Raw genomic sequence first — 72,089 nt, 5'->3', positions numbered from 1 at the left:
CGATAACTGTATATTCTATTTTCATATCAGAAAAGGTCCCCTGGTTTGAATTTTGGTTTAGGATTAAGTTAATAGTGGAATCCAAGTTACTGATGCTTCTTGGTCGACCTGCAGAATTGGGAACAGAGCTGGTGTCCTTATTCACGTGTTGAATTTAATGTTTTTCTCTTATAGTTTACCTGCAATATTCCTGTTCTCATCACAGTTTCTTGTCTCTTCAGACCAACTTCTTTTTTAACACAGTGTATTGTATAGCTTTCTATCAACACTGCCTATTGTTTTCATCTCTGCTCTTTTATTTTCATTTGTTTGAGAAGTCTTTTAATACAGCTTGCCTTAATCTGCATTTTGAAATCTACTGTAGGTAATTGGAGTAACTCATTAGTAGTTCATGGAAACAAGGGAGCAAAATTAAGCACTCACATAATTTATTTGTATGTCTGTACCACCAATACTATTGTAACTGTCCACCTTCATGCTTACTTCATCAGGGAAATAGTTTAATTATCAGTACTACGGAGCCAGCGACCACTGAAAATTCAATAGTCATTGCAAAAATAGGAGTTAAATCACTTAACAACTTAAGAAAAAAAAAATCTTTTAACATCTGTCATCTTCACTGGGAGAAAAGGGATGTGCTGTTTATCCCAGCTTTAAATGCCCCTCTATAATTTTTCTGAAGTGAAGCCTCAAGTATTCGACCACCTCTATTTTCAGGAAGATTTTTATGCTTAAACAATCTGTTTTTCAGCCTCCAGAGAGACTGGTTAAATGCGCTAAATTCTTTTAAGACTTAATTAAGTTAGCATTAGGAACTGCATAAAATAGTGTGGTTACTTAATTTCTTTAAAATATTCATAACAAGGAGCTGATACTTTTGAAGTATGTGATTTAACAGTTATAAATGTAGTACATTGGCCAAACTTTCAAAATGAGCTCTAAAATTAGTGGCAATTAATGTCTGCCTGGGTCTCTGTTCTATATAGTAGAAGAACACACACATGGTAAGAGCACCAAGTCAAATTCTGCTCTACACCTGGATAAATCCATGTAGCTCCAAATGACTTGTTGTGGTGCATGTCAATGCAGCTTTTGACCTATGAAGTGGAGGAGTGACAGGGAAGCATGCTCTGCTGTTAAAAGCAAGCTGTATCTGCAAGGAAAAGACTCCCTTGCCTTGTACCTTGCCATCCTTGCATGCAAGTTAGGATGGACATTTCTAATAGTCTACACAGCCTGCCAAGCTGCAAGGCGTTCGTGATTCAAAACTGCTATGATATAATGTTTTGGCATGAGGTAAAAGGCAGCAAGGTCAAAACTTGCAAACAAAAACTACGCTGAATGAATTATACTTCTGAAGAATGAACCTTACTGGTGGTGCTTGACAGGTGAGTATGAAAATGAATCTGCTTCATAGATCTGCCCAGTAATGGGACAGATATGCTAGGAAAGGGAGCACATTATGAACTCCATGCTGCCGGCTTCTCCATATCCTGCAGGATTACTGGAGAGAAGAACAGATAGGCAGATGGAAGCATCTTTTATGTTATTCTGTAGGTGAATTAATAAATGTAGAGGGATGGGCTTCCTGATTAGGGTTAAGTTAGTGGCTAGCACAATGGCAGTGCAAGTGGATGAACTGGTAACAGTCATGAAAGTGATGAGAGAGTGATACAGGAAAAGAATGGCAAAAGAAAAAATAGCAAAATCAATATGTATTTTCCCGTACATTGAAACAATTATTTTGTTGGATGCATAATTTCTAGCTCTTCTGAAATCATTTCCTCAAAATCTAGAGTAGCTAAATTAGGCTCTCTTTTATCCAAAAGTGTTGTAACATGATAGAATAATGAGAAAAAGCTTTCCAAATTCATTTATTCATTTCTTAAATACCTTGTAAGCAATGAAATACATGAGGAAAGCAGTACAGGAGTAGAGAGCAGTGCCAATAGGATGGTAAGCATCATAAAAGAAGTAACAGCTTTAAATTCAAATAAATATTCTCCTGAAGAGAGTAAATAATTGTTCAAGCAGCCTGACAATTGAAGCAGCAAGGAGGAGCCATACTCTCATCTCTTTATCCTGTCTTCTACCTACTTTGTGCTGAATTTTTTTCAGCGCATTTTATCGCGGTGATTAAAGTCCTCAGAAGGAGACTGGTAAACACCAGTTCTCTGCTGACTTTCTGTGCTCACACCAAGGCCAGCATTCAGTGAAGGGAGCACACAGGCAGCAGCTAGAAGTGTCGTGCCCAGCCCCTAGGCAGTACAGTCAGAGGCTCGAGTTCCCCTTGTATTATATGAGAGGCAGTTAGGGATTCAGGATACCAGTGCTCTACACCACCAAACCACACCCATAGGAAATGTTACAAGCAAGCCAGTTTCTGCTAAAGTTTCTTGCATGATCTGCTCACCTTGTTGTTCAGGTAAGCACTTGCAAAACTAGAGCTTGAAGCTAGACTCTGCAGCAGCAACTCAAGATACCATATTCTCACACAGATAATGCATACCTTTTACCTTGGACAATATCAGTGAAAAAACCAGAAATAATCCAGAGACTCTCTGGCCTCAGCAAAGTGGCCTTATTTCTCTGGCTGAAAGACACAGGCACAGAAAGATGCCGAACCAGTTAGTTCAGTCTGAAGAAGTCCTACTGAGGAGGCTCTACAGGTCCAATGGGTCCAGCTGCACAACTGTAGATAGCCTGGAAACTCTCCGCACAAAACTTTAGGCATTTATGACTTTAGAAGCACCAGTCAGGTTTTTTTCTTGCATTATTTTTCTGAACGTGTGCTCTTAAATTCTATTTCCACCAGATTCCACTGATTTATTTAATGCTTTCCTAAGCTCAGTTAAAGGATTTGGCCCGCTGTGTTTCCCTGGAAATTAAACTACTATAAATTTTAGCTGTAAAGCATTTCTGTCATCTTTGGCATATTCTTTATAAACAATTTTCTTAAGGCAAAAAACAAAAGAGTTGTTTTAAATTCTTCAGGTTTCACCTATTTGAGTTTCCTTTTACTGTTCTGTACAGAGCTTATTTTGCTCCTCTACCCGTCTCCCTGCGCATGTTTATTTTTCTGTTAAAACTGTGAAAATTGTGGTTGTCTGGTACAGATTCAAGAAGTGGCACAATGCATGCTTTATCTAAAAATGTGATTCTATAGAATCTCAATTATTTTTACCTAATGGCATTTTGCAATGTCAGAAGAGCATCTGACGATTGAAGTTATTCTGAAGCACAAAGTCAGATGTTCTAAAAGAAAAACAGTTCATCTAATATTCAGTCCACTTCCACCAGAGACAAATAGACTGGTAGAATTTCTGTGTAGTATAAAATAAAAAAGCTTAGTATTGTTTAGATTGCAGAAGAGACATACAAGGAAGCAATGAAAAAGTTATACAGAATAAGCAGTAGAACCAGAAAGGTAAGTCAGAGCTTTCTTCACTTAATAGAGGACCAGGAAAAAATTTAAAGTACATAGGTGCATACAATTTTGTGCACTGTGCAGTTTAGTTAAACATGAGAAAATTAGACATGTAGAGGCAAAATAAGAATGTGAAATTGTGCAGAGTCCATGGGTTTGATTCAACTTCCCACTGAAAGTTATTAAAAAATCTCTGAGTTTAAGAGTTATTGGTCAAGTTTTGAAACCCTGCCTCCCTTCACCTCTTCTTAATTCTTTCCTTAAGTCAGAAAGCAAGCAAAAATTGCTACCTCTTCAAAGTTAGTGACAAACCCTCTTGGGAGCAAAATTTCATATAACTGGGCATTTGGAGAAGAGATTTGTGTCTTATGCTGAGATCTTTAGTATTGGCTCCTGTCATGGCAAGACAATTCCTATTTTCCTAAAAGTGCACCCTTTATTGTAAGTAACAAGTAAAATAAAATAAAATTTTTTAAAAAAAAGCCAACCCAGACATAAGCCTAAGTAGATGTCTTTTATTTACATTTTTACTTCACAACACTTCAACACAGAATATTCCACTTGTCACCTAACAAACAATTCCTATCAGAATAGAAAATGTCACTTGCTAGACAGGACTAGGTTATGGAGACTAAGTACACAGTGCTTGCCCTTACATTGGAGAAGATTACAGCATTAATGTAAGTGGGGTACCACTTTAAAAAGGCAGCCAAGAAAATACTCAGTTCCCATTCATTGTCTAGGCATCTTTTCACCATACAGATTGATGCAATCTCTGTCTCCAAGGAACCGACCAAACTTTAAAAGATTGTGTTCCATTGAATACAATTGCAGAACTCTTGTTGATGTCCATGTAGCAGGGTTGGATTCAGTTCTCATTGAAAGGCAAATGATAAGGGAGGGAAAGGAAAACCTTCCATGTCAAAGAAACTCTGAGATCTGTTGAAAATCTGTATCTCCAAAATTCCTTTCTTACTTTGTCACGATGACATTCAGGTTGCTGCAGAATACCAAACCCAGGACTTCCAGTTTCTGCGTTAAAGCTAAATCCTTTTGAGATGGCTGTTGTATCACACACATTCCACTTCCTTTTAGCTGTTTTTAGGGGTGCACTTCAAAACTGAAATCTTTAAAGGTTTAAGTTTGTCCAAAATATAATTGATACAGTTAGTACCTACTGAATAAAAAACTATCATAGAGAATATTCCTGATAAAATGAAATATTGCATCAAAGATGCAATGGTAGCCTTTCTTTTCCCACAGTCTCTGAAATCTGGGGAGAGGACAGCAGCTTCAAAACAAAGACTCTTTACTTTCAGCTATGATGCATATTAACATACATGTCACCTTTTTAATTTTATATTATTTTTTTAGGCAGAACTGAATTCCATGCCATACTGCAACTTAAATATCCCCCACATAATGAGATATTAAATTCCTAGCAGTTTTCTTATTTGATTGCAAGTAGCACAGACAAGGGATTGTAAACAGGAGTGCTTTTAACAACAGAAGCAGGCTTTTCATAAAACACCCCCTGAGAAGTTTAGTAATGTGCAACTACACACAGAGAAGAAAAGTAATTTATTTGGAATAAGTATGTGAGGTGTAAGATTAATTCTGTTAAAAAAAAAAAAAAAAAAGATGAAGATTGTCAACTAAATTGCACCTTTCTGTGTGCTGCTACCTTGAGACTAATATTTTAGATACAAAAAACCTACACTGCTGCTTCAGATGACAGGAAGTGGAAAATCAAGAGTGCCGTAATTACAGTGCTCAAAACTGAGAGAGGAGTCCTGAAAACTGACACTTAAATTTGAAACACCTGGGAAGACTCATGGACTCTGGACCTTTACCAGAAGCAGACATGCAAATACACAATACTACAGAAAGAGCTTAAACAGGAGTGCCAGCGCAGTAACTGCCTTTAAATTGCTTCTATAAAATAGTAGTAATAAAATTATGAAGTACAAAATTACTTCTATATGCATAAGTAAAGGAGAGGCAAGAAACCTTTTCAGATGCTGCCACTGAGTCATCTATGTCTTTATTATTATTATTATTATAGTCTCTGGTACACTTTGGACTGTGCAAATTTGCACTCTCCCAGATGATTCCCAGGCATGGTTTGTGAGATAGCAGAGGTCGCAAACAATTGCCAGTCAGCCACCCTGGTTTGCAGAATTAAGAAGCTTAATTAATAGCATTTATTAATTGCAGGTCACTCAATGCCATTTGGTGTTAGAACCAGAGAACAGTTGTACACCTACTTAATTTAGCAGTGTAGACACAGGCTGATGGACTTAGGGAAGACTCCGAGGATGATCTTTTGTGTTTACACCACATGGTAAGTCCAGAATGGGGATTCAAACTGCAACATATTTTAGGGTTCAAATCAATCAATGTCTAAATCCTATATCCTTCGTTCCCAACTCCTCTACCTCCCCACCAAGGCACAGTGCAGGGGGTGAGGGACAGGGTCAGCCATTGGAGCCGTCCGGGTCCAGCACGGGGCAGCACCGGCCTCTCCTCACAGGAACCGTCCTGCAGTAGTGACAGCTCCTCTTACTCTGTCCTCCTCTGCTGCTCCTCCTCGTACAGGGCTAGAGGTTCCTGGACATACACCAAGAACAAGTAATCGTATAAAATCATCTCAGTTACCAACAGATCGAGCACATGCAGAATTTTACATACTTTTTTACTTTTTTTAATTTTACTTTTCTTAGATAAAGAGATTTTGGAAATGCAGCTCATACCTAGTTTTTTTGCAGTTACCCAATGGTTACAAGGAGAGGCTCTGCCAAGACATATATCACCATTTTGGGGGAAAATGAAGCAGTTCTTGTCATCCCGGGAGACGTTACTCAGGGCAAGAGGGACTTGTTCCCACCACCTTCTGCTCAGACTTTCCAGTGGCAGCATTGCATACAACAGGTCTGCAATACCAGCACAACCCATTCGTGCACAGTGTTTGATTTAAAAGGCTAATTTTCCTATCAGTTTCTCATAGTACAGCAAATCCTTCCCAAGATATTGAATTATTATTAATAATACCATTAGTCACAGGAATCTCCTGGGCTAGCTGCCACTGTTTGAGCAAATACTGAATAAATATTAACATGTTCTTTTGTGCGTTTTCAGGGTTTCCAACCAGCCCTGGGAACTCGGAGCTATTAGTAGAAAACACAAAGTTGCAGTCAGTCAGTCAGGTTACCTTTAATCCTTGCCAAAATCTCACTGTGCAACACCGTGCATTTGTGACAGTCTTAATGAGAGAAAAGAGCATAACTTGGTGTGTCGTTAACAAATGGAAAAGCAGAATGCATGTTTGCTTTAGATACAATGAAAAAGCATTGCATTTCAGACTTCATTATTAAAATATTCCAATACTATACAGTCATAAAAACTTAAGCTGAAATAAAGCCTAAGCTTTATGTAATTTTTTTAAATGAAACTTAAGCTAGTATTAGAAATAAAGCTATGCGGGAAAAAATTAGTTAATATTTGACAAATGTTTTCCAAGAAATGGGAAATGTATTCAGAATTGTCTGTACATACAAACGAATACTCAATTTTAAAATACCTCATTAAGAAAGAAGAAAAAGAAATGAGAATGCTACTTCAGATTCTTCTATTGCACTGTTTTAAATTGATTCATGAAACAGGAAAATGTGAACAAGAGGAATTTGGGGTTTCCTACCAAAACATGTGTTTTTAAAAGGATACCTTGACACAGCAGGATATAGCACAAACCGATCATCAGATTTAGACTTAACTGTATAGCCTGGCAAATACAACTTTAGCATTGCTAATAAAGGCCCATATGCTTTGTAGTGACTTGATGCCTCAAGGTCTCAGGACTTGTTTGGGCTGGTCTTGGCCTAAGAACATTTAGTTTGTTTAGCTGCGATAGCAATTTTCTGTCACTCAAGTAACTCTTGCCTAAATTTGTATTAGTTTAAGTTTAATCAACAGCAATAAGAAGCAGCAACTGGAACCATGACTCTAGAACACAATGTGGTTGGGAAGAGTGCAGACACACGTGATAGCAGGAGGTCCCAGACTGCAAACACAAATCACAGTGGTCGCCCCACAGTCACTACAGGAGGGCAGCCTTGTGAATCAGTTACAACTGGTTTCAGAGATGAGCAGGAGAATGGAAAACAAATTAACTAGGAATCAATGAAAAGAAAGAGCATGTGAGGTGCCAGTGTTAAGTGGAAAAAAAAAACCCAAAACAAACCATAAAATCAAACAAGCAGACGAGAGACTGAGGAGAAAGGAAAACAAGACATGAACATCACACGTCCTGTGAAGATGCCAAGGTGCTGTCAGCTCTTTGTAAAGCATCCCTCCTGGTCTTCCTGGGAAATTCTGAAACATCAGCTTTGGGACATCCTCGGAGCAACGTTGGAAGGTCAAGCATGCCTTCAGCCAAAGAGAAGGTGGAGATGCTAGGACGTTCTGGAATAACATTACACTGTATTACTAATGAGACCTTTCTGGGTTAATTTGGACTGTGAGTGTCAGTGTCATTGCAACTGGACTCATGATAACTCTTTGTTCTATTTTGATTACACTGTTAAAGTTAAACAAAAAATACTGTCTCAACTTCATAAACAAGGTTTGTACCCTTTTGTCCATACCAAGATTTTGAGGGTAGTGGTATCAAGATGGACTTTGATAGTGAGTATATAGAATTGTTGGAGCTGGTTTTGGAAAGTTACAAGGGCTGTGAAATTAACAGAGAAAAATGAGGAAAATATACTCTAAAAGATCCGTAAAAAGAGATAATTTAGATATGGTAAATATAACTTCCACCATTTTTTTCAGTAAAGTGCTAGAAGATGTAATTGGAAACTACACCTAAACATCAAAGTGATAACCAGATCATGCCCATTAAAAAGAAACAATAATGGCAAATCTTTAGCACTGTTGGGTGTGCATTTCTAGAAATAGGCTAGAGGTTATACAATTGACAAGGCAAACTGTTCTTATATGAAATAGTGTAAACAGTGAAAAATTCACCAAATGCAACAGCTACTACATTTTCCCCATTTTATCAGCAGTGCTGATGACTGAGCTTGGCCCACAGTATCTCAAAACCAGTAAACTATGAAATACATTGACTGATTCTATCTACCTAGAAAAATTATTTTTAAAATGGCTCTTCTGTGAAGTCTGCCAAATGGACTGAATGCCAGTTTGGAACTGCAAACACATACTGATTCTTCAGTGAATCAGTGAATCATTTAGCTGGAACTGCCTCAGGGTCCATGAATAAACACAGTTTTATTTAACATTTTAACCAATGAGCAAAAATAGGAAAACTGTATTAATTTAAATGGAAAAAAAAAAAAAAAAACCTGTTGTTTACATTCTGCCTATTTCAATTTGAAAGGATAAGATGGAAACAAAAAAGTACAAGAAGCTTTTCCACACTCTGTGATATTATGCCATGCGGTCATAATCTTTGTACTCCTGTGGCCGATCCAAAAATTTCTGAAGTGGAGTCCCTGCAAGAGACAGTCAGTCTCCCCAGTGAAAGTGTGATGTGGCTACAAAGGCACTGGCTACCCAATTCCAGGCTGCTGTGTTGAGATCTTCCTCAGATTTTTTTTTTTTTTTATGGCTCTGGGACGTTGTTTTTAGACATAGCCTGAAAAGTAGGAACTGCCAACAGTAAAATGAATCCTCCTAGATACATTATCAGGTCCATGGGGTTGGGGGCAAAGCAGGACAGGGCAAGGCCATAGAACTGTCCTATGCAGCTGCACTGGCTAATGGACTTAGGTTGCTTTCTCCTTTCTTAAAGAGGAATTTTAAAATGTTTTTATTTCATTCATAAATTTCCACAGAGGTTGTCCATGTAATAGCCAGTGGAAGAGCACCAGACTGCTTGTTTCATTCATTGGTACAAATGATAATTTTAACCTACTCTTGACTGAACACCATTTCATACAGTTCTTTCAGCTATTTCCAATGGAAAAAGAAAAGAAAGAGAGAAAGCATGAAAAAAGAAAGAAAAACTTAGAATCTTGAAAACATTTTATTTTCCCAGTAAATATATGTGTTTATCTGAAAAGATATTTTTCATCAGAAAGCATGTTATGAATCTCCTAATAGTTGTCGTTCATAAGAGAATGTAGCAGGCAATCGTTATCCTGATTTTTATTCTAAGCTCAAGTACTGAGTATTTGCCAGCAGCCATTTCTGAATTAATAGAAAAATCATTATAATGCCACTCAACAGTGTTGTTGCATGCCTGAGTTAAAATGCTGAGTTAATATATTTGTGTTTTATTTAAGCAAATACTTTTCAGCCTTCACTTGAATCTCTGCAGTATTTTAGGATACACTACTGTAGTGGTTTTGACCCAGCCAGCAGCTAAGCCTCACACAGCCACTTGCTCACTCCGCCCCATTGGGATGGGGAGAGAATCAGAAGAGTGAAAGTGAGAAAACTTGTGGGCTGAGATAAAGACAGTTTAACAGGTAAAGCAAAAGCTGCGTGTGCAAGCAAAGCAAAACAAGGAATTCATTCACCACTTCCCATGGGCAGGCAGCCATCTCCAGGAAAGCGGGGCACCATCACTACTTGGGAAGACAAATGGCATCACTCCAAACGTGTGTCCCCCCCTTTCTTCTTCTTCTGTCAGCTTTTTATGCTGAGCATGACATCATATGGTATGGAATATCCCTTTGCGCAGTTGGGGTCAGCTGTCCCATAACATGCAACTGAAGTCCCATGTTACAACAATTTAAAATACAAAATGCTCCATGCTTAATCAAATGCATGCACAAAAACATCGCCTTTGTTCTACCTCTCATGATTTCTAGCTTTTCAGTGGATTGCCTTCTTTTGGGATCAGCACTCCTTTTGAGCTAACTTTGCACTGCACTATTCCTGCTAAAAAGCTTGGGAAATTTTCAATATCATTTAAAAGAAATTATTTTAGACAATTTCTATTGAGTATTCTCAACTACCAACTTCAGAAGAGTCATTTCAGTCCCAAGATTGGGAGTTACAAGAGTGGATCCTGCTCCCAGTTTTGCTACAAATCTGGAGAGAGACACTGTGCTTCTTTGCAGTGTTCTGCTTCCCATCCAGCCCCTTCCAGGTAGATGTCTTCCCCACTGAATTTATCACAAGAGAGATGACTTTCACCCTTAGTAGACCAAAAGCATACATTCAGCTGAAGAAAAACAAACTCCATCTGGGAAGAAAGTTCTGAGATTTTAAATTAACTTGAAATTTGGTTGAGAATTAAAATTTAACATGTCTACAACAGCTGAAAGTCTGAAAGTGACTCTGTGGAGAGGGAAGCTCAGAATCAAAGATACCTAGCCCCTGATATCAGTGTAGCGTGCAAGGCTACCCAACAGCCATGAATATTCCTGGTTTGATCAGAGATTCATCAACCGAACAGATAAGAAATAAATTTTTTTTACACTGTGGACCTTTTCAGCTCCAGCTGATCAGCTGCCTTAATGAAACTTCCAACTTCAAGAATGAAGAGAACTCTAAGTTTAAAAAAAAAAGAGAGAGAGAGAGAGAAAGAGATTTCATATAACTTTCCCACTTTAGTTGTAAAATGTATGTTATACATGTCATACATTGTGATATTGAATGTTCACAGCAACATGCTATATGCAGAGACAGTATACAGGAAAATAACACTTTTCAAAATTATTACTATGTCTTTACTTAGGGACTGGACACTTTTGTAACATACTATAGAACTATAGCTTTACATACAAAAACATGCTTTCTGCCCTAGGGGACAGCTTACATTGAAAGAGAACTGGTATGCAGAATATGAAGAGAAACAGAAACAAACAACACTAAACAGATGATGAACTAGTTGTGCTTTTTGTTATTGTAGTTCTTGAGAGTTCCTTATTGTCACTTTTTTCCTCTGTAAACCATGAATATTTGTTGGATAATGTTTGGCAGCATGGATTGCCATATTCTGAATCAATGACAGCCTGGCAGAAGATGCTAGTATTTTTGTCTGAAAGGCAAAAGGTAGACAAGGAGGTTTGGGGCCAAAATAGAAAATTAGCAACACTACAGAAAGGAGTAGGTGTTCAAGTAGGAACAGAGTAAAGAAAGGTCTTGAAGATTCACTTGACTTTGTTTTGCTGAAACAAAATGGAACAACTGGAGGGTTCACAGTGGTTGGCAGGAGCAGCAGGACAGAAATAAGCTGGTAGAAACAATGCCAAAGCAAGATGTTCTTGGTGTTGATGATAGGTGGAGTCAGAATGTTAAGGAAAATAGTAAGGTCTTGAGACCTGACAATTAAGAGTTAGAGTGTTTGGCTGACTGCACAGAAAGGAAATGATGAAGTATAGTAATAGGTAACAGAAATGCAGCTTGAGCTCATTACACGGAAGAAGGCATACAAGAACAACCGTCATCCCTTGCTCAGGTCCAGCAACAAGAAGAACTGCGTTATTAACAATGGCAAAGAGCTAGTGAGTGATGATCCTGGAGCATGAAAAGTACAGTTTCAAACTAGAAATCAATTAAAGAAAGACATGATGCACTCATGGACTACTTATGAACTGAATAGGAAAATTAGTCCTCCAGACAATTCATCCCATGCTAGCAGCGTCCAAGTTATTTTTCACAGTAGTTGTTATCTTAACCCATTTATACCATCCTGGCATTTATTGAAAGGTGTAGTTTCAAAAATTTTATTCATGTCTTCATTACTCTGACAAGTTAGCATAGAAACATTGTGTATCAGTGAATTAAAAGAATCCAATCAAATGATAAACTGCTAGTGTTTCTGCTTTCATTCCCATTTTAAATTTTGAATTTACCTTAGGTTTTTCAAATTAATAATTGTAATAATTCAACACTCTTCACATTAATATGTCAATCAATTCAACTATACATCTTGTGATCAGCTGGGGTAGAGGTTAAGTTAGAGTTCTAGTCTAAGTATTTAACCTAGTTCTTCTCTAAACAAGAAGAGAGACATTCCTGTAGACAAATATTTACCCAAATAAGTGGTTAATTAAGTGGTTTTGAAAGTTATTATACCAAGGGGCATATTATCAGCTGTGCAAGTGTTAATGATTAGAAACCTACTGTGCCTCTTTTTTTTTGCAGCAATTGCCAATTCCAGAAATGTGAGGAAGAGATTAAATATTTCTCAGTCAAAACAATCTTTATTTAAAGTCTTGTAACTAAAACATATCATCCAAAAAAAGTCCCTCTCAGTTAGCAAAGATGTTAGAGAAGGTAAGCCCTATGAAAAAAGAGGAATTATGATGTTCATTCAAACACACTGATCCTTGAAGAATTAATCTCTGAAGACAATATTTCTCATATCACAGAAAACTGGAATAAACCAAGGCATGTTTTATTCCATTTTGTGGCCTGTGGCTCAAGAAGAGTGTCTACACCTCCAGGAAGTAATTGCAGCTGAATCACCACTTTACCAAACTGGTTCCATCTTGATAGTGTTAGCAATATTTAAAATGGAAGCTTTAAGATCAATAATTCAGATTTAGATTCCCCAGCCAGAATGTCGTCATCATCGTCGTCATAGTAGTAGTAGTAGTAGTAGCAGTAGTAGTAGTAGTAGTAGTAGTAGCAGCACAGCAGCAGCAGCAGTAGTAGTAGTAACAATAACAGTAACAATAATAATAAATAATCACAATAACAAGTAAAACAATTATATGAGAGTAAAAGTACTGAGTGAGGTTCATATATTTCACACACACAGTGAATGCCACAGCTCTCCTAAGGTCTAAATGATGTGCTATTATTATTCATAAAAGACAGATTAATCTAGTACTCTTACACAATGCCAGTTGCGCACAGTATTCGTTCAGTGCATTTTCACATGTTTCAGATGTCCATGAATTGTAACATCCCACAGACAAAAACTGAAATGCTTTAAATAAATTCTCAGGAAATATAAATCTGCTCTTATTTTTAAAGTCAAGAGCCTTGCTTTAACAGAACTTGTGTCACAGAAGAAAATGGGGTATTTATGTTAGGAGACCTCTCATTCCAGGGCAACACAACAATTTTTGCAAAATTCTAAGACATTTTTATATGTCTTATATGGAATATGTACAATAATTACAAGCACACAAGTACTGTATAAAACTAAAGTCTTTAACCCAAGAAAGTCCAAAGAGTGTTAGAGAGGTTATTCATTTACTTTCATATAGAGTTCATCTTTATTTTGGATTGCAAAATTTCTCTCTCATCAAGGACTAAATTGTTAATTCCCTGAGATGAATCTCAAATTCAGACCTCCTGCACACCCTCTGGTCATTTTCCAAGTCATTCAGGATTACAGGGCTATGTTTGCACTCAGCTATCAGCCTGCATCACAGAGGAAGAATTAAACAAATATTCACGGCAATTAGTAACAGCTCCTTTATTATCAGTGTCGGATTACAAATATCTTGCTATGCAAGGAAGAGACTGTCCTTCCAACTCAGGGCTGTGGAGAAAAAAGAACATTATGCAGACCAAATAAAATGCAATGACTGTCATCACAGCAAATAATCAGTATTCACTGCCAATCTAAGAACACAAGGTAAAGGAAGAAGAGGAAAAACAAAATAGGAGCTAAAAAGAAATGAAAGTAATCAAGAAGTTTTATAGCCAGTGCACTGGATTCTGCTGTCTTATTTCTTTTCTTGTGTGTTCCACTTATGCTACAGAACTGTTATTACAAAATGTATTCCGATGGAAACAAATTGTGTGAAACTCCTGTTGTGAAGTGCAGGAGTCACTTACGCTGCTGAAGCACATACAGCATGAGCAAACGGCCTTGCCTACCAAACACCCACATACGGCTGGCACAGAACTAGTTTCCTTCTGTATCTGCCAGCTAGCCAGCATCTGGTGTGTTACACAAGAAAAAAAATCAAGTAATTCAATGAGACATCTTTTTTTCTCCAGTTCTATCAGGCTTCTGCCTTTGCCTTTCCCCTGATATGCACTACTAGATATGGAAAAAGTGAAGAAGTTTTTATTGAAGGTCACTCTACATAACTCGTGCGTTGGTAGTCAGCAGCAAAATTCTCCTGCATACAGCTAAAATATACAAGCATCTTATTTCATCTTTTGGTTTTACATTCCAAAGTTTCTTCTTCTTTCAAAGCACAAAGTTGAATATGTTATTTGTTGTTTAATTTGTTGTTTCATAGGCATAAATGCTCGCTAGTTGTCTACTCACAATTTGTACCTTTTAAAATCTTTATTTTCAACTGCATATAAGCATATTTTATTTTGTTTTGTTTTGGTTTGGTTTGGTTTGGTTTATTTTCACTACTGCTTTCAGCAAGTATAACCCTGTTCTAGCAGGGTTACTGTTGTAGAGCACGTATTGCTGTGAATGATGTTGTTAGGAAAATTTCCTTGGATTTTAAGGGTGTAGCCATGAATTTTTAGTGAGACTACAAAAAACTGATTAAGTAATGATATATCACTCTGGGTGTGTGTATGTATTTAGACTTGGAAGTGGGGAGGCTCAGCTGAGCAATTCTGCATGAAAGAAGGAAGAAAAATTGCTATGACGAATCACAGTGCATTTTAAATCAGAGTGTTTTGATAGCATAATATGTTGGTTTGTCCTGTACAGATTTCGCTTCACTGATGATTTGTCCCACAGCTTAAAGAAAGAGCAGTTCTACTTGTACGGTTAAAATTTCACGTCAGCTAACGATGTCTTAGGCTTTGTTGCAAGAGATGTATTCCCCAAATTATCTCTTGAACTGAAATTTTGCAATAAATATAGAACATAACAGAAGTTATTTGCTGCTCTTGTTTCTGTAGTAGCTCTAAATCTGCTGACAGTCTTTCTACAAGCAGGGGAAAAGTGATCATTTTCATATTACTGAAATCTGCTTCAACAACATAAGATTGCTCCTCAGTTTAGCACACAATACTGTGCTCCATGTTGGAACATGATTTCTCAGTGAATAACATTCAGATGCCTTGGGATGTGTCACTAAACCAGAAATGCCAGCTTATTTCTCCAACTCAGGTGCCTTACATGCAAGAAAAATGCAGGAATGGATGATGGTGGTGAAATCCAAATACTCATAATTTCAAAAAGAGCTATGTAATGCCAAATTATTTGAACAATAGCTCTGTAAAACAATAACAGGAATCTTACAAAACCTTTTCTAGGAAGTCAACATGCTGGGGTGCCTCTCTGAAGTGCCTGCATATTATTGCATGCAGAACAGGGAATAAGCATGATGAGTTAGAAGTCTGTGCAGCACTACAATCTTGTTGGGATCACAGTCATGCTGCCATCCAGAGGGACCTCAACAGGATGGAGGAACAGGCTGACAGGAACCTCAAACAGTTCACCAAGGGAAGTGCCAAGTCCTACACCTAGGTAGGAACCAGCCCGGGCACCATTACATGCTGAGGGCTGACCAGCTTGAGAGCAGCTTTGGAGAAAAGCCCTGAGGGTACTGGTGGATACCAACCTGACCATGAGCCAGCAGTGTGCCCTTGCCCCAAAGAAGGCCAATGGTATCCTGGGCTGCAATAGGAGGAGCATTGCCAGCAGGTCAAAGGAGGTGATCCTTGCCCTCTACTCAGCTGTGGTGAGGTCATAACTGGAGTACTGCATCAAGTTCTGGGCTCCCCAGCACAAGAGAAACATGGAAATACTGTCTAACAAAGGGCCAAGAAGATGATGAAGGGACTGGAGCATCTCTCCCATGAGGAAAGGCTGAGAGAGCTGGGATTGTTCTGCCTGGAGAAGAGAAGGCTCAGGGGGATCTCATCAACATATATAAATTCCTGAAGGGAGGGTACAAAGAGGACAGGGCCAGGCTCTTTCCAGTGGTGCCCAATGACAGGACCAGAGGCAATGGGCACAACCTGAAACACAGGAGGTTCCCTCTGAACATCAGGAAACACTTTTTCATTGTGAGGGTGACCGAGCACTGGCACAGGTTGCCCTGGGAGGCTATGGAGTCTCCATCCTTGGAGCTATTCAAAAGCCCTTTGGACATGATCCTGGGCAACTGGCTGTAAGTGACCCTGCTTGAGCAGGGGAGTTGGAGCAGATGACCTCCAGAGGTCCTTTCCAACCTCAGTGGTTCTGTGATTCTGAGATTCTGCTCCACTGTCCTTCACACCTGAAGCACCACCCCATTAGCCAATAGCTGCACCTTTATCTCTCATGAGTGTATCAAACAAAAGAGGAAGTCAAACAATAGGTAAATAAAGCAATAAAGGTCAAAGCAGATTGTGGTACCACGGAATACAACTTTGGAAAAGATCATACTGATAGTGAGACCATTGACCACAGTCATACAAAGTTCCAATTAGCTAGACGTAATTCTTTTATGGATGGATAGGTAGGTAGATAGATTTCCTTTAGCTTATGTTGCCTGTTATTTCAAAAGATAAAAGGGAGTCAAACTGACATAAGCAAATACTTCTAAATATTTGGGAGTTAGATGAGCTGGTTATTTTTCTTTTTTTTTTTTCTTTTTTAAGTAAAAGTGCTTTCATGATTCACTTTTCCCTCATGTTTGAATTACTCAGTGAGTATGCAATTTAGCCTATTCAGGCAGATGAATTTTGCAAAATTATACTCATTGCTACTAGGTAGATGAAAGTGGGATTTTCATTTTTTAATATTTATAAAGTACCAAGTGCACTACAAAGAAGCCAAATGCTAATAACTGATGAAACATAATTGAGGTTAGGTTAGATTTTATTTAAAACCCATCTTATCTCCCACGATACTTTTGTGTCGTCTGTTATGAAGACACTAGTGTTATTTGCATTGTGGGAGTATCTAAGAACCATGTTCAAAATCTGGCACTCCATTAGCCTGCACATTGTATATTTGAACAACTTCTTTCCCTCACAGTTTGCAATTTAGAACCTAATTTGTGGATTTACATTATGTGATCAATATCTATCAATCACACTTGCTGATAAGAAAAAGTAAATTTTCTTCTCTGTAATCACACATTATAGACCCTACATTTATTTTTCTGTTGTTTTGTCCTATCCTGAAAGGGAAATCTCATAAAGTCAAGCCTTAAACCTTTCCATTACTGAAGCAAGCAAGAAGCAATTACCCTACAATAAACCCTAATCCAACTTCTGAGCAAAACCAGCATTAAGTGACTCTTAGTAATGAATAATCTATAAGAGCCTTGAGACACGAAAGAGATTTATCTTTCTCATTTTAACTCTGAGAGGACAAGAATCCCAGAATATCCCATGTTTCTAGATACTGTAAGGTAAGAGCTTCTGCCAAGGGAGATTCCAAGGAGCCACACAGGAAAACACTCCCAATCATCTTCCCATGTCAAAGTATCCTTCTGGCTACCAAGGTGGGTTCTAATCCAGTTGCACTATTAGCAGGAATTCATATAGAGTTCATAATGAATCACTTTTTTAAAAATCCCCAATACTCACAGACAACATATCACATAGCAAAGTCACAGTTAGCCTAAAAACACCAGCAACACATAAATATTTTGAGGAACAACGTGACAGAGGGTCAAAGGGCTGAATATTAAAGGTTTGGTGCTATCAGATTCGATATTTGAGTCCAGAAGAACAAGTCTGAGTGATAGTTGTGTCGCCTGGGAAATACTAGAGGAGATTCAAGTGGGGTGAAGTGAACGGGCCTTGGCTCCAGAAGGCGCCAGCCAGGCACCTTGTGTAAGGATACGCAAAGCGCCGCTCTCTCATAAACAGGAACCACAACGATTATCTCCAGGCCACCTCTCTTCTGCGGTCCAGTCCTTCACAGTTGTCCTGCACTAAGGCATTAAATCTGCTACACTGCACAGCGGAGTGACCAAAAATTTCCTGGTTCTGATGTTCATTGTGTCTCTAACACTATGTCCTCATTCTCTCTCTTTGTTAGCTCTCTCTGTTTCCCCTATATTTACTGTCAGTGCTAGTGTGTCTATATATGGTGATTTTGTAACATAGGCAGCTTCTGGATTCATTCAAAGCCAAACCATTCATTCACAGTACTCACCGAGCAGCCTTGGGACAAAGGAGACTTACTATGATGTTGATTTACTATGATGTGATTTTTTTGTCATCTTCCTTGATGCTGTATCTCTACTTTCATTGAAATCAGAGCTAAAACTGATGTTTACTTCAGATAATATAAATTTCTTCAGAAAATATAAATTGAACATAAATTGCCATATAAATTAGCCTAGACCAATAAAAACAATGCAGCAGTGAGATTCTCCACCTTATCTTCAATCCTTTAAGTTGCAGCTGCTTCTCTGTCTTCCGGCTCAAGCAAACAACATGCAAGAAGCAGATGGTACAATCAGTAATACTACAGAGTATTAGTTGTCATAAAGGAGCTGAGCAGTCTTAATCTTCATGGTCATCTGCAGCACTAATTATGTTCTCAGTATCACCAAGCTACTGTCATGTAAAATTTGCTTCGCTTCCACATGTCATTATTTATGCACTGGGTGTAGCGGATAGGTGTAAAACGTTTCACTTCTCATGAGCAGAGAGGAGGAGGCATTGGCATGGGGACCCTGGAGCAAATGAAGAGCAAAAAATAATTAGCAAAATGTTTGGAGCTAAGCAGAGTGCTGGAATGGAGAATTCATTGGAGAAAGGCTAAGCTTGATCATCCCAAGTCGAATGCAGATTCATTCAATGTTGGCAATCAGCAGCGGAAGCTCTGGGAGAGCAGTGGGCCCAGGCAATGAAAAAAATGAATAAACAACAGAAAAGAAACTGTATCTCTCAGATTTAGTCTTTGGCATAATAGTAAAAATGAGTTTGCTTCCCACATCTGTTTCTCTTCTATTATTTAGATATAGATTTACTGGCTGCTACAGTATTTCTATAGATTTTTTTTTTTTTAATAGAATGTGATTTTCTTGAGAACTCCAGGTTCCCTGTTGCATCTATTCATGAAATCAAAATATGCATCAAGTAAAACATGGGAGATAATAAAATTGTCTATGTACTTCTATAAAATGTGTCATATAATTAAAAAAGCAAGAACATTTGGAAAAGATCACTGCAGTAAATCCCTGAGAGGCTGGAAGTATTTTGCTTGGCTGATACTCCGAACATACTTATAATGGTCCTGAAACAAGCATCTGCATCTGAACAGTCTCATTACATGTCACAGGATCTTTCTTTGAACAGATAAACTTTTTAAATTTTATTCTGTAATTAATCACAGTAAAAGTGGGAAGCCTCATTTAGAACTGATGAAATAACATCCCAGGGAAATCGTGTTTCCTGAAGCAAAATCCTGTGAGATTCAACTGTTTTGTTTTATAGAAAAAGATGTATCATCACACTTTCAGTAGTTTTTATTTAATTCTAACATCCTCCAAACCACATACTGTGAGGTAGTACACATAGATAATTTCAGTAGCACATTTGTGTAAATTTGATTTAGATGAAGCGACAAACACTCTTCAAGGCTGATGTCTTCAGTGCTCTCATGTTATGGGGATGTGTTGGGGGCGGGGGGGGGGGGCGGGTAGGGGAGGAAGGAAAAAAAAAAAACTAAACCAGAATGTTTCCATTTAGTTTCAATGCAGGGGACTTGGCTAGATTCAAGTGCAAACAGGATTTGAGACTACCCATAGGATGGTATTTCACAGGACATGCTGGGTTGCAAAGACTTGCCAAGCCCACGCTCACCCAAAGCAGAAGTGCCCAACACCCTCACCAGTCCAAGAACAAGCTGGAGATGCCAGGGTGGGCACCCCACGATACCGCCATCACCGCAGTGGTAACGTCAGCAGGTCCTGCTGCTTGCACAGGCACAACTCGGTCAGTCTGTAAGGTTTTGTCCTCCCGTATTCCGGCATGTGCTTGTATGTTTCTGTTCCACTGAGATCAAGCAACTGATCACAGTTCCTTTTTATTCATGAAAAGAAACAAAACCAAAACCAAACCAAAACAAGCAAACGAACAAACAAAAGATTCTTCAGCCTTTTCCTTATCTCCATTGCTATGCAACACATTTACATGATTTTTTTCCAGCAACTCTTCTTCAGCAATTACTATTGATGCCAATGCTGGACATTTGCAACATAAATGAGAAGGAAAGCAGTTTCTCAGAAAACCTAAGACATCTGTATAAAATGCTACTTCGCTATGCTTAACACTTGTTTCATTTAAACTTGCTGAAAGGATAAAAAGCCCAGAATCATACCCTGGTTTTGTCTCCTATTAGTACAGTATTTCTATCTACATCTTTGAAAAATATTCACAGAGAAGATAAATAGAATTTTCTCCTGGTCCTAGCTAAAGAGAATATATCCAAAAATGCGTCCCATGGAGGATACTGATTTACATTTCTGTCACAGCTAAAGTACAGAATAGAATTGGCTCTCTAGGGGATTTTGTTTTGTTTTGTTTTGTTTTGTTATTTTTTTCTTAATAATAGGTACAGACTTCCTCTTCTATGTATGAAATCAATTCAGATGTAATTTTAGCAGAAATTATGCAGAGAATGTTAATGTGATGTAGATTGCTCAGTTTAAATCATAGAATCTTTGTATGAAATGGATGTGTTCATTTTGTGTTGCTGCGGAGAAAAGAAGTGTTTGATGTATATGTTTGATTAAATATTAATAAGAGCAGTCTGTAACTATGTCTCTGAAAGAGTAAGAAGCTGCTTTCATTGCTGTACTGTATATTGTGAAAAATTATACCAATACCTTGTTCCACAAGATTTCTGATTTACTAAGGCACTGTTCATTTCAATAACACCAATATCTAAACTACAAAGTCTTGCTGTTATAACTATGTGAATATAAATCAGAGGGGACCCATTCTAGTAGACACAATCTGTACCTGACAGGTTATGTCATTCTGGTAGGTAATTTAATTATCCTGCAGAAAAAACTCCTTTAATGGGTACAAGTATCTCCTCTATTAGAAGTATAATTAAGTTCAGTGTAACTATGTAATCAGAGATTTTATAACATAGGTAAGCTCTGAGCTGGGTTCTTAAATGGTAATATTTAAAATAAGAAAATATTTAAATCAAAGAGGAGACAGAAAGACTAACGGAAAATAATTTTCTTTGTTACAAATAAATTCTGTATCTGCAATATTTAACAAAATGAAGGGCTTTTTGTTTCAAAGCATCTCTCCTGAATCTTTTTTTAGTTAATATCTTCATATTTAATACTTAGTTAACATAGTTAATATCATTCTGTAATTGTTTTCCTATGGAATAAAAACTCCAGCATCTACCTCTGCAGCTGAACCTCCTTCCTTTCTATGGAAGCTACGGTCTTTTGGGGGGATGCAGTTAAGATACTGGGAAGTCTTTTCAGTCCATTTTTGTTCACATTTTAAATAAACAACTTTGGTCTAATTATATTCTCATTTACATTGAAATAAAATAGATAAGTACAAAATACTAAAAGAAAAATTACTTTACTGTGTTCTTACATTTACTCCTGTCCCATAGAGCTAATCCCTTTTCTCACTTTACAGAAAACCTCCATCCTATTACTTCACCCTCTTCAACATGAAATGGCATTTACTATGACATTTAAAATACCAGCATTTCTGTTCTCCTGTCCACTTTACCACTTCCAGTAAGTGCACACAATTAGGGACAGATTTTCTAAGGAACAGCTTGACAACAAAGGGAATCGTAACAGGCATCTTAGTGCTGGGATAGAAAATGAATAATTTTAACCTGAAAAACTGCAGGGCACATGTTAGCTGTTCTAATTAGTACCTGACTAAAATTAAATAGAATAAAAAGAATCCAGTGGAGTCTCCGAGGGGAGGTAGCACAGAGCAGCCCACCCGATGTCCTACTTCACCTCCTCCCTGCTCTTCCTCACCGCCAGCCGCGGGACCCCGCTGCCCTCACACTGCACTGGCTCGGGCGCTGAGTGACTACTTCGCTCAGCAGAGGCAGCTCCCTAACTTAGCATAAAGATACTTATCTTTAATGGTTATGTGCATTTTCTGACAGTATACTTAGCTGAACCAGTTTGGCACCGCAGCTGAGCATCGGAACCAGTAGAAGGAGTAGAGAGCTGAAGAGGTTGGACTGGGGATTAATTAGCTCGGGCTGTGAGGTATTGCTTCACCTCTAAGTGCACTGTCTGCAGAACTTACTCATGTAGAGCTACTGTCATTTCAGACAAATCAGCACCTGAAAATGCATCAAAATTGATAAACTGCTATGAATATGGAAATAACATAAGTTCATTTGCTTTACTAGGCTTTGCTCAAGCCATTTCTTCTGTTACTACTAGTAGAACACGCTCTTTAGGTCACAAAGATCAAGTTGTCTCAGGAATAATAGGATTCTCAGCTGTTGAACTAGCAAAAGTAGAAGAATCAGACTAGGTCAGGCATAGAGATCTGTTGAGGCTCTGTCTGTGCCTGTTGACACAGCCAGCAGTGAAAGCCAGAATAAGATGTGTGCAAACCTACGCAAGGGATGGGTAACAGGCAACCCAGCTACAGTGACTGCAACAGGAGGGAAGGAGACACTTCATAAATGCACTCAATAGGTGTGCTTTAACTCCTAAAGGCAGACTTTAGCTCCAGATTCAGATATTTCAAGTTAGGCGTTTGGAAAATTGATATCCACATATAGGCAATGTGCCTGCATTTCCACTACAGTCAGTAGCTAGTCTAGTGTATCCTAGAGTGATGTTCAGCTGACCAAAGGTAGGTATGTTTGCTGGGATGAGCTAAACAGCTCTTTAGATCCCACTAAGTGGACTTAAGTATCTTCGAGCATGAATCAGCTGCCTAAACGTGGGTGCCTGCTCTCATCTGAGACATCGTCAGTTATGCCCAACATCTTATGGATAGGCTGATGGATATGATCTACAAGACCTACAGCAATCTGCTTCCTTTTGGAGATGCAGCTGGGCACCTGAAAGGATGCCTTACACCACCACCTAGAATAATACTAGCCATCTACTGGAGTACTGCATCCAACTCTGCGGCCCCCAACATAAGAAGGACATGGAGCTGTTGGAGCGAGTCCAGAGGAGGGCCACAAAGATGATTGGAGGGATAGAGCACCTTTCCTATGAGGACAGGCTGAGAGAGTTGGGGTTGTTCAGCCTGGAGAAAAGAAGGCTCCGGGGAGACCTTATAGCAGCCTTCCAGTACCTCAGTGCGGCCTACAGGAAAGCTGGAGAGGGACTGTTTACAAGGGCATGGAGTGACAAGAGAAGGGGTAATGGATTTAAACTAAAAGAAGGAAGATTTAAATTAGATGTTAGAAATAAATTCTTTTCTGTGAGGGTGGTGAGGCACTGGAACAGGTTGCCCAGAGAAGTGTTCAAGGCCAGGTTGGATGAGCCTTTGGGCAACCTGGTCTAGTGGAGGGTGTCCCTGCCCATGGCAGGGGAGTTGGAACTAGATGGTCTTTGAGGTCCCTTCCAACCCAAACCATTCTATGATTCTATGATTCTATGATCTCTGTTTAGGCAACTGGTTTCCCTTTTCCCCTTCCCCAGCTTGAGATATAGAATGACTCCGGCCAAACTTGTCCTATCTTATATTTAAGGGCTATTCAGAAAAGAGATGCCAGTGGAATTAATTGTTTATAGGCTTAGGATACATGCTACTCATTCATTTCTAATGATTGCTCAGTAGGAACGTCTTCAAATAAATAAGGCACAGCAGCCACTCTCTAACAGACATGTTTTTCCGTCTCTTGCAGCTACCTCTGCCTGGTAGGAGAATATTGAAAAATTATAGTTGTCTTTCAGACTTGAAGCAGAGTAACAGATCTCAAAGAAAAATTCTTCCAGTCAATTGACAGCTTCTAAGTCCTCAAGCTGGGAACAGCTGGAGAACAGCAACCAGCTATACCTTATAATAAAAGCAGTGATATCAAAGCTCAAGTTTATTCCTAAGGGAAGGAAAACAGCATCTAGGGACTTGGGCTAGCATATTAATCTACTCTCTTTTCACTTTGTGCACCTGATGGGTTGAGTGGATAACATTGTCATTTGAAACAAAAAGCAAAAACAGTACATTTTAAATCATATCATACTTTTTCATCTCTGGCCAGGCAGTTGACATCATTGCACTAATCCCCAGAAGCATTTAATCAGCAATTTGTGGAAATAATAATACATTTAGAAATTATTGTAAGGTTTTCAGGGACAGGACCTAATACAATTAGATTGGTATTGTGTGCAGTTCTGGGTCCCACAATTTAAGAAGGATGTGAAGGTCCTTGCATGCTTCCAAAGGAGGTCAACAAAGCTGGGGAAAGGGCTGGAAGGCATGTTCTGTGAGGAGCGGCTAAGGACTTTGAGCTTGTCTAGTTTGAGAAGAGGAGGCTGAGGGGTGACCTCATGGGTCTCTACAGCTTCCGGAGGAGGGGAAGTGGAGAGGGAGGTGCTGAGCTCTTCTCCCTGGGATCCAGTGACAGGACACATGGGACTGTTTCAAAGCTGCACCAGGGGAGGTTTAGACCGGACATTAGGAACCATTTCTTTGCTGAGAGGGTGGTCAAACGCTGGAACGGGCTTCCTAGAGAGGTGGTCAATGCCGCAAGCCTGTCAGTGTTTAAGAGGCATTTGGACAAGGCCCTTAATAACATGCTTTAGCTTTTAGTCAGCCTGGAAGTGGTTAGGCAGTTGGACTAGATGATCATTGTAGGTCCCTTCCAACTGAACTATTCTATGGGTGGATGGGAAGAACAGTGGATGTTGTCTACCTTGACTTCAGCAGGGCTTTTGACACCATCTCCCATAACATTCTCATAGACAAGCTTAGGAAGTGTGGGTTGGATGAGTGGACAGTGAGGTAGACTGAGAACTGGCTGAATGGCAGAACTCAGAAGGTTGTGACAAGCGGTGCGGTCTAGTTGGAGGCCTATAGCTGGTGGTGTTCCCCAGGGGTCAGAACTGGGCCCGGTCTTGTTCAACATATTCATCAATGACCTAGACGAGGGGACAGAGTGTACCCTCAGCAAGTTTACTGAGGATACAAAACTGGGAGGAGTGGCCAATACACCAGAAGGCTGCGCTGCCATTCAGTGAGTCCTGGACAGACTAGCGAGTTGAGTGGAGAGAAACCTAATGAAATTCAACAAAGGCAAGTGTAGGGTCATCCACCTAGGGAGGAATAACCTGAAGCACCAGTACAGGTTAGGGGTCGACCTGCCTAGAAGCCGAGAAGGACCTGGGAGTCCTGGTTGACAACAAGCTCTCCATGAGCCAGCCACGTGCCTTTGTGGCCAAGAGGGCCAACAGTATCCTGGGATGCATTAAGGTTATCCTCCCCCTCTGCCCTGGTGAGGCCACATCTGGAGGACTGTGTCCAGTTCTGGGCTCCCCAGTTCAATAAAGTCAAGAAACTACTGGAGGGAGTCCAGCGGAGGGCTGCGAGGACTATTAGGGGACTGGAGCATCTCTCGTATGAGCAAAGGCTGAGAGAGCTGGGTCTGTTTAGTCTGGAGAAGAGAAGACTGAGAGGAGATCTTATCAATGCTTATAAATATCTAAAGGGTGAATGTCAAGAGGAAGGGGACAGACTCTTCTCTATGGTGCCCAGTGACAGGACAAGGGGCAATGGGCACAAACTGGAACACAGGAAGTTCCATCTCAGTATGAGGAAAATCTTTACTTTGAGGGTGACCAAGCACTGGCACAGGCTGCCCAGAGAGGTTGTGGAGTCTTCTTCTCTGGAGATATTCAAAACCCACCTGGACGCAATCCTGTGCAACCTGCTGTAGGTGATCCTGCTTTAGTAGGGGGCTTGGACTAGATGATCTCCAGAGGTCCCTTCCAATCCCTGCCATGCTGCGATTCTGTGATTCTGTTCTGTTCTACAGATTCAGCTGCCTCAGCCTTCAGTGCAATGATAACTGCTTACAGTAGAGATCTTCAACAACCGGTGAAGCAGGAGTTAGCAATTCAGCTAACCAGCAGCAAAGTTCAAGGGAGATGACAGGGATTAACTGACACAATAAAGCTAGACATTTTTCAGGTAGGACACAGGAGAGCCACTTCCACATATGAACAACAATTTGGCAACCAGTTAGAATTTTTTGTATTCTGTGTTGGATTTTCTCTAAGCCTCTCCTGCCAGCATCCTCATTCCACTTTGTGCAAGTAAGTCGCATGCATCCAGAGAAAGTCACATAGCCAAGTGGCTGGCCATCCATCTGCGAGCAGGAGATATGTCAGTCCCTGTTTACCAACTGCTGTATCCCACTGGCAGCTTATCATCACTCTATGGCAACAACTGCCATCAGATCACTTACTGCCTTTCATGTCTCCAACTGATGAGACAAAAGCTTATGGCTTTGTTACAAAACACGTAGTTTTGTTATCTGTACTTTAGTGCCTTATTTAAAACCACTTTTAGGTTACACGTATCATTAAAAATAATGAAGACTCTTGTAATACTTTTCTCTCCTCAATTTATTATTTTTTGAAGTGTTAGCATTTAAATGGATTTAACTTCAAAGCTAATATATTACTCAGGTGAATACAGTGTTGTAATTTCAGAACTCTGATATCATTTCTGCTTATCTGGAGCTAGTTTTCTGCAGGGTTACATATATAAAAATAATTTCAGTTGCCTTTCTGCGACATGTAAAATTAATTGAAATGGGAAGTCTCAGAATGTTTCATGATAGGGATTATATCTTGCTAAAGGAATAAGTATTTGTATGTGCCTAAACATACTTCCATACCCGCTCACAACGAAGTATCAACCCTAAAAAATGTCAGCATTTGTTTACATGGGAAGGTAATATTGTGAAAGAAGTTCATGTATCTATATTCTTTACTATGATTTAGTGGTAATAAACAAAGTGGCTAGAAGTAAAATCTATACAGCTAGCTGTCGAGTGCCTGAATTTTGGTCATTAGCATTCTGAAGTTAACCAAGCAAACAAAAATTAATTTTAAAAGAAGTTTAGAGAAGCATTTATTTAAAAATTTGGTGGTGCTTCCTCTTGTCTCACATACTTGGTCCCAACTCAGTTCATGGTCACAAAACTGAATAAACTATAAAAACAAACAAACAAAAAAAATCATCCCATTAGCACTAGAATGTGATTCTTTGCTTACCACACTATATTTCATCACTTCATACGCAGGATTAAAACACTTTCTGAGACTAATTCTCAAGAGAGTTAAGCACCACTGCATCCCTTGCAACCTCCAGTTATGGACACAGATAATGGACTGTTGATGCCAAACTTTAGAAATATCTCTAAATTGAAGTGATTAAACACTGCTACAGGTTGACTGGAGGACTTGTAAAGTCTCCACACTCGGAGCTATTCAAAACCCTGCTGGACACAGCCTTGAGCAACCTGCAGGTTGCAATGTAAAAGCAGGTTTACGTAGACCCTGTTTTGAGCAAGGGGCCAAACCAGATGACCTCCACTGGTGCCTCCCAGGCAAAATTATTTCCTGACTCTGTCATTAGCTTTTTTGGAAAAAAGACAGAGTTGTTGGCCTCCCTTCCATTTTTCTTTCGCCTATTCATTTTTGGTTTGTTTTTTTTTTTCCTTTCTGTTTGTATTTACTTATAAATTTATATATTTTGTTAACATACATTTGTTCTTTGGAACAAAGATCAGACCTCTGTGCCTCTACTTCAGCATACAGGTTCCTATCCAAGAAATAGTACTGTGTCCAGTCTCATAATAACTGATAATTGTGTTCCAAGCAGTTGTTATTCCTATTATTGAATTACAGATCTGACCTAGTGATCAAGTCATAGTTGTCTTAATTTGCATAACCTGCAGGAAACTATTCTGGAATTTTCCTGAAGAAAAAGCAAAAAAAAAGTAAGTAAGAAAGTAATATGCTGTGAGCAGAACCTCACAGAAACAGAGGTAGCCTGAAATGTCATCATTTTTTCTTTATTCCTAATTCTGATGTTAGTATAAATTGCCCCAATAGATTACTGCATTGTTCAGGACTTCATAAACCCTGATCCTAATGTTTGAACTAGGTTTTACCCATTGCAATTTAACATTAAAACCTCTCTTCTTATTATTGAGCCATAATCAGAGATAATGCATTCCCATGTTAGTGATGACAACTGCGGGCAAGCATCTCTTCTTTATGATTATGTTGCTAGTTGAAACACCTTCTTTTTTAACCTTCTCACATAAATTATGACTTTCAAGTGCTTCAAGGTGGTTGATGCTCCCCTATGAATTTTGAATCATTAATGTGAAACAGTTTTAAAATGGATAATGGATATTTTGTGGTGCCAAAGCCACAAGAACCTTAGTAAATATGTTAATAACGATTTTACGCTGCATAAACAGTCAAAAAAAAAAAAAAGCAGACAAAAAAAACACAAAAACAAAACTTAAGTGAAGCATGGCTCATGCAAGACAGGATATAATTTACTCTGGCACAGTTAGCAATCATTGTCATTTGAAGAAATATTTTATCATCATACTACATAACAGGCAGAAGATGAAACAATATTCCTTTTCTCTTTACCCTGATATAAACTCCTGACAGATAGAAGTCCATTCACAAACTGAAATTAGTAGGCTTAATTTAATCCTTTGCAATATCAAGTGGCAGATAAATTATACGTCATCTGTCGTTCCTTCAGAGGTCCTTCTTACCGCATCATGGTTCAGGCAACACCAATGTTGTCAGAGTCAGTGATCAGGTATCGCTTAATCCTGGGGATTTCAGAGCTCCTACTAGGTGATTTGAGCAAAGTTATATGTGAACCAATACCACTTCACAGGGGAAAAACTGCACACAGAAAAATAAATTCCAAAATAACCTGCTAGTTTACTCCTCTCAGAATCAGCTGCCTGTACAGGATGTTATCCATGATCGGCATGAGGCCAATTTCGCATGTAGGCTTTCAGCTAGACAAATTAAGTACAAATGGCACTGCTGCAGCGGGTATGATTCGCAGATATAATAGATAAATTAATTACCATGAACCTGATGTATTGTATTTGAGTAAGCAATTACATGCTTTAGGATTTCACTCACTTGCACAGGTTGGCTTTTTTGGTTTAGCACTTGTTTTTTGACAACAAAAACCACTTTCTCAACATAAACCACTTCCTGGGACCATCATTTTGCTGGCGGTGTGCTAGTGCTAGCACCCTGACCGTGTCCCTTGAGCTCTCTGCTCTCTTCCATCTAGATTTTTCAGTGGTTATGTTTCCACTCACAGAAGTAAAATTCCCTCTGTTAGAGGAATGTCATGTGTTTTGTGATCTGAGAAGAAAGAAAATGAATTGACATGTGACTTCCTGGTGTACTCTCCTGCTTGATTTCCTGCTACTGCAGAGGAGTGAACTTGACATAAATGGTCTTCTTTGGTCCTGTGTTTCTAGACAGCTCCCAATATCCCTGGATAATTAAATGAATGAGTTTGCAGGGGTAAAATGGCTAGAAACAGTGTGTAGTATGCAATTAGTTACCCAGAATTACAGAAATATTACATGCCAGAAGATCCCGTCCCATACAAGAAATAGGATCAGGGAAAGGCTGACCTAAAACTCGCACAGGATGCTGCAAGTCTCTCCAAATCAAAATAGTTCATAGTTCATTGCTTGCCCTTACTTGTTTTTTTTCATTTTCTTTTGTGAAAGGAAAAAATTGGCAATTAATATGAAAAAAAAAATGTACTGTTAGAAACCTAATCTGCCAAAACACAATTTCAACAGAGAATTTTCAATTCATGCTATTTTCCATATCACTCTGACTTTACTTGCAACAAGGGAAATTTAATTTATATATGAGGAAACACTTTCTTATAGTAGCAACAGTGAAAAGCAACACTTGAGGAGGTTGTGACATACTCAGAAGTAAAGGTTTCTAGTAAGAGGTTAGAAAAGCAACCTGTGTAAATTAGAACAGGTGTAGGTGTTTCTGCCTTGGGGCCAGGGAATAGACTAGTTCAGCTCTATTTTCTGACTATTTTCTGTCATTTTACTGAAACTAACCAAACCAATGTCAATGCAACTCAGGAGTAATTATTCTAGACTTAATACAGCAGAGACCACAAAAGATGTCTGTGAAAGGCCTAAGGCTGTAAGTGTAGTAAGAATAGACTTATAATCTGTCACCCTCTTATAATACAATACAGAATGAATGCAGTATTAGGGCAAATGATAGAGGACTTATGCAAACCAAAAAGTCAGTAATTATCTAATTATATTAATTTGCTAGAGATTTGGTATTTTTCATACTTAGCTATTGCAACACTACCTCAAAGACGTTTTTTTCCTCTTTTTCAACTATTTATATATGTTTACAATGACACTTCTGAAATATAACACCTTGAATACCAGGTTTGAGGGAGGATAGAAAAAAGGGGTGCTTTTCATTGCACTCCGTGTGCATCTCAGCTATTCTGAACTGACTTGCCATAATTACACCTTTAAAAAAAAAAAAAAAAAAAAAGATTCTATATACAAAGTAATAGTCTATGATATTGATTAAAGGCAATGAATCCACCAGAAGCTAATGAGGGGGTGACAGGTTTCAGCAGGTAGGAGAAACAAATAGAAGCAACAGTTTTCTGTTTGCACATTCCACTTGGATTTCATTTGTGCTCCATAGCTCTAACCTGCATTCTCTGACTTCAGCAGGATCCTGCTCTGTGTATTATTGCATATATAGAAAGTATAAAACTAGAAAACAGCCAGCAGTTCTCCATTACTTAGAGATTTGGGTTGCTGTGGGGTGTTTTTTAGTCAAGCCTGGACATCTTTCTAAAAGATAGGCTTTAACCTATCAAGGAGGAATGACTCCTGACACAAGAATCGTGGTGAGTCTGTCTGCACAGCCTCTTACAGACTGACACAGGCCAGTTCTGCCTGTTCTTCCATTCAACCAGGTGCAAATCAACCCCACACTGAAGCTACTAACTTAAATTCTGCATCCAGCTAATGTATCCCTATTGCTTCCAATCGAGAACCAGATCCAAATGCAGAGGGTGAGCCCGTTTCTACCTGTGATCAAATCTCACATACCAGCTACAGCCTGATACAGGAGGTCGGACCATTGTGGCTTTCAGGTTTTGAAGGAAAAAAGGGAATAGGAGAAGGCAAAAGGGATGCAAAACAGAAGACAAAACTTGCACTGAACGCTAAAATGACACCTGAAAGAGAAAAAAAAATTGCATTCAAAAGCAAGCATGTGTCTTCTCTGCCCATATTATCCACAACGTTGCATAGTCGTATTTTTTGTATGCCTCCCCCTGCAACAACAGAAGGTAATCAAAGGGGTTGTCTCTTTAATCAGCACATAAATCCATTTAGACACAAGGGTTTGATTAAACAAATACTGCAATCCAAAGACATAAATCCAATAGGGAAACTCTGACATCTGCAATAAAAATCTGGTTGGCAAAGAAGCAAGAGTGTAGCGGAGGGGGAAGAAAACTGGTATTATCAGTAACCACACCCCATGTAGTAATTTAGTTGTTCTCATTTACTGCAGCACAGAAAAATTCCCCAGCTCTCCAGATCTGCATAAAAACTACTATGTGCAGTGCAATCCTCTTTTCTTGCTGAATCTTCCAGAGTTAACCCGTGCAGTCTCCCATTAATAATACTGTGACTTTGTCCTATAAAGTAATTAATAATCAATCCCAAGAAGGCCTGGAGGTAGTTTACTTGCAGTAGAAATGCTTAAGTACCAGAAAACTTAAAAAACGCATTTCACACTTCAGGCACTACATACATACATCTCAATTTGTGACAGAATTTGTCATTGCACTTCACTATCAGTTGCAATTCAGCCTTGCCACTGTTCACAAATGCTATCAAATTGCTTGTGAAACTGTTTAGAGACCAGTTAAGTCAAAACAAGACATTTAATGTAAAATTGATGTACAAGTGTTCATCAAAGTAACAATGTCAAAAGCCTAAAATGATTATATATTTGCAAACTAGTACATTGGGGAAGTGCAATTTTTGTACTTTAAAGGTCTATAAAGACCTATTTTCTAGACAGATGAATAACAAGGAAAAAAACCCCTCAAATTCCATTGGATTGGAAACATCTAGAATATTTGTAACATGAATATTAATATAATTTGGTAGCATTTACCTAAAGCAGAGATATAAGGAAAAATCAGCATAATAATTAGTCTTTTCTTAAAGTGCAGTGTGTAAAACTGACTATAGTGGTAGAAGTAGTCAACTGTAAGATTTATTTCCCACGAAGGGCCCATTACAAACATTGTTCATGTGAACTAGCCTTTTTCCTGAACTTCAGGAGTAAAAAAAGAAACTACTCAGAATTGCTATACAACTAGAATTCCCCTGAGAAAAGCCAAAAGATTCATCCCAGGACGTGGCCATTACGAACTGTACCTGTAAAGTGTCTGTTTTGCTATGTCATATTAAAACATTGCCAGCCGGTTTGGAAAACGTGTTTTTAAAATGCTGTGAGACAGTAGGTGGTTCCCCGATGTTGCCGCTGCAGAGCAATACCTCGCTGGTTCTGCGTGTTGCCTAAGTGGTTGCTCTTGGAGCAATGCCCGTTACAAACAGTGCCCGCAGAGCACTCTGACGTTAGACTCTCTTGTCGAGTGGGATGCATCGAGGCTCTCATTTTCACTGAAATCAGTGGCTAAATACCTCTGTGAATATGGTGTTTGTGGTTAATATCACCAATTGGAGCAATAGCTAGTAATTAAGCTGTGCTGCAGCGGCCACGCATTCTGGCACCCTGCGCAATATAGGCCATAGACATGCTCTGCATTAAATGTTGTTTCAAGTCTAGTAGCTGTGCTTGAGCAAGAATTTTTGGTTTAGAACAGCATCTTGATTTAAATTATCACTACATTATCCTTCACACGTTGTCCCTATTGTTAACTGTAAAAAAAAATGAGAATCTGAACACATCCATCTTCAATTTTGGGCCTTTGTGCTTTGGTCAGATGTTTAAAACTCTCAATTTGAAGGTGCTTCTTGGGTTTCTGTAAGCTGTATTCAGATCATCCCAAACTATCTGTCTTGTAGTCTGAATAAATGAACTAGAATCTGGTGTTACATTGTGCTATAGGCTCAACTCTTTGTAAGCAGCCTAGAGTTAAAAAATACTTTGCACATATCATTAGAAATTGTGTATTTCAGCAAATACTTGACACACAGGACAGTTTGGAAAATGATGCCTGTCTGTAGCACTGTGTGCCAAATTTTCAATCAATCATATTTGCAAACTATGGGTTTTCAGGCTTCTTGAGCCAGCCCTGCACCACTGCTGGTGGGTGTCTAATCCAGGGACTGCAAGTGTTCTGAACATGCAACTGCTTTTATGCAAGAACCTAACTGTTCCTAGTGGATACTCTGCAGGTGTGACAAGATTTATCTCCCTGTTTTTTTTCAGTTTAGTAGTGGTGATGCCTTAGGGTTTGCATGCGGCAGTTTATGTAAAAAATCCATAAAGCACGAACAGCTTATGAAAACTTTTATATTTATTCAATATTCTGCACGCACAATCACACCCTTTGAAATGCTGCTTTCACAGAGTAGAGGGGTTTATAAATAGAAAAGAAAATGGGCATAATCTACAGGAATCTTTTTTTTTTAAGACACTCTTCATTTGCTTAGCATAATGACCATTTATTTCACTTCTTTTTTCAAACTCTTTCTTGCTGAGCGTCCTGTATTTCCTCATCTAGCACAGACTTCTCTTAGCAGGAAAATATAATAACTCCAGTTGTTAGTAAGGCTCCAGTACCACAATTACACACAGATGTATTTATAGCTGCGCATAAGCATTTGCAGGAACAAGAATCTCTCGCAGATAGCAAAATGGAATTGCTCTCCTTTTTGCCATATCATTATTCTAAAAGGTGATAATTAAAATTATTTCAAAGTTCAGATTTAAATAACATTTTCATTAATTACAGACTGTTCATTATTGCTATATTTTGAAATTTATCTCCTTAGCCTTGTATTCCATAAGCAAATTAGTATGACTGAATTATTGTCAATAACTCTAAATAGAAATAATTTTCATAATCTGTACACTGTATATGTCAAACAGTACAAATCTTTTTTTTTATTATTTCACTTTCTGAACTATTCCATCTTTCAGGCTTAATGTAATTATGCACCTTCTTTCAGAATAAAAAGCAAGCTATTTTGAGGTCTGCTGAGAGCAGCCCTGTACTATAATGGGATAAGATGAAAATTTAAAGCATACATAGCTTGCTGAAGAAAAATATTTTCTGATTAAAATCATGAAGGAGGCAGTGTTCCTTAAGTATCATACAAAACATCAAAGATCAACCATTACAGTCAAAGTCTAGGAATTCTGCTTTAGCTCTCCAGATCAATGTGATTGGTACAGACGTTTTCATTCTTCTGCTTCTCGGAAGCATTTCACACTGTTTCAGTTTTAGCTATTGCACCAAATAATCCTGGCGGGAAAAATCTTTTTTTCAACTGATTTTTTTTTTTTAAAAAGTGTTTAATTCCATAGCTTTAAGATCACAGCTGATCTGTGCCAATGCTTCCCTAGCAAGATTGTGTCTATGGTGGACCCATCTCACAGACACATCCTGTGTTCACACTGACTACAAATTGTATCGCAATGGATGATCTATGGAAAAAACCCCAACTGCTCATGTTCCCTTAGGGTGATTTGGAAATCCTCCACTCGTTGGAGGAAAAGAGAGGGAGATTGAGGGAGTCTGGTCTCCCTTCTGGCCCATTTATTCAACCTGGTGGCAGAAAACATGGAAAGAGTCTGAGAAGAAAAGGACAGCAGTAGTAATGGCGTCCTGCTGAGAAATAGGAAGTCCTCATCTCTTCTCCTTTTACGTATCAGTAGTAAGCCAGTCAAAACATAACAGAAGTTAAAAAGTCAAACTCTGTGATCAGGAACTGTCCCAGCTGTGGGTGGAGGAAGCCTTTTTAGGTCTTGTCTCTTAGAGGATGGGTATGAGACATTTTCCCATGAAGCAAGGTGTCTTCAAAACCTGACTTCCTGATTCACGGAGAGTTCAGGAAGGTTGGGGTTAAAAAAAATGAAAGAAATTTCATCTCCAGAGCCATTACTACCAGAAATACTGTGAGGTATCAGCATATGTGGAGTTTGGCTGGAACAGGTTTCAGGGCATGTCTGTCAGGGCAGTTTTTCTTTCTGACCCTGCCCTGCAGGCTGCCTAGGACCCCAACAGGCAACTTAGCAGGAATTGTTCAGGTTCCTGTGGCCCTGTTCAATGGCAGCTTTGTTGAAAAGTCATTTATTGAGACCTTCTCACTGATTGCAGTGATCTTTCCTGTTACAGAATCTTCACTGTAGTTTATAAATAGTTAAACATCTGTAATGATCGGAGAATTTTTTCCCTTTGCCACCTATAAATTGCTTAGTATTGACAACTCATTATAGGTAACAGCCAGATTAAAAATCAAGAATCCCCACACTTCCAATGTTTGCTTTCTTTGTGGCTTTTTAATTACATTTAGAATGCGGTTCCAAGCGCTGGTGAGAGACCATAAACAGCAATATTCATTAAACCTTGACAATCTTGCATTTAAATGGAAGCAACCCCTTGGGTAACAAAATACACCAACACCACTAAATCACATCAAAGAAAAGTGCCGGCCAGTTATAAGGCTACAAAGTAGGAAGGTGAATCCCCTGACAAAAGATACAGAAAGCTACACAGCAAAGAGGTAATTTGGCAAAAAGAAGTTAAAGCCAAAAGCAATCAGCAATTTGCAGGAGTGGGAGGGAGAGTTAGCAATGCAAAAAAGCAACAATGCACAGAGATATAAAGATTCTGCACTCTATAACAGAGTGTGACAGAAGTTCAAAGACCTCTTGGTGGGGAGAAAAGGCCAGAGCATGTTGCCCACATTTTTGAATGTCTAGGGTAGATCTATGCATCGTCTTTTGTACCATCAATCTATAGACAAGTATATTTGGATTAGAAACCATTTATAGGTTCTATATTTCTTTAAGCTTCAGTTGTATTTATTCCTGGAGGCTAAAATAGTACAAAATTCCTGGAGGCTTAAGAAGTTAAAAAATTTGAAACCCTTGGAAAAGTTATTCTGAAGTTAGAGAAGATTTTCCTGGGCAGAAATCCAAAATCAGCAGAAAGGTCCACCCCCTTAGCTCTCACCAAAAAAAAAAAAAAAAAAAAAAAAAAAGGAAAAAAAAAAAAAAAAAACCACACCAGGACCTCGATGCATGGGACTGAGACAAAAAAGCTCACTGTTCAGTAGAGGAAGAGAATGGACATGATCCGGGACATCATCCAATAGGAAAAACATGGCTATGTGTTTCAATATGTCATTTTTAGTCTGGAGAAAAGGAGGCTGAGGGGTGACCTTATCGCTCTCTACAGCTACCTGAAAGGAGGTTGTAGCCAGGTGGGTGTTGGTCTTCTCCCAAGTAACCAGTGATAGGACAAGAGGAAATGGCCTCAAGTTGTGCCAGGGGAGGTTTAGATTGGATATTAGGAAAAATTTCTTCATGGAAAGGGTTGTCAAGCACTGCAACAGGCTGCCCAGGGAAGTGGTTGAGTCACCATCCCTGGAGGTATTCAAAACACACACAGATGTGGCGCTTAGGGACATGGTTTAGTGGTTGGACTTGACGGTGCTAGGTTAACAGTTGGACTTGATGATCTTAAACGTCTTTGCAAACCAAAATGATTTTATGATTTATGATTTTATGATTATCTCTGTCTTCCTTCCTCACCAAAACCCCACTTGTCCCTCATAAAATGAAAATAGGAGCCATATTCTAAGCAATAAGAGCAGGATGTCCTTCCCACAGAAAAAAATCCCACAGGTCATAAACCTGAAGAACTCATTGCAAGAGGATGCCTTCAAGGATAAAGTTTACATGAGCACAAAGGGAAGCCAGACAACCACATTTAAAAACAAAACATAACAAAACAAAACAAAAAAACAAACAATTCAAGCTTACTAAATACTCAGAAGTGAAATCCAGTGGACTAAACAAGTTCTTCAGGCATCCACCAATAGTAACTGCTGTAAACAAAATACTTCACTAGCTGGACATTTAGTTTTACCTGAGCTGACTGTAGGTCTGTCCTTACATCCCCTCGTGGACCTCAGTGCCACCAATGAGGTGACCACTCTCTGCCTGACCAGCTGATGGCCCCCCACCAGAACCTGTGGTTAGTGCTGAAAATTTCTGTTTCATCATCATCCTCCTATCTCCTTCCTGCAGGGCTCCCCATTGCAGTCTCAGAGAGCAAAGCAGCCAGGTAAGCCTCAGAAAGAAGTGCTGTTCCTGCGGCTCTGCCCTGGGAGTTGGCAGCAGGGGGGAGCCAATTCTGAAGTCCATACAGTCTCACGCCAGTGATCTGTAAGCGAGCAGCAGCAGGTTACAGTGCACCGGTCCAAGGGTCCGGCTGCCTGCGCAAACCCAGTTTCCAGCACAGTTCTGTGCAGCTATTGCTGTTCATGACAGCTGAGCTAGTATTGCTGGTTAGCCTAAAACTAGCTCTGAGGAGCTTTCATCTTACTGTAAATAGGCCCTTTTCAGGTTCTCCATGGCTTAATTACCCATGGGCAGAGGTAACTAGAAAAAAATGAATTAAGACCCTTTTTTCACCTCAAGGGTACTGTGCAGACAAACATATTGAAGATGATGGTGTGCTCAGACACTGGAGCAATGGAGACCGAGCTAATGTCTTTTCATTTGCTTCCCATTGTCTTCTTGCACTGCCTTCTTATCTTGATGAAGCTTCGTGTTGGAAATCTATTCTTTTACATACCTTCCTTAGTGGATTTGTGTTGGTATGTGAACATATTACAGAATTTAAACAGTCGGTACCAAAAAGTAAAAGTCAAGCTTCCACAAGCTCCATTGCCCCCACCTCCTACCAGGACAATTACCCTCTGGCTTTGGAATTAAATTAAGATTTTAAAAAAGGGGGGGAAACAAAGTCTCTCCTTTTTTCTTTCTTTTATTGCCTATTGAGCCTAAATGCCACTTGTGAAGATTAGTACGAGTACAAAAAATTCAATTTACTGATGCAAACACATTCAAATTTTTTCTCCAAGTCTCAATACGCATGCATGGCTGAGAATGACAAATGAACAATATAAGACGCTTTTCAATTATACATAACAGGTAACCAAACATTGTTTATGGAATATCTGTTTAGTGGGAATAATAGGCAGGTAGATGCAAACTAGATTGAGAACAAAATGCAAGTCTTTGTTGATTTTCTGTCACGCTAAACTAATGAAGCATTCAATAAAAGCATGCTATAGACTAACTAATAGTCAGAGGGAAAAAAACTACAAATGCCTGAAGAAATGTTCTTTTCCTTCAGTTTCTATCATAAGCCTAAAACAAAAGCTAACTGTTAATGTCTTAAAAGAGAAAAAGCAACAGACAAAGCTGTTATATTGGTTATCTCTGTTCTTTGCATGTCAAAAATGATAAGTATGTTATTTCAGACAGTAATCATTAAACAGAATATGAAAAGTACACAAACAGCACTTTAAAAAATCACCTGATTCATAAAGCTAGAAACAAAATGTAAGAACAAAAAGATGTCAATTTAAAAAAGTCCAAGTTAAAAAAAGAGACCCAACAGATACCAATCCATTTAGAAACTACCCAGACAAATTGTTCTTAAAAATCCATTTGGAAAATGCTTCTGTTTTTATCAGATAGTGATATGTACTGATCATCAGAAAAAGTAAATGAACACATTTCAGTGATAACTGTACCTTCACCTGTCTGTCTTTTTGGGTTTAAGTGATATAAAAATTGCATGGGCTGTCTTTGACATTCCAGTGAACCCTCCTCCACTTACCCAGTCACTGCATTAGAGGTGTTTTAACACTAAGAGGTTCATACTTTAAATTGCAATATTCCTTTCTCCAATGTTATCCCTCCCATTCAGCTTAACTCTATTGTCAAAGCTTCCAGTATAAAGAGAAATCAGAATTTTATAGAACAAAAGGTAGCACAGGTGGTCAGGTTAACTGCAGTTACAAACCTAGGATTGTAGGCATGCTGTCTCAGCCTGACATGAAGTCTTCACATACGCCATTACCAGCGCTCTGCACAAAAGGAAAAGGAAGAAAAAAAAAAAAAGGAGAACTTCAACCTGCTTTATCAAAGGATTACACTTATCCCCCTTCCCACCTCCTGCTCAGTACCACCGACATACTGCTGCTCTTGCCCTCACACAGGCCCACTGAGGGCCACGGGGCTCGAGAGTTTTCTGAAAGCAAGATAGGAAAGAAGAAAAGTAAAACAGCCAAAGTAACTCTTCCATCTCTGAATCACCAGCTAGAGAGTTCAAAAAATTGACAAATTATTTTACTGTCCTGAAAGAGTAAAGTCTTTTAGTAATACTTATCCTTGTCATTACCCTTATTCCTTTGCACATTTTTATTTCTTAGCTTTAATTAGTGTAAAAGGCATTAATATTTCTCCTCCTACCTAGAGAGAAAGCATGAAGGTATAAAACTTCATTTAGACATTCAGGTTTCTTTAGATTTTATTTTTTTTAATGAGAAATAAAAAGTAAAATATAATATTAAATTTCAAATCAAGAAAGTTCTCATGTTGCATTGATGGTGATCCTATGCAAATTATTTGAAAGTTTACAGGGGTTTTTTAAAAAATTAACTGCACTAACTAAACACGAAATTTCTGCTTGTTAAATAGCAAACTAAAGACCCACTCAACAGATTATCCCCTTGTGTGAAACGTCGTTTTGCTGTCCCTAATGTGATGCATGTTTTACAATTAAGCAATAAAACACAGCTTCCCCATCAGACAGTGAACGGTAAGAGAAGCAAGCTACGCCAAAGAAGACTTCCGATTAAAAGCTACCTGACCTGTGCCACCGTCTGCCATTAGCAATGCTTATCATAAAGAAGGCTAGAGGGAGAAAAGTATTCCTACCTTGTAGGAGGTTCTGGAAGAGGAGAACACAAAGTCCTAGATACTTCCCTTCTAACATATTGGCTCCTCCTAAACTTTGAAAGACTAGATCTCTCTCTCAAAAAAAAGAAAAAAGTACATATCTTGAAGGCTTTATTGGGGGGGGGGGGGTTCAGTTCATATAATGCTGAATATTTTTAAGTTAAGTTCTTTACCATATTTACAGATACTTTTTAACAAGTGTAACGATCTGAAACTGCATACAAATGTCATTTATCTAAGCGTAATGTAAAACTACGGATATCTTTATTTTTTAAAGGCAATTGTATCAATGAAAATAGCTTTCTTTCTCTCTTCACATGTTGTGAAAATACTGTTTATTTCCTGGTGTTCTCTTCAGAATTGAAACACAGTGGGATGAAAGCATACACAATGTAAGTATTAAATTGGCTATAGTTTTGTAAGCACAGAACTGGAAAAATCATTGTAAGAAGTTTGTCAGGTGATAATGTCCTCCTCTAATTTGCATTTTCAACCTTCAAACTAGAATTGTCTACTGATTTCATGGCTCAATAAATAGAAATAAATTTTATCTAGTGTGATAACAGAGATTCATTTTTTTATTTCTGACATGCAATTCTAGCTGCTTTTTTGTAGTAATTCATCATAGTACATCTGTTTTACACAGTAATATTTTATTCAAAAAATATTGAATAACTCTTGGCCCCTCACTGACATATCCTTTCAAGTTTACATACCTTCCCTTCACAAAATGAAACAGAAAATTAATTCATTAACATTAAAAAAACTGATCTGTATAAAATTATGGTGGTTTTTGCTTAGGTAGGTGGTTTGTTAAGAGGCATTTTAATTTATTTCTCACCTCTGATCCCCTCTCTAAATGCTCACAGTACCTTCCAGAATAAATGTCTGAATTTTAGCCTTCCTATTTCTTACCATTTTGCTTCTTCAAACATTCAGCGCACATTTAACCATAGCATCATATATCTCTGCTGAGCAGCAGAGAGCCTCTATAGCCAGGTCAAAAGTATAGCAAACGCAGCTCGAGCTCTTTCAATGCCGCAGCTTTGTACTTAATGTGCCTCCTGGAGGCTGAAAGTTTTGTTAGCTGCAGTTAGAACAAAAGGCACAATGTTGTCCCTCACACACTTACAGCCCCAGCTCTGTTGGGCTGGTAGGAATAACATTCACATTGCATCTGAACACAAATATTTGAAATAATTAGTAGAGACTCCAAGAGTGTTGGACTATTGTAACCTGAAGAAGACTTCTCTGAGAGTCTTCTGCTCTTCCACTCAAAAGTTTTAAGATGATAACATGATCATAGGGCAAATCATGTTCCCAATTCTTTTTAATAACCTGATAAATCACCAGAATTCAATTAAATCAATATACCACTCTCTTGTTGACAGCAAGTTCCTTCTGACTTTCTAGACTTAAATAAAACTAAAAATTGAATTTTTGTATTGTACATGATCCTAATCATTGTTATTATGAATTCTGACTCTTTACTTCATTCTCAATTCAGACTTGATCCAAAATTATTTGTTGCCTAAGGCTGAGCAAAGAGATCTCTGTGCCTCCAGTGTGTTTATTTTCTTTGCAACTGAAATAAAACGTAAGCACAAATTCACAGGCTTTTTTCTTGTTATTTATTCTACCTTATGGTACAGACTATTTTGTGCATGCAATACATTGTTAGGTTGTGTATTGTACTCTTAGCCTAGAACAGAAATTCACAGCACAAGAAGAGGTGAAGGCCTTCCACAATTAATGTCCAAAGCACCTAAAGAGTGTCTCCAGGTCCAAAGCAGCGCAAAGAACTTGAATTCGTAAGGAGATGGGTTCTGCCTGACGCGATATAGAATGAGTGCTCTTGAAGCTGGCGCTCAAGACCAAGGAGCATGACCAGGTATATTTGAAGGACATTATTCAAATGATGGACAATGCAAGTGAAAACAAATAGCAAAAACCAGTCTGCACTTCTGTGACATCAGTTGTCTCGACTGTGTCCTACTCTTCCACGCCATGCACACTTTTACAATTAGTTTTCTTTGTGTATCATAATGGCATTCAGTGGGTCCAACTGGCCTAAAGAAAATGAAGTTAAAAAGCAAAGATGAAACTGGTGTGTATTTGAGGATGGAGAGTGAGAGTGAGGCACTTTTTTCCTCCTTGGAAATCTGAAAGACACTCTAGTAGAATGAACATACCTTCCATTTGCTAAAGTTTTTTTCTTCTTCAGGTCCCCTCCCCTCGAATGCGTTGCTAAGCCTTCTCCCTTCCAATTATTACATGCCAGGGACCCAAATGATTCTCACTTGAGCTGTCAAACTGCTAATAGCAGAGAGTTTGAGTTTTCACCAGTCCTTCTGCACACAGTGGAATTAAATCCTCGGTTCGTGAGCCCAAATTCACCCTTTCTGCAGTAGGCTTGAGCTTTTGTTTGGTTCCCTGGAAGCAAACAAATTTTCTCAAGTTTACTCTATTTAAAATATCATTCTACTTTTGGGCATTGCTATTTAACCACTATTTAATAGAGCCAATTGTGAAGTCTTTCCCTAAGGCAATGAGGGAATGCTATTCTCCTCTAGTTGTTTCAGTAATAGGGACTACCACCTCTTCATGAAATATTGTTAAAGCTCTGTACTTTTTTTACCTTCATATTTATTATGTTTTATTAATTATGAATTACAGTTCTCTGTAATGATCACTTAAATTTATCTGGACTGGTATAGTTGGACTTTGATGCTGCGGAATTCTCTCTACCTCATTAGCTTTTCAGTTCACCTACTAGTTGTGTGTTTAGTAGAGGTCTTAGATTGAAAAACAAACATAGTGACAATCATCTTGATGGACACTGAACATCCTATGACATCTCAACCATCTACCTGCATGTTTAAATACTATTTATAATACAGACCATGGTCTTTTTGTGAATAGACTCCTTGATTTACAGTCTGCCAAATATTAGGAAGGGAGGTTATAAAGACTAGGAGTAGCTGAAAGGGTAATCCTACTGAAACATAGAATATTTTCCCTTTGGCTGGGTATCTTTTTTTTTTTTTTCTTATAGATGTTTTCAGAGACAGTGGATGATTTATTTTAAAAGGACCCTAATTCAAGGTTATGCCAATGAGACAACTGTCTTTCTCTTTGATTTAGATGTTCCAATCCTTCCTTTACGCAAAGACGATGTTGGCTTCATTTCCTTTATAAATAATCTTGCTCCCAGAGTTGCCAGCACACTGACTCACAAGTTGTTTCACTAGCAGGTAAGTGGAGGTTTACTAAATCTATCTAAAACTCAGAAAGCCTGCTTGGAGAAAGTAGTGAAAGATGCAATGTTATTTGTGGAATGAAGTGCCATATTTCTAATGTTCCCTAAAATCTTTTGTCTTACAATCATTCTTCTCCAAAGCAAAATTTTGCCAGTGTTTTTATGCCTCTTTTATGAAGTTTGAGTAAGATTTTCTTTTTTACCACCTGAAGAAGTTAAGCTATATAGTAAGAAAGCTTCTGCTAAAGTGTTTCTTATCTTTTGGATACTGCTTTGCCTGCTTCATCTCAGTTTATTCACTGCATCAGCCAGAGGCCACACATCTCTCAGAGACTTTCTGACCAGTCAACAATGACTCTTCTTCTGTATCTGGACTGAAAATTATGCAAGGATGTCTACTCCTGCCTGGTAACATTCACTCTGCTGCAGGGAGACTGAATTCTGTTCACTTCCTCTAGTGTAAATATTGAGCAATTCCATCGATCTACCTGATACTACTGTAGATTTTCAGGAGTATAACTGACAGAAGACTGTGTGGTTTGTTGCACTCTAACTGCCAGTATTCTTAGATACTTAATGCTGTGTCAGTCTGCAGCACACAGCAAAGGCAGGCAGAGGACAGCAGAGGCCTCTGTCCTTGAAGGAGATGACCACAAGGAAAACTGGGGCAGAGTAAGTGCCTGTATTTAACACATGTTGTTGTAGATACCTGAACTAACATTTATCCTCCGCCTCTCCTTGTTACTTTTTTTAGACCAGAAGCCAAATGACACCCCCTCACACACACACACACGCATGTTGTTCTGTGATACCTGTGCAGAAATGGAAATACCTGTTCTACCACAGCCCCGTTGCTGTGGGGCTCCACATCCTAATGCACAGAAAAGACAAGCTAGAATAACCTAATTTGTTGTATCTTCATAAACCTTCCACACCTCTCCAGAGGTGGATTTGGATGACAGCACATTTTCAATGAGATTTTTTTCTACTTCTACCTAGAGCAGAAGCCATGCCAGCACTGGAAGACAACATGCAACCAGACTAAAGCTTTATGTGGCCACTACTCCAAATACAAGCAGATTTTTATGGGCTTGCAGAATTTAGGTTTGAGTCTTCCCACCTCGTTTTCCTATTTATTATTTCTCCCTCCCAGATAGATGGGCATGAAGATGGCTCTGAAAAGACACATCCCAAAGAGGTGTTTTCTTCACTCTGCTCCCATCCTATAGGATTCCCAGAGAAAGTAACCATCTGTTGAGCTCATTTTTTAACCATTTTCTTTTCACTATTTTTACTGGTGTTTTTAAGTAGCTCCCAGGAAAGAAGATCCTGTATCTTTCATGCATTTTTTTCAGTAAGAAAGAAAGACACACCTGGGTTTACAAGGCAGTGCATTTAAGCAGCAGTGAATGCAGTATAAATCCACATCCTCGTTTTCTGTCATTTAAAAATATAAAATATTATTCTAATGGTTCCACCTACTTTAAATATTTCTTTGTTTGCAACTACACAATCACAGCCAGAGAAAAAGATGGGCAGCTCCTAGGAGGGCTGCTCTCTTTAGAGCAGAAACACAGAACTTCTTTTTCAAGAAATGGTTAATGCTTTCGTGTACAGGAGATTTCCTTGATGCTTGTTGATAACATTTCTGTGATGGCTCTATTACTGGCAAACTTAATGATTTACTGGAAAGAATAGGAACAGAGCAGTGGCCTCGGAAATGTCACTTGAAGGCCTCTTGATTGATTTTTACAATGATCCCAAAGAACTATTTGTCCTATATTCAATTCACTATTATTTTTCATTCCTTGTAGAAAGTTACAGCTATACATAGGCTTAAAATTTATTTATTCTGGAAGTAAATGAGAAAGAATAGTGTAATAAAAGCAGACTATGAGGTCTGGAGCACAGTGACTAACGTTTCAAAAAGCATGAATCAGCCTACTAGAATCTTAATAAAGAAACATATATTTAGTAGGCATTGATCATTGTAGCTTTGCACCAAGTCACTCAAATGGATTGAGTTTGATCTCCTAGAGTGAAGGATGTGACCAAAGCGTGTAAGTACATCACTTCCAAAGCAATTACCTGCATCAGGAGCAGCAGGGGTTTTTTTATTCCTTAGGTAGATTATGTTGTTACAAATTACAATAGGCTAATAATTACATTTCGTAATGTAATATATCACAACTTTACAAAGCAACAGCAGTTTTATGGAGAGTGAGACTCCATGGGTTCCAAAAAAACCCCAAACAACTCTCATGATCCCACATACTGTCCAGCTGCAAAGACAGGGGAAACCTTCACTGAGTTTCATTCCCTTCCCTCATAGCTGTGTAGGGAATGACTTGTAACAGCTCCCTCTCCACAGGGCACAGCGTACTGTCTGCACGGGTGGGAAAGCGCCTCCAAAGTGCAAGTACTGGATAAGGAAGCAAAACACCAGTCACTGTGCATTTACAGCCCTTGATTTTCTACAAATTCTAGTTTTTCTCTCTATAGATTGCTCATCTTCAATAAATTGCCCACACACTTAATATGAAGAAGGTTATTTCACCAATGACTTTGTGGGTATTCTGTGTTTGTCTCATGACACGACAATCATTTTCATAAAACCTCCAACAATTTATGGAATTTTTTCTAGTTCCAGAAACTTGAGATAACAGCATACCTCACAGTCTCAGCAATTGTATGTGAAAAGTGAGACTGCTGCAAGGAGTTAATCAATTAGGAAGTATTTCCTGACTTTTCAGCTTTAATTTCTTTTTCTTACTGTCATTTTAATCGCCCTTGTCATTTCCTTCATAAACATCCTAAATAATTCCTTTTCATCTCTGCTATTGCAAAGATAATTTTTAAGCATATTGAGAACTCAGTCCATCTTTTCTTAATAATTTTTACTTTTCTTGCTTTCAGTATCTTTGCTGAAATACTCAGGGCTGCACATGTTTTGAGTGAAACTACACTAGCATCATATAGAGAGAAGCAGTCCTGGCCAATAAGTTTCTGCATAGTTTAGAGGCTTTATTGCATTTTTGTTGGCAACAAAATCATGGCATATTGAATAAAACTAAGCTTAAATACAAATGAGGAAATTTTTTCCTGAAAGTGACATTTTTTCTTATTCATAAAACAAGCACATAATTGTGTTATTTCAAGGTTGATCTTAAGGGGAGAAGAAAAAGAAGTATCCATAATAAATAAACCCATCTTTCAGATTTTCTTCATCTCTATTCTCTGCAAGACCTCAAGTCTGTCCAGTTTCTGATCCAGTCAGAAAACTCTTCTTACGCAGTTTCCAAAGTCAGGAAAAAACTTAGTATATAGAATTCTCTTCAATGTATACATGCATAGCTGACATATAAATTTCAGCAAGTGTGATTTGGAGCCTAATTTCACTCTAGAAATTCTGCTTATAGGGAAACTACAGCTATAATCATGTGTGTAAAATTTTGCTAGTAATTAGCCTAGTTGGTGTATGTGTGACTATAGATACAACAATATTTTTTTCTGTATTTAGCTTGTATATGTATACACTTCCTTTTTTTTTTTTTTTTTTTTTTTTTTTTTTTTGTCTCTTTGCTGTTTGGGTTTTTTGGTGTTTTTTTTTCCAAAAAGTACTGTATCTATGTCTATCAGCGTGAAGTTAATTCTAAGAAAGTACTAGACACTGAAATGATATGGGACTTATATTCATTATTCTGATGCAGTAAATCTCCAAGACAAATGGCAGTGAACACTTTTATAAAACAAACATTTATCTAGGTCTGATGCCAGTTCATGAAATTGAAATTAGGCTACATAATGCTATATGGCATCTTGGGCACATGTGAGCAGGTAGCATAGCTGTAATCAGTCATTAATACTTGGCTAACCCTATTTTGTTGAACACTAGAGGGAGATCAAAGCAAAAGAATAAATAACCTAATAGATTATGGATACTAATTGGTGATGTTCATAAAATTTCAACTGACTGTAAGATGAAACACCAGGTTTGAAGAATGGAAAGAAAAACTTTGAAGGAAAAGGACTGTGCTTATACCAGTACCTCAATTAATGTATTCTGTATTAAACTAGTTTTTCATATGACATACATTTCATTCAATAAGATCGAGATTTTAGCAACTGAACAATGAAACATAAGCACACAGTCCATCTGTCTCACTGTCTTCTGAATTCACAGTACTTTGTTCTAGTATGTACCTGCAGCTGTAAGCAGGGGAAACTCGTGTTTCTGCAAGACCTTCCCCAGAAAGAGATATTTCTGTTAGACCTAAAGGCAAGCTGAGACTGTTCACATTCAGAACAAGATGGAGATTGATGCTGTCACTCTTTTGCCATCACAACTGTCATTTTGTTCAGTGTTTGCTGAATCAGGCTCTGTGTGCCCTTTTTCACTTAGCTGCTTGTTCAGGGCTAAGCCCAGCTGGTAGACAAAAAGAAATACCCATTCGAAAGCACTGGGAATAACCCGTCCTCATGGCTTACCTTCCTATAACAGGTCCAGTCCCCTTTGTCTCCATGAGAGCCATTGCTCACCTAGTGAAGAAAAAAAATAAAAATTAAAAACAAGTTTGTCCTTTCATTTGTTTTACAGCTTTAAAAACTAAGTCTCCACATCAATGCTTTTAAAAGTGGCTTGTTTCCTTCTTAAATGTCTTCTATATATGTAAAAGCTGGAAACAAGGAAAAAAAGGTAATTATCCATAGGTTTTTGTCAAGCATATTTTGATACAAATTTGTAACAGCTTGAATGGAAGTGGCTGAAAATTTATATAACTCCCATCCACTGAACATGGCGCTCATGCTGTGATTTTCAGAAAAAGGTTGGGAGAGCGTAACTGGTCATGCACAGCTTGTCCAACCACCTCCACAAGGGTTTAATGTTCCACTACGACCAAGATTTAGAAGAAAAACCAAGCTGAACGATCACCAGGTGCCCTGATGCCCAAGGTACTTTTGTTTAAGCCAACGAGTGTTTTTACACTTGAGGACAAAATGCTGGAGATGATGGCATCAGAAGGGATTTGTTAACACATTGGAGACTTTTTTGGATTGAGAAAAAGTCATGGTCTTTTAAGTAAGTGACAAATAAGTACCTCTGTATATACTGTGAAGTATAATGTATATGCTGTCCCTGAAACACACAACACTTATTCTTTTTCATTCCTAATAAAATACTTTTTAAAAATATATATATATACATAGAAGGACAGGGAACTAATACATTTCATGGTTCTAGAAACAAATAATTGCATCTACATAATTGGCCAGTTATCACAGCTGCTTTGTAAAGTCCAAAAGCAGAAGAGACTACTCAATACCCTTTCAGTTTTTATTTACTGCTAGCTGTTTAGAGAGCAAATACAGCTTGGGGTCTCTCCAATAATGGGAAGTATGGTTTTCTAGTAAAAAAATAATAGATGCAAAACCACCTGGGAAATTATACAGTATTTAAAGTATATAATTTCTTTACTATACCTTATCATGATAGTTCATAGCTGAAATTACTTTTGTTGCTATTACAGCTGACCAGGCCAGTTTATTTAACATTTTGGGACTGAGGGAAGTGTGTTATTTATTTAGTTAATGAATACATTTTCATCCAATAAAAAAATAAGATAAAATAAACTGCAGACCTATTACTCCCAGATCTTTCGGGTGCTAAGTCATTGCATTTACATTGTAAAGAAAATTGAATTTTTGTAATCAATAGGCACTGGGCACACAGGAGAGAATTATGCGTTTTGTCCAAGGCTAAGCCTGCACATTGCTGAGAGCTCACAGCATCCATGGAGGCACTCTCAGCCTTGTCACAAGCGGTAGTACTGCAGCTGGCTTTTAGCTGTGTAATATGTAGTGGTGCAAACATGCTTTGCAAGTGTCAGAGTGTTATAAAGAGCCAAACCATAATCATGGTGAATGAATACAATTGGTAGGTAATCTGAATTCTATTTGTTTCCTAACTTTGTACAATATTGTCAGTATAGTTTCTGGTCCTGGCTTCCAGTCTCCCAGCTTCCTGCTTCATCTTGCTTTAGATAACTACAAATTGAATAGAAATTGCTGATAATATTACAAATGTGTGCTTTTTTACTAATTTGACTATTGCCATCAGCTCATTGCCCATTATACCACCTCAAGAGACTGCATCTTTCTACATGAATAATGCTTCTGAATAATCCAGTGTTACTCAGCTGTTGATTTCTCCCTCCAGGACCTAATTTAAACGTGAAAAAGAATGGGTTGAGGTTTTTGCAAGTTTTCTGATACAGCTACATTTGCAAATGTGTTTCAAACTTAAGGGGTCTTTTTTGTCATTCATTGCTTTTTGACTGTTTTACATTTCTTGCTACAGTCAGGCAAACATTCTTAGATTGTGAATGACCTCAAGGAAGGTAAAATCCAAATAGTTCAGCCATTGCCAGGAAAAAATAATTGTAGTATAAAGCACTCAAGTTGTTATTTCTATTTTTAACAATTCCGACACATAAAAGCTAGCTGTGAAAGGTTGACTTTGCAGATACCTGCAAAAGATAAATCTGAGGTCTTTCAGAGGCGGTGTTGGTGAGCAGCATGAACCCTTTATCTAGACAATACAATGATGAAGCAAACTGGCAAGGTCTTGACAGTGGAGAGGAAATCTGTTGCATATAAGCTGTCTCTGGTAGTGCAAACAACACAGGAGGGTAAAAGGTTATTTTTCACCTGATGATTAGCATAGTCACCATTTATCAGCAGTCCCAGCTAACTTGGGAGGTCCCAGTTGACTGGAGGTTAGCCAATGTCACACCCATCCACAAGAAAGGATGGAAAGAGGATCCAAGGAACTACAGGCCTGTCAGTCTGACCTTGGTGCAGGAGCAGGTTATGGAGCAGATCATCTTGAGTGCCATCATGTGGCATGTACAGGATAACCAGGTGATCAGGCCCAGTCAGCATGGGTTTATGAAAGGCAGGTCCTGCTTGACTAACCTCATTTGCCTCTATGACAATGTGAGGGAAAGGCTGTGGATGTTGTCTAACCTGGACTTTAGTAAAGCCTTTGACACCGTTTCCCACATTCTCCTGGAGAAACTGGCTGCTCATGGCTTGGACAGGTGTATGCTTCACAGAGTGAAAAACCAGCTGAATGGCTGGGCCCAAAGAGTTGTGGTGAATGGAGTTAAATCCAGTTGATGGCCAGTCACAAGAGGTGTTCCCCAGGGCTCAGTACTGGGGCCAGTTCTATTCAATATCTTTATCAATGATCTGAGAGGGTGGAGTGCGCCCTCACTAAATTTGCAGATGACACCAAGTTGGGCAGGAGTGTTGATCTGCTGCAGGGTAGAAAGGCTCTACAGAGGGGTCTGGACAGGCTGGATCAATGGGCCGAGGCCAGCCGTATGAGATTCAACAAGGCTCAGTGCCGGGTTCTGCACTTGGGTCACAACAACCCCATGCAACGCTACAGGCTTGGGGATGAGTGGCTGGAAAGCTGCCTGGCAGAAAAGGACATGGAGGTATTGGTTGATAGCCGGCAGTGTGCCCAGGTGGCCAAGAACACCAACAGCGTCTTGGCTTGTATATGAAATAGTGTGGCCAGCAGGACGAGGGAAGGGATTGTCCCCCTGTACTCAGCACTGGTGAGGCCACACCTTGAATACTGTGTTCAGTTTTGGGCCCCTCACTACATTGAGGTGCTCAGTGTGTCCAAAGAAGGGCAACAAAGCTAGTGATGGGTGTAGAGAGCAAGTCTTATGAGGAGCAGCTGAGGGAACTGGGGTAGTTTAGCCTGGAGAAGAGGAGGCTGAGGGGAGACCTTATCTCTCTCTACAACTACCTGAAAGGAGGTTGTAGCCAGGTGGGTGTTGGTCTTCTCCCAAGTAACCAGTGATAGGACAAGAGGAAATGGCCTCAAGTTGTGCCAGGGGAGGTTTAGATTGGATATTAGGAAAAATTTCTTCATGGAAAGGGTTGTCAAGCACTGCAACAGGCTGCCCAGGGAAGTGGTTGAGTTACCATCCCTGGAGGTATTCAAAACACACATAGATGTGGCGCTTAGGGACATGGTTTAGTGGTTGGACTTGACAGTGCTAGGTTAACAGTTGGACTTGATGATCTTAAAGGTCTTTTCCAACCAAAACAATTCTATGACTATTATTTATAGCTTTGTGTGAAATGACCTTGGCTCTAATTTCTGTAGCCAGTGGAAATATGCATCCAAGCTCCAAGGTGTCTTCTTTTTCCATTAGCTTTTAGGACACACTGAGGTTACTCATCATGTTCACAATAGCTTTGCATCTCATATGTAGTCTGTCTGTCTGTCTTGCACTGCTTAGAAATGTTAAACTACCTCATGCACACTACCTGGTAGATCTGTAGCAGTGAAAGAATCCTGTAAATGCACAATTTACTGCAAATGTATGATAAAATGTGTATTGCATAGATCAAGCACTGGATTTACTACCTGTGTACAACAATGTATACACAGGTATTTCCGTCTGGGAAGTCTGAGACAGAAATATGACTGTGCGCCACACTGAAGCATCAGAAAAGGAGATAATTGGCAACATCCTTGATGGAACCCTAATAAAATAGCATGCAAGAGCCATGTATACATGCCGAAATGAGAATCTCTGAAATAAGAATGCCTTTTTCTGGCTTTCTATTAATTGTTTTGAAACAATATTAAGTGGTATAACGTAATCATTCAGTTTACTGCAACTGCTCTAAAGCCCTTATAAGTTCTGTTCTAACCAAATGTTATACTTAATATGAAGTTACTATAAAATTATATGCAGCAGATATATCTTGCCATTCATAATACTATAGGTTTTCAGTGAAGGAACCTTTATGTTTGTTAGGCAGATTAGTTAGGCAATATGGCTATATCAAAAAATAAGCATTATTGAAAAACAGTTCTGAGAGAATAGTGACTTAACAAAGGCATTTTCACCAACTGATTGTCCTGTTTAAATCCCATCAAAATGTGGCTTTTTCTGAAGCATCCATGTTCACTTTCTATTAAGAATGAAAATTAAGTTGTTAAACAGATTGCTACATTAGAAATCATAAAACTTAACTGTGACAGTAGCTTTAGGTGAGAACAGGAAAAGCACATCATTACAAAGACATTGCTGAGACTCTTATTCTTGTTAGTAACTCCTTCCTTCACACACCAACAGATGTTGACCTAATTGTCTTTGGGAATGCCCATGAGTGCTGCAGTGCAGTACAGTTCATTTATTCCACTACACAGCCTTTGTTTTCAGATAAGTATGGGTACTTTCTTGCATGCCCTCTTTTAAGTGAGCTTGTTTCTATTGAATTCATGATGGCTGGTAGTCCGAGTCTCAGCATTCTTCACCACAAGCACCACCTTACTGGCAATCTCAGCAGATAACATTAGCCAGCCCAGGTCAGAAACCTGTTTTCCATTAAAAAGTAGCAAACACATTCAGCAGCATTAAGGCTAATGATATTCAAGCAGCAGTTCAGCTGTCCTGATTACAGATACCCACTGACACTTGCAGAGGGCATTGTATACAAAGTAATTAAAACTTTTGACTTCTCTCTTTGAAATAGTAATAGAATATATTATGGCATTTGGCAACCCTGACTATGAACAAATGTCCAAAGGAATTTCAGGACTCACTGGTATGAAAGTGCCAAACAATTAAAAGCTGTTTTGAATTTAAAAACAGAGCGAGAATATATCAGTTCTTTAAAAAAGGGGATATTCCAAATAGCAACTGCATCTGTGTTTCACAAATAAGGCTATAAAAACTACAAGAAAAAGTAGGACTTATTGTTTATGGGTAACATCCAAGCTTAATTAATATCACATCTATTTATACATTAATGAAAAACCTAAAAAGCCTAATCCTTTGAAAAGATTCCTATATGTTTTAATGTAATTTAGATAGGATCATTATGGAGAAAGAAAAACATCATCTTGATGTTGAAATAAACATTTGGTCTTTTAGATAGCTGTAAAATACAGCCAAGAAAATATTATACTTTGGATCTTAATCTGCATTATAATTATGCTAATTGATACAAAAGATGGTTCCAATTTAGATGAAAAGGAAGCCTCTCACTAGTATCTAACATGCCTCTAGAAAAATATCAATATTTACTGATGTTCACATCTAAATTGAGGGCATTTTATTTCACCATCAACAGTGTGGTCGTAAACACGTTACTGTCCTGGACAACAGTTTATCTTGGCTTTGGTCTCATTTCTGTCTAATAATACTGCAAATCTTGTGAGAAATGCCAGACATTCTCAAAACAAACAGCTGGACCAGTAAAGATTGCCAGACTCTTGAAGTCTGTCGGATCAGTTTCAGAAAATGCTCATTGGTAAAGAAAACTACACATATATTTTTAAAGCTGCTTTGAAGTTAGAGGAGAATTTACACTTTGTTTTCCTCTAAGGCTCAGCAAAGCCTGGAGGAGCTCTTATTTTAGCCAAACCAACTTTGCCTCTCTCTGAGGATGATATATGTGCATTCCACTGCAATAGGTGATATTTCGAATCTCTATTTTTGCCATATCTGTATGGTAAATTTCTTCTTGATATTTATGTTTCTACATGTTTTATTGTAGGAGAAATTCAAAACATTTCAGTTAAGTCTTTAAATTGCTTCAGATGAAGGAGAAAGTCTTCATCAAAAGAAGAATGGTCTGACTCACAGGTCAGCTTCAAAATAAAGCCAAACCTGAGAAACAACAATCCAAAATCTTTCCACAATCAGAAGAAATGAGCACTGAGAGACCTTCCAACCTAATCAAACACCCAGGGCAGCCAAGCATTCCTTCCCTCGAAAATATAAGTGATTTCTCCTTAAATGTCACTGACTGCACCCAGGTCGTGGTGCCAGAGGAAGTGTTTTTCACCGTTGCTGCTGCTGGAATACTGGAAAATCTGCTTGTCCTTATTGCTGTCGTGAGAAATAAGAATTTGCACTTGCCCATGTACTTCTTCATTTGCAGTTTAGCCATTTCAGACATGTTAGGGAGCTTGTACAAAACTCTGGAGAACATCTTTATCATCTTGTGCAAAATGGGGTACCTGACACGCCGTGGGGATTTCGAGAAAAAGCTGGATGATGCCATGGATTCCATGTTCATTCTGTCTTTACTGGGGTCGATTTTCAGCTTGTTAGCTATTGCAGCAGACAGATACATCACCATCTTCTACGCTTTGCGGTACCATAACATCATGACACTAAGAAGGGCCTTGGTTATCTTGGCAGTCATTTGGACGTTCTGTGCTGGCAGTAGCATTGCCATTGCCCTCTTCTCCTATGAAGCAGCAACAGTTATTCCCTTCACCATCCTGTTCCCTTTAATGATGTTTTTTATACTGTGCCTCTACGTCCATATGTTCCTCCTGGCTCGATCTCATGCTAAAAAGATCGCCTCACTGCCAACCAGCACAGTCCATCAGAGAACTAACATGAAAGGAGCCATTACACTGACTATTTTCCTTGGAGTTTTCCTTTGCTGTTGGGCCCCCTTTGTTCTTCACATCCTCTTAGCAAGGTTTTGCCCACATAACCCTTACTGTGCCTGCTACATGTCCATTTTCCATGTGAACGGGACGCTCATAATGTGCAATGCGATCATCGACCCTATGATATTTGCATTCCGAAGCCCAGAATTACGGAGTACATTTAAGAAGATGTTCTGCTGTGCCAGGTCAAGCTGGAACTGGTAAAGACTTCATGAAAAATGAAGATCGTAGAAGCACACCTATGGGGTGCTGTGCAACATCAGTTTGCAGAGTCAAAAATACCAACAGTTCTGCCCAAAGTAATACTATGCTTGTAGGATACTGCCAGTGATTTTCAGAGGGCTACCAAAGAATGCATAAAAACTAAGTATGCACACAAATCTTTGCCAACCAGACCCCTAGAAATATTACCGATTAAGTTAATTCTGCAGATGATTTTCATGCAAGTAAAAAAAAAACAAACCTGTATCTTAACTATCTTTTGTCATTTCAGAAAAGCTCAAATATACGTCTTCTGCAACAAGTATTGCATTACCCCAGAGATCAGTTTAGGCCAACTCATTTTGTATCAGTAATTTCAATTTAAGGTGTATGCTATTTTAAAATTCTGTTGTTTAAATCACAATGAAATGAACATTTGTTTCTAAACTGTACATTTATATAAAAGTCTATGATAAAGTAGAATATATAGACATGTAATTGGATTTTGCTGGAAAAGTGAATTCATGATTGTTCTTTAACATCTAGTCTCTTTAAAATCATGCAATTGGTGTTCTCTAAGTTTCGAAAATAACTTTTGGTGTGTGAGTCCAAGAGAAGAAGATAATTTTAGTGACTGAAGACTTTTTTCCAACATAAAGTTGTTGTGGCAGCAAAGACATGTTTCGAATTTTAAAACCCTAAAGCCAGGTCTGGACTAGCAAAGGGAATTGCTGAGCTTGCCAGCTCCCCATTGGAAGTCGCCGGGCCAGTTTGCTTTAATAAAATAATAAGCTTCGCAGACAGTAAAAGAACTTGATTCAGTCATGCCACAACAAAGAATTCAAAAAATAAAATACCAGAGAAAAAATTCAAAGACCTCCAAGGAAGTCAGCCACCTGGATAAGGAATCAGCTAGCCAGTCTGGAAGGATGAAACAAAGCAGTTTGCAACTTACAAAATCCTTGTGAGAAAATTTCAAATTGTCCCTGCCAAAATAACACAAAACTCGCAACACTTTAAGGCAAAATAGTTTTCAACAGCAAAACATCCTGAAGCAGTCCAGAGCATATGGTGAGGAATTAACTTCACTATAATTCAGTGGAGTTATTCAGCTGTGACAGAAAAAGAATATTTAGTAAGAGACAGCCATGAAACTGAGCAAGCCAAGGCACAGCTAGAAGAAGAAGGAGAGGAAAAGATAAAGTCTATTAGAATTCATAGATAAATAGAATAATTTACTCCGATGGAACACTAAGAAAAACAGGAATTTCAAGATATATGGAATATGGACCAAACCATACATTTTCAGGGGGACTTAGCTTACAGCTAAAGATACAAGAAAGGGACAATAAACCTGAAAGCCTCTATAGAACTAAGCAAAGAAAATATCTTAAATGGGAAAAGAGACACTGAAATGAAAACTTTTCAAAACTATATATTAATTACAAAAAAAGCTTTATCTATAAAATACAAGTTCAGAAGGGAGTTCAGATATAATCACACATTTTATTTTAATGAGAATTTTTTCCTTTCCATCAAAAGCAGAACAAATGTAAAGCTGCACAGCAAGAAATGACTGTTAGACTGGGGGGGAGGAAAGAGAATTATACAATATTAAAGGCAAGGCAAAACAAAAGACCTACAGTACCATAATACCCTGTGCACACAGTTGATGAGCTTCAAAATTATAAATAACATTGGACAGGAAATTGTGATTTAGGCAGCTCTTATGTTAACTCTGAAACACATGAAATATCTACTAAATATACCTTTCCTCAAAACTTTATTTTCCATCTGCTTCCCTAAAAAGACATAGTTAAGAGAGCTAAGTACCCTTCACCATGTTAGAAGTCACAGCATCTTGTAAGGAAGTCCATTCTAACTCTACAGATGTAGTCTCCATGTTCAGACTGAGCTCTGCAAATGTAAATTTGAATAAAATATGTACAATGAAAAACTGACCTCATAACTTCTAAGCACGGAGGAGTAATCATTAAAGAAAACAGTATACATTTAGCACTGCAAAGAGAAACATTCAAGACAGTGTCAAGTCCAAATCAAAAATTCAGCAATAAAGCACATCCTTGAAACTTTTCTGTATAAAGTCCTTTGCGAAGGACTCCTTGTCTTGTGGGGATGCCAGCAGTTAGGGCTAGGAAAGGGACAAATGTGAGAGCCCAGGCTGGGGGTGGACATGGCCGTGGCTACAGCAGGCCCCAGATGGGTCCACCAGCTACTGCTTTCTTCTACCACACCAGCATGTGGCAGCTCAGGGTAGTCCTGAGACAAGAGTGGCTTGGTCTGGAGGAAACAGGACAACTTGGACCTGGCTGCCTTCGGCCCTCATCTGACTGCCCTCACCTACACAAGAGTCTCGGGAACTGGCTGGCGCCAACCTTCCTCGCAGCATCCCCAGGCCCAAGGGAAAGAGGAGGGGAAGTGGTCCTTCACAGACCCCAGGAGCCAGAGGCCAGCTCTCATCCCCACACTGCCACCACTTTGCTTTGCAACAAGGACCTGGGCTCCCACCTTGCCACAAAGCCGGACCCCCAGACCATGCTAAGGGGAGAGTGGCCAGAGGCAAGAGCATTGGAGAAGGCACCATTCCCACCCTCATCCCAGATGTCCAGCATGTACTATGGGTTTCCCCACTGCCCTGCCTACTCTGCAGCCTCAAGAAATAGCTGGGAGAGGTGGCACTCTACTGCCATGGTCCCAGACCTACACCAGGAGACCTCAGACAGCCTGTGTGGGGCACAAACTGCTCACCAAGCAGCTGGGCTCTCTCCCTCCTTTTCATTACCCATGCCTCACCCTCAACCTAAACCCCTAAGGGCACCTAAGATAAGAATTTAAGATACAAAATCCATCCTACAAGCTCACCTTTGATCCCCTTCCTCTTGACAGAGCAAACTGCCCTCCAGTAACCCAGCATCTGTCCACTCCTTCCCAATCTGTCCCACTGTCTGTCCCAGCACCATCCCCAAGCCTCCAGCCACCGTTTACCTGCAAAACAGGGCGCAGCTGTGGTTGTGTAGGTTATGGCCCAGTGAGATTTTTTTTCCACCTGGCTTGTTAAAACAAGGAGTCAACACTTAGGCAGCAATTTTTTGGCAGGCTTTATCCCACATTGTTTTCTTTGACTTGAAAGTATTTCTGCACTTACTGACATTGGATCTCAGATCACCATGAGATCCAAGCACCATCCAGAATTGGCTCCCACCTGATGTTACCAGGAATTAACTGCCTATTCTTTGTTGTAGACTACCTGGTCTCATCTCTGAGTGGATACACTCAGAACAACATCCAAAAGCATTTGTTCATGCCATGATGCCTGAGCAACACCTCAGTTTGTGATTTGAGGTTACATCTGGTGGTAGAACATTGATGGCTATTACTGTGTTAGACTCTAATACCCAGACAGCCAGCAAGACTGGGAAAAAGCTGCTACATAAGGGGATCTAAGACAAAGCACAGAGTAGCGAGGCTGTAAATTATAAGAGCTGTCTGTTGTCCATTTTTAATGTGTTCAGAACAACAGAACTTGCCATGTTGTCTCTGTACATTTGTAAGAAATATAGATCCTATGCATTTGCAATACAACTGAAATCTGTCACAATATTAGATCTCAAGCTGAGCCTAAGGATTATGTAAAAAACTCAATGTAAAATTCAAAAGACATATAAAAACTTTTCTTTTTTCAGTTTGTTCTAGTTATTATTAAAAGGAGCATTCGTTTGAAAATATTTTCTTTCTGGGGAGGCAGAGTCAAGAACACAAAATATTCTTGAATAAAAAAGTTTCTAGGAAGATTTTCATTTGCAAGTCTGCCAGCATTTGTTGCATGTCAGCAGATGGATAAATCTCTATACGTTATCTCCTAATTGGCTGTAAATTTGGCTTGCATCTTTGCTAGAGTGCAGTCTCCAAGCAAATAAGCTTTTCTATTTCACATACCAATGTCTCCGTATGTTACTCTTTGAACAGATTCTTTAGATTTGTGGAGCCTTTGTTGTATCATACTGAAGTCACTCTTGAAACTCTACTCTGATATGTTAATGTATAACAGTGGACACTTTTCTCAGATTTTGGAACTTCTCTTCATCTGCCTAGATTTAAATTACAAGTGTTTGGGAGCCAGAACTGTATTTTAGCTTTGGGAGAAATAAGTTCATCTTGGATCCTACCAGAAGCTAATAAGCCTGGAAGGAAAATCCAGTCCCTTGAAAATCACAGGCAATGCTGCAATCAATGTTTCATTTGGAAGGGCCCACAGAATTTCACATGCCTGTGGCAACAAAACATTTCCTAGTCACTTACTGCAAAAACAAAGAAGAAAACCTCCTCCTCTGTTTCTGTTTTTTTGAACTGAACTTCATGTTCAGAAACAAAGTGAACAAATCTGATAAAGGCACCCAGGGGAATTAATTCCACTGAAGCAGTCAGTACGCCAATGAGGGACAGACGTGCAGAGCAGTTTGATTTTGTTCACAGAACAGCAAGACAAATATAGTTTATTTGTGAGAAAATATAGTTTATTTATGTGAGAAAAATCTTGTTTCCATGAATTATGGTCCCGAGCAAGACTTTCAGAAAAATAGGTGTCTTTGACTCCTATGAGCTGAACAAAATTTCAGTTTTTCAAACTATATTTAAGTAACTGAAAAAGAAGTCGAACTTGAAGTGCAGAGCACCAACAAAGGCAAGCAATACTTATTTATATTTATATATACTTATATATTTATATTTATATATGCTTACATATTTATAATATGTTTGTAATATGAGTTGAGGCAAATGTTAGCCTTCTCTTTTTAAAAATCTCAAGCAAGACACTTCTATAGTGTCAGCTAAAATTACAGGCAAGGAAAACAATAAAATTATCTTAAAGTATCTATTTATTGTGAGACCTAATGCTGCTTGTAATAGTACTGAATTGTGATTATGTTCACAAACTTAGCAATATGGTTGACTTTTTGGATTTGGTTTAGCCTTGGAGGCTTGGAACTTTCGGTACTTGTGTTTCAGTACTAAACATCTACATTTCAAGCCAATATTTAAAAAAAAATCTTTCTGAGTCAGATTTGAACTAAACTCTTCAAATGATACATTTATTCTAACAGAATCTATTCCCTAAGTAGGCACAAGGTCTGGTTTTTAATCCTCTCCAGGTAATTACAGCAGATGATAGCCATCTATGAAGATATTATGTGTTCATTTTTTGATAGCGCTTTGATATGTCTTCGTTTGAAGTGTCACTTTTACAGAAGACACAATGCCATTGTGAGCTTCTGATTCAAAGAGGATGACTTACAGTACAGTTCTGGAGAAATGAGTGTGACCATTTAAGAAAACTTTTCATGTCCACTTGAAAGCAGTTTTCTTATGTCTGCAAATCCCCTCAAATTACTGCTATAACACAAAGATCATAGTATTGAACTGTCACACATAGTCTAATGAGCTACCATTAGCTATCAAGTAATTCTGGATAACCCAGATGGAGTACAAATGCCTACAAGTAATTAAAATTATTTATTGCTCTCCTCTTTTTTTTTTTTTAATATTAAGACCATGAGACAGGTTTGTTACTCCACATTCCATTGCTTCATCAGCACCTTTACACTACCATTTATTACAACTTCAATCCTTCAACACTTACACCAAAACGTTATATGAACTATTTGAATAAAGGTAGAGCTAGTCAAAAACCGTTTGCTAACGAGAGGAGTTACTCCACCGGCAACTTCACTCCCTCTGACAACCTGACCGAGGATGGAGGAGATGGAGCACATAGCCTGGGTGAATTGTATTGACGATTCAGCTGTAGTAAGTCAGGTGCATGATTACGTGGATACCCAAATAACCCCTTTGTCGGTGTTGCTGTATAGAAATGTTTCCAGAACAAAAAGGCACATAGCTTTACAGGTCAACAACTCGTTTCAGTCTCATGGCCCTGAGGCACTGCCAGCCCTGCCTGTCCCTGCCCAACCCCGGGGCTCCCTCAACCCTGCCGATGGCCCAGAACCCCACTTCAGCCCCCTGGAGCCATCAGCCCCTGCCTTAGCAATGCTGCAGCAGGGCCAGTCTCCAGCTCCCCATAGCCCTGCCCTGCCCAGCCATGGGCCCTGCCAAGCCGGGGCTACCCATGGGCCCATGTCCTGGCCCAGCCTCAGACCATCCCCAGGGAGGTGCCCAATGCACAGGGCTGGGGCTGCCCTGCTCCCGTCTGGGGTTGTGGGACGAGCCCTGGCTGCCAGGCTCTGCCCCGATGGACCCAAGAAGCCCCATGGCCACAAGCCCCCTGACTTTAACCCGTTATTTGCAAACAGGCAGTTAAGAGCCACTTTCGCAAAGTCTGAAACCATGCAGGAGCCTCTGAGGCATAGCATAACCATTCAACTCTGCAGGGAGCCTTGGTGTCAGCATAACGCCATGTAGTTTATAACAGTCTCTAAAGCCAGCAAGAAATATCTTCAGCCCCTTTAAAATCCTATCACGTAAGTTATTCAGGCTAATTGTCCCTTCCTGACAATTTAAATTTGGTCTCAGTATTTGGTGGCATTGAAGGTCTAGGGTAGATGTCTTCCAATTCAAAACTAGCTTCCCAGTCCCAGGGACTCCTGCAGCTACTCACTTTCAAAATTAATTGATATTATCCACCATGCTAAATACGCATTTGAGCTTTCACTTGAATTTTAAAGAATGATCCACAGAGTCTGCTTCACTGATGTACTGTTTCAGTCTTACAGTCTACAGTCTACTTTTTCATTTACTTGAGAAATGAAACTACCGCCAAGCAATTTGGGTAATCACATCAGCTGGTGTGACAGCTAAATCTGTCTTAACTGCCAGTCTGCTCAATGAGCTAAAAAGGAAGAGAGAAAAAAGTACTTCAGCCCCGCATAGAGCGGTCCATGTTAGAGAGCAAGCAGAGAGGAATTGATGGAGGCCTCAGGTCTCTCGTCTGCGTTTATCTTCCTCTCAGATCACAGCGGAGCCTTCAAAAAAGAGGGGAATTTGGATAAAAGGCAGCCGCTGGCTCCTGGACGAGCAGGCAGATGAAAAAAGCACAGCCTTGCAAGTGAGAGCTGGCTGGTTAATAAGGGGTTGAGACTGGCAGTGTTTCCCATTAGAGGAGCTGGCACTAGGGGGTTTTATAAGTCTGGGAACAGGCCCAAGGAAAAGAGTCGCTGAAGAATAATCATTTTTTTAAAATAACAGTGTTAAATGAACTAAATTAGTTGTTCAGCCTTTTTCTATACATAGTGGTCTTTACTGAAGGGTTTGTCTGGGTGCTGAGGAGTATCAGGGGCATGAGAAAGCTCATCGGGCAGAGGTTTCCCTGGGCTGGAAACATTTCCAGTGAAGCCAGGGTCAGGCTAGGAGGGAAGAGGGCAGGGAAGAAAAAAGTAATTTCCAGGACTGGGTAGGACAGCATGGAAGTAAGCAGAACAGAGAAAGAAATGGGTGGAGAGGACATACTCATCTTGCACTGCTGGAAAGAAGTGTGCAGACCTGAGAGAGAAGCAGCAATGAAGAAAGTAACATTTAGGGTCAGACCAAAGCAAGGGAATGTTGAGAGATGAGTGGAAGGAGCAGAGATGTCCAAAACAGGGCTTTTGTTCTTGATTTGCAATAACAACCAATAATTGTCTTTTGGTTTGGTTTGGGTTTTTTTCCAACTGCATTTTCTGTTCAGTATTGATCTATCAGGTGCAGGTGCCCAGGCGCTGGCAGCAGGAGCTGCAGGGGCACCTCCGAGGAGAGGCCAGGGCTGCCCTGTGCCAGACACAGCCAGTTCCAGCCAGCTCCAACCCACCCAACAGCAGGGTACGGCTGAGCCCCACAGGCAACATGGTGGCACCTCTGTGAAAATGTGCTTAAGAAAGAATAAAAATGCTCCACAGCAGCTGTGAGACAAGAGTGGAGAAAAAAATGAGAGAAACAGCCCTGCAGACACCAGAGTGAGAGACGGAGGCTGAGGGAGGTGCTACAGGCACTGGAGCAGAGACTCTCCTGCAGCCTGGAGATGACCATGGTAAGCATTTCCCTGCAGCCCTTGGAGATGACCATGCCAGAGCAGCTATTCACACTGCAGTCCATGGAGGACCCCACAATGGAGCAGTTGGATATTTTCTGAAGGAACTGCAACCTGTGGAGAGCCCATGCTGAAGCAGCTTTACCGTGAAGGGCTGCGGCCCATGGAGAGGACTCATGCTGGAGCAGAAAAAAAAAAAGTATGAGGAGGAAGGAGTGGCAGAGAGGAACTGCTATGGACTGAATGCAGTCCCCATCCCCAACCTGCTGCAGGACAGAGCAGGACATAGAGGAGTCAGGAATGAAGAAATGAAGTTGAGCCTGGGAAAAAGAGGAGGGTGGGGGGAAGGTCTTTTTAGTTTTTCCTTTGTTTCTCACGATCCTACTCTGTTTTAATTGGCAATAAATTAATTTTGTCCAGCTCAAGTCTGTTTTGCCCATGACAGCAACTAGTGAGTAATCTACCTGTCTGTATCCTGACCCACAAGTTTTTTCATCTTATTTTCTCTCCCTGTCCTGTTGAGGAGGAGAAGCAAGAGAGCAGCTGGGTGGGCTTCTGGCAGACAGCCAAGGTCAACCCACTGCAATCAATTAATCCTACAAATAAGAACAGTTCTAGTCTAGAGATCAGATGCAGTAGGACTGCAAGGATGGGCAAACCACAGGTGAAGGAAGTGGCTTGCAGTAGACTAGTTTAGTGAAATAGCACCAGCTTTCCTAGAGATCCCAACCTGAAGCATCCTTAAGTGCTCTTACACTGACAGGAAAATGCTGACTCAGACTAACTGACAAATGAGTCACAGATAGTAATGTTAAACTGGGTTCTATGCATAAGCCTTGGACATCCTTTTACCTCAAAGCACTGGTATAAACTAAAAAATCTCTCATTCCAGCTGATGAGAATAAACTTCGCAGGTATACATGGCTTTGTGTGCTGAGTACCATCTGCCAACTTTCTCCCATCAAATGGTGAAACTGGGTGACAACTGACTGTTAGAAGGCAATCTGAGTTAAATAGAGAGGTGATAATAAAATGGTCTCAGAGTTTAGCACTATTGCCTTGATTGTGCCAAATAAAGCCTGAACACTCAAGAATAATATTTTATATTGAAAATGCAGAGCAGTAGCTTTTTATAACAGAATATTCCATGACAGCTGCTCAGGAGTGTTCTCAAACTGATTCAGATACTTACTGTTTATTTAACTCTTGTTCAAGCTCGAACCCTGTAATCTTTTTTGGAATCAATGTCAGTCTCAGCATGTCAAAGGCAAGGTTTTCTGACGATACTCAAGCAAGATATAGAGAGGAGGCAGAACTGATGTAGCCTGTGAAGAAGCTATTTCTGTTTGACATATTAGTGCCAGAGCTACATTACCACATGGCAAAAAGAACACTTGCCTCAGAAATCCCAATGAAGAGGTGGTTAATAGGGAAATATTATCTTGAGCACCATCAGCCATTACTGCTGCCAAGGAAGAAGGACATCAGTGGTGGCAGCAGCTGGAAGGAGTGCCTGGTGCCTGGAAAGAACAGTAAAGCTGTGGCTATCTGATTCACCCAGATCTCTTGCCATGGCTCTTCTCAGTGTCATGCCACAAAGGAATTGAAATATGCATACATATCTTCACAAACATACAGATATACTTTCTTTATATTGGTTTCTTCATAAAGGTTCTTTCGACTCAATCACACAAGCTTTCAGTTTCAGTCCTGCACCCATTTGATTTAGTGACCAAAGAAGCCTTAAAGTGGATTTCCTGTGTTATTTCTTTGGATATGTGTAAATAAAGTGATAGCATATCTTATGGAAGGAATTCAAAACAGGTCATGAAGAATTTATAATGTAAACAGGGGTTATGTTTGTGCTTGATGGCTTAATTATTAATTTATTTTTTATTCTGTTCCCTTTCAGTTACTTCCATAAATCATCATCATAAAACTGTATGCCATGATCCTGGACCCTGTTAATGTATCATATCTGGGGGTCAGTCATACTACAGTCAGATTAAGTATTTCAAAAATAACCTGATAATTTAAAATTTAAAACATATTGCACATTCATTTGAAATTCAGATGTTGAGGTTTCAAAAAATATTTTGTGCATTATATCTACAAAATGCTTTATATCCATTCCATAACTAAGTACCTTACAGTATACTTTCCTCAGCTGGTTGTCCTCCCAGCAACTAAGTCATGATCATAAAATTTAGCTTAAATGACTAAAATTAGCTAACATAATATCTGTACTAACATTCAGTAGTCTATTCAAATGTTTGCCTTCTTATATTTGTAACAGAGTATGTGAATAAAAGGCAGTACTGTGAAAAAAAAGATTTTAGGACTAAATAAAATCAAGGACTTTGGTGGAATTTGGTGCCTAAACAAGGACACAGCTGTTTCTGCTTTCTTTGCAAGCCAATGCACACAAGCTCAGTGACATAAGCAACCCTCAGGAAATGGGAGATGAAGATTTTCATTCTTCTTACACGGAGACAATTCAAATCATAGAATCATAGAATAGAAATATAGAATGGTTTGGGTTCGAAGGGACCTTAAAGATCATCTAGTTCCAACCCCCCTGCCATGGGCAGGGACACCCTCCACAAGACCATGTTGCCCAAAACACCATCCAACCTGGCCTTGAACGCTTCCAGGGAGGGGAATCCCCATCTGTAGCCTTTCTGTTGGGCCACAGGGGTTTAGGTAGGTAGACAAATTTCTGGTTGCTCTTCCTTGAAGATGTTCCAGCTGTTGAAACTGTGCAGGGAAGAAACCAGCATTCACTGGAGCAGAGAAAAAGAGAGGCTTGTGTGTCAGAAGCACCCCGTGCATCAAGGAGCTCTGCAACACAGGTCCTCCATTCTGTACTGCTGACATCCTTCACTTCAGCAAAAACGTAACAAAGTGATGCCCCATGAATTCTGAATTAGAAGTCCCTCAGGCAATAGACCAGAATCCAGCCTCACGTACTTCTAGAGGCGTGGTTTAAACTTTAGTCTACGGCATGAAGCTCAAAGTCTTAGAACCAAGACAATGGCAGCATTTGACAAGAATGGTACCTAGTACACAGCTCCCCCAAAAAGGAAGGGTGTGATCACCTGTTTTAAAAAATAAATATTCAGTATGTGCTTCCATACCCCACACGGTGATTTGAGTCACCTCCCTCATCACTGTGTTCAGTATTTCTGACACTGGAGACACTTCCTTCCATCCCCACCCAGTTTGGAGAACCTTAGACCCAAGCAGGGCTCTGGATTCCTCTCCAGGCACTGCAGAAGCTGACAAAATCATCATAACTAAAACAATTTAACTCAACTTTCCAGACTGTCTTCTCTCCTATGTGCACAAGGAGTGCACGGGGACTGTTTAGCTCTTTCCCAACATGCTCTGTGCAAAACTAGAGCTCAGTAGCAGCTCTTTGGCCTGTGCAAACTGTGGAGTATGAACCGTCAATAAAAAAGGATAAAAAAGGTACTATATAACCCTAGTTCCCAACTGCAAGTTCAACTGCAAACCAGGTATCTGAAAAATGAGAGCAATCCTGCTTCCTCCTGATTACAAGAAAGACTTCGTTTTGAACCAGTTAGAAAGTGTCTTATTTTTGTTAAGAAGCCCTCTGTAGTACACTAAGCCTGTAATGGAGAATTTCTTCCCTAAAGAAGAGAGATAAACTTAAGTTTACTAAATGATCTCATATTGCCTGCAGTTAGCTTTGTAAAAGCCAAGACTTTCAGTTTAAGAGTTTGGAAAATGTTCTTCTGAAAGAAGGCGATAGGAAATGAGGGGGAAACAAAAGGTCTTCTGAATTAACTAAGTCTGCTCTCTCAACCCTTCTGGCTCTGCTGATGACAAAGCCTCCCCCACAAGGAATATGCCTTACCAACTGGCAATGTTGTGAAACATGCCTAGAATAAGAGTCAGAAGTAGCATTTGGCAGTTCAAAAATGCATCTGTTCTGTTAATGATACTTTCATATCAGTATTTTTGGGTCACAGATGAAGCTACATGGAAATGAAAGGGTTTTGACATCGGTTTAATTCTTCTCACACTGATTTCAAGCTGAGGCATGCTTTTTTTTTTGTTTTGTTTTGTCCATTGGTGAATCTCTTCAACAAATATCTTTGCTCAGGTCTGCTAAAGAAGTCCTGGAAAGGCATACGTGGGCTGGTTTGTGCACCTGAGCGGTTACCAACTTCTCTACAACAGACTGCAAGACAGATTGCCTTGCGTGTGAGCTCAGGTGCCCCGAGCACAGCTTCATTAGTACAAGACAGCAGGACAGCAGTGAGGAGAAGAGGCCTTTCCCACGAAAGAGAAATCTGATGTTTGCTAGCACCTGCAGCGCGCTGGGTGACAGGTGCCCCCCCAGGTTCTGAAAGTGGGTATGGGTAGAAGCCACGCTCTCCAAAGTGCACAAACCTCCACGGCAAAGCGTGGCAGCTGCTGGCAGGTAGCCAGCCAGCCAGAGTTACCGGGTAGGTGACACAGAAGACTAGCAAAGGAGGTGCCAGGAAATGTAATCTTAGGAGAAAGAAAAGGCAAAGAAATTGACTGCTTCATTTTAGTAGTGCTTTCTAGCAACAGTAGGAACAGCGGCATAGTTATCAAGAGAAAAATGTCAAGCACTGCTGTGCCCAAGACGCTGCGGGTTGCGAAAGAGTTCCTTGGCACAATATTCAAGCAATAAGAAAGGACTAAAGATAGAATATTAGGAATTAAATTTAAAACAGTATATAATTCAGTAGCGGTAAAAAAGGAAAATAATTCTGACATTTCTGCTTAAAGCCTAGTAATCTGTGAATTACCTGAAGTGCACACTGATTTTCGAGATGTTTGGCTTTTGAAGGATATTCTAGTATATACTGTAGGCTGCATTTTATGTAATCCCTTTTACCTGTCAACACTAGAGACATTTTGCTGCCCTTTAAAAATCATGTTTTCAAAAATCATGGAGTGCACTTTCAAGACCTATTCTTTGCTACTAAATCTTCAAACCTTTTCTCATGATCCACTCACCACTTTTTTCAACCAGTTGCAAGATGAAGCCTTAGTATTACTCTTCTAGACTAGTTACCTCAGGCTATTTTCTTTAAATGACAGTACTCAATTTTTTTACAATAATAATAGCTAGAGGGAAGGGCCCCTGATTAAATAATAAACACATTGAAAATTGGAGAGACCATATTTTGACCATGTGGAGGAAACATTCTTGTAACAGGGGTAGAAGCTCCCTCATGCTTTCCTCTGTAATCGCCAAGGTGGGCCAGACCAATAGTAGTATCTGAACCCCATTACAGGGAATAGCTACAAAATATTTCATCCCACCCACACCGTTGCAGCTGAAAGACCCCAACAATTATGAGCTCTGTGCTATCAATGCACACATCTACCAGTAGGTCTCTGCAACTGAAAAAAATTAAAAGTGAATTAGTACATAAAATTAAAAGACAAAATCATGATTAACTGGACAAGAAAGACTGTGTCTGAAAATACAGGCCAGAATGCAGCCAGCTTCTAATTTCTGAGGAGGAGGTTAAGGAAACAGGTAGTGAGCCACAGGCTGATACTTCAGGGAGGGAAGAAAACAACTATGAGTTGAAACCCAAACATTGTTCATCCCTGCAGGAAAGAAGGTAAAGGTAGAAAAATCACCGCTACAACAAACAGAGCAGTGAATTTATTAGTTTTAGTATTTAGCGGTAGAGACTGACCTCTGTGTGGTTGTTCATGGTTTTTTGGCCCCTGTTCAAATCACAAGGGCTTTCTAAAAAGATTGCTCTGGTTTTAACTCTTGGGTTTTGACTCTCCTGTTTTTACCAAACAGATATAACGAGAGTAGTGGATTTACTGTGCAGAATTTAACAGCCAGTACACTAGCTTCCCTTAAGGAATACTAGCATCCTTTCAGGGGAGAACTGCTGTAGCAAAACATAATGGTGAGAATAAAGAACAGATACTTGAAATAAGCTTTCAAATATATGTTTCCATGGGAGCAAATTAGCTATAATATATGGAAGGACTGTACCCACACTTCAGCCAGCATTGCTTCTTCTCCACTCCCTGGCCACATCTTGCTGTCTACATTTCAAATGTCTGTGCACATGTTCAAGATTCAGATGTCTGTCCTCAGCTGACTTAGAGTAAGTTCATGTATTATCTTTGGCATGTTTTATAGACCATTTGACGAGTAATGCATTAACCACCATGTCATATACTTGAAAGAAATTGTAGTGACCCCCAAGGTTGAAGGCAACAGCTGAGAAAAACTCTGAAACAAAGAAGAGCTTCACCTATCCACCAATGACTTGTGTTAGAGCCAACATCAGGGAGAAAAAATGCAAGTAGACCCCTTTTTAAGACATGAGGAAATGATAAGTTGACAACCCACCAGGACAAGAGGAAGAACCAACAAGGACTGCGTGTCTCTTATGCTGATGCACAACTTGGTTAAGTCTATCCTTAGCTTTGCAGCCCATGACCTTTGGATCTGTATACAGATGCCTGTTGTTCAGTACCCTTTTTGTTCTAGGAAAAATGTCTTTCCCAACTATAATTCCCAGCTGGTTGCACAAGTTTCCTTTAAAAGAATTGAGCTATTACACCAGTATAGCTTTAGGCTCCTTAGAGAAATTACAAGTGGCTGTGCTCCCGCAGGGAAGGAGTTGGAAGAACCAAGGGACACTCACTCATGCAGAATCTGGTCTAAACAGAGGCTCTCAAAGGAGCCCATTACAGAGAGCAGTCCTTTTGCCTTCATTTAGAGAGTGAGCCTGAAAACAACTGAAGAGAAATACTGGGTGACTCTTTGACATTTCACTAGTCATCTCACAGGTTCACCTCCATGAGACTGGCTGAGTTTTCAAACCACTGCTGTCAGCAGTCTGTGCATATCTCTGATGTGGGACGAAGTTCCACAGAGCTGTTTGTAAATGTGGAAAAAATAAGAAGATAATAGCCACCGAAAAATTTTGATCAGGAGGTTTAGATGTGTTTGATGAGCTGTTAGCATTTAGATCACCAACATATATCACTTGTCAGATTAATAAAGAAAAGGATAGATAGATAGATAGACAGATAGATAATGTTACAGCATTATTATGTTGTGTTGCCACTTTAGAAGTAAAGTTAGCCACTAAATAAAGCAGTATGCTCAGAGACATAAGCTGACTGGTAAGAAAAAAAATACATTTTTGGAAGGACAAACAGAAACAGCCCCAATAATAAGGCCAATATGAGCAAAGCACAAAGGACAATGACTAATTCCCACTAACAAATGGACATGTAGGAATGATGGTTTCTAGGGGAGATAAGAACTTTGCATCCTTGTCTTTAGTGTACAATGGAGCGGAACCAAAAAACAGAATTAGTGTTGCCATCTACAGCACTGATGAGGGTCAAAACATTAATGGCAAAGGGAAACCTAAAAAAATCTAAAGAAATACCGATTCAAATGCTGGAAAAAAGTGAATGTGGAATTGTAGAGTCAGAACTTCTTACTAGTAATTATAGCTGCAGCTTTTATTTACAGGGACTCTGTGAATGTAATGAATTATTATACTAATGAAGACAGCTTTCATGTTAGTGCCAAAGACAGAAATGCAGTCCAAGGAAAGGTCTAAAATTTCTCCAAATAGAAGTATAAAACTATGACTTATATTTTTCACCTCATTTTGCTACAGGTTTTTATTTGTCAGAATGTAAGTGGCTTACTGCTTCTATTCATCTCTTTTACAGACAGGACAGTTTCACAATCAGTTACTGGAGCCATTGGTTTTAAAAGCATTGGTTTCTCTGGATGGAAAAACTGGTTTGCAGTTGAAGGTAAGTGCAGTATAATTTTATGCATTCAGCCATGACAGCACTTGTTGATTTAAAGCCAATAAAATGATTACTGAAAGAAATCCCTAGAATATTTTGCAAACAAGTCATTATTTTGCCTGACCTCTGAAAGCTCCACTGATCAAAAACTTGTATCTCTCACAGAGGAAAAATTAAGCAATTACTGTAATTAACAAAGGAACAGTAATGGAATCTCCATTAAAGGGGAAAATGTATTCCCTTCTAAAAGACACATCCGAATCCAGTCTATTAACAAATGTGTAACATCATTGGCAGGAGATCTCACCTAGGAAAGCAGTTTTCTTTATCTTTCACAGAAAGTTTTATTAAATCTACTTAAATCAAAGGCCATCAGAAAACAGTAAGTTCTTCACTTCCTTTTTGCTGTGTTGATTGAAGTAAAAATCTATTTCTCTACCTAGTCACGTCAGATTGAATCTGAGTACTTACACCATCATTATCACCATGGCAGCTATATTCATAGTAGTTTTCATCACTTTCCCAGCCACTGTAAGTCCTGTTTTGACAAATAGTGTTAATAAAAGTTAAAATTGCTCAGAAAGCACTTCACAGATGAATTGTCTGAGTATAAATTTACCTTTTTCCCAGCTAATTAAAATAGCATTCTGCAGGAAAATTACTTTTTTTGCAAAAAAAAAAAAAAAAAAAACTTATTTTATTTTTAAAAGCTTATGGTAAAACTAAAATGTTTCAAACAGAACCTGTCCAACACCTGTACTTTTTTCAGGAACTAGAAAGTTATAAATGTTACTTGAGATGATAAAGGGAACTGGGAAAGGATATTTTGATAATGTGAAGGCAGCTGTCTTGGGTACAAAGGTTGGTAACCACAGTCCTTTCCAACTCTAGTAGTTGCATAATTGAAGATTTTGAAAGAGACTAGAAAAGACAAACCTAATAGTGCTGCC

General features: G+C 39.2%; 1 protein-coding gene across 1 annotated transcript; it reads left to right on the top strand.

The window, feature by feature from the left end:
* The first annotated feature begins 43,553 nt into the window (after positions 1–43,553).
* MC2R (melanocortin 2 receptor) lies at positions 43,554–56,673 on the top strand. Its single transcript, XM_075747103.1, has 2 exons — positions 43,554–43,574; positions 54,173–56,673. Exon 2 carries the CDS (start codon positions 54,327–54,329, stop codon positions 55,284–55,286), a length of 960 nt encoding a protein of 319 aa, XP_075603218.1. The 5' UTR covers positions 43,554–43,574; positions 54,173–54,326; the 3' UTR covers positions 55,287–56,673.
* The last annotated feature ends 15,416 nt before the right edge of the window (positions 56,674–72,089 follow it).

This window comes from Balearica regulorum, chromosome 2 (genome assembly GCF_011004875.1).
Source record: "Balearica regulorum gibbericeps isolate bBalReg1 chromosome 2, bBalReg1.pri, whole genome shotgun sequence".
NCBI classification, from domain to species: Eukaryota; Metazoa; Chordata; class Aves; order Gruiformes; family Gruidae; genus Balearica; species Balearica regulorum.
Note: the sequence above shows the minus strand (reverse complement) of the source record. Positions and strands in the feature narration are given on the sequence as shown.

Excerpts from the sequence above, each read along its gene's own strand:
- MC2R (XM_075747103.1), top strand. The coding sequence starts at position 54,327 with ATGAGCACTGAGAGACCTTCCAACCTAATCAAACACCCAGGGCAGCCA.